We start from the raw sequence: 70,462 nt of genomic DNA, 5'->3' as shown, positions 1-70,462 counted from the left end.
TTGTAACGCCGTTGGTTTAATGAAACTGTTGGATGTACAAAAAAGAATCATTGCTCCTTGTGCATTATTCATAAAGTATACATTTTTTTTGTTGGGGGGGGGGGGTTTGATTTCAGAAAACCGAAACTGAACATAAGCGAAACTTTTCAAGCTTTGTTGTTTCTAATGTTCGCCACTAGGTGTTACTGTATTCCTGACTTCGTCACCGTGATGTTACCAGAACGCCATTTCCTGTTATCTATTTTCACCGTATAAAACACCTTGTGATTCCGGATTTCAGACCGATTAAGCATGCCGTCGTTCTTTTCTAAGTCCACTTCAGCCACTTGAAACAGGGGTAGTTTAGTTATATCCGTCAGGTTTTTTTCCGATGATTCGCCTTCCGATGGGGTTAACAGTTCATCCGTCTGATCAACACCACCTTCAAGCCTGGAAACTTGAGCTCCATCTATCAGGCTTTTCATTGTGAAATTATCGTCAGATGCGATCGGTGATGTCGACACTTCGGCCTTGGCCATTTTCGCCTAAGCAAAGTTAAACTCATCAAGTTCATCAATGGCCCGACTGTAAGAATATGATGGTAAAGAATCAACTACATTCATCAAACTGTATAGGAAAAAGCATCTGCGTACCTGCAGTGGCTTCATAATATCTGGCTCTCGATCATCAGTTCTGCTGAGTTCTTCTTTGGCTTGTAACTCCATGGAATCTCGAAAAATCTGACGCAGAAATGTCACGTCATCGGACATGACACCGAATCCTTTCAAAAGCTTGGATCCAAGTTGTAAGCTCGTCTGCATGGATAAATACGATGTAAGGGAGCTGAAGTATAACAGTTGAACCTTGTAATAACAATGCAATGCAGGGGGAAAAAGAATTTGTAGATACCTCTGTGTTCTCTAAGATCGCATCGGTTGCTCCGGCTTTTTTTAAGTCTAAGAGATGTTTGAGTCTTGAGCTCTTGCGTAAATCGGAACCTTCTCGAAAGCATGTTTTAGCCGAAGATTAGCAGTCCAGCCAGGGGACAGTTTCTTTCTCTTTCGAAACAAGAAAGAACATAGAAGAATCGGAGAAAGCAGTAGCAACTAGTAGTGAGCCTACTAGAGGTATGAATTTCAGGTGAACGTGAAGGGAACAACAGAGCCAATGCACCATTGTTACAGACAAATGAATATACATGTGTGTGTATGTATGAACTATGTATGTATGTATTTTCATCAAAATTTTATTGTAATATGTACAAATCACAAAGCCGGTGAGAACAAGAAGAGAGGCATTACCGCAGGGAAGGCAAGCCGAAGCCTTTGAACAGCTTCAACTGTCCTATTTTTTCCTCGGTACATAATCATGACAGCTTTCGGGGACTTGATACCAGCAGATTGCAAAACACCTGGACGTGACCCGTCTCCGTAGAGAATCGGGAAACCAAGTTTTCTAGATGCCTGCAAATGCAGTAACATGTCTTTTGAATACCATGACGAGTCGGTAAAGATATAGTATATACTCGGTTTACATAATGAAATTCGGATACCTTTACAACAGAAAGATTGAGGTCGAAAGCTATATGTAATCCCATGAAGTCACCATCTACTCCAGCACGAGTGGAGTTGACAAAAAATTAGCGAGTACCTGCACGTAAAAACATCAAAAACTAAAATAGAGTCGCGGCCACACAGTAATAATTGTTGTTACTGCGTCATAACGGATGTACCTGTCCCATTTGCCCAAAGCCAATTATAACAACTGGTTCACTTGCATCGAAATTCACTGTCACGTCTTCATCGCCCTGTGAAAATTTCTTCTTTAAGTTCACACAGATAAATTCGTATTCAAAGCAAGATGATGAATACAAAAATAGTCATCAATGGAACTGAAATGAAATACTATCATGAACATACATCTTTATTAAACTTGTCTTCAACGAAATCAGCAGCCCTTCTTCCAACTTCATTAAGCAGTGGGTTAACGCCATCGAGAGTACCACAACAATAAGCAGCTTATTAAGCTCAAGAGGTAGGACTCCAAGGCTGCTCGAGAATGGCAGAAGACTTTATAGCATAAAAACAAGTGTGTCTACTTAAGAGACTAGTTACTCCATCGAATTGAGCTCTGACGAACCTGTTAGCTAGAGAGAAAACGACAATGCAAACTCGCCTCCTTGTGATAAAAGAAATCCCACTCTTACACTTTCCTGCAAGGTGAGTCCAACGAGGACCTATTGCTGTAATGATCAATGTTTTGATGACAATCAAACCAGACAAGAGTGCAGGATACTCGGCCACTCTCGGTAAAGAGCTGCAAAAGAAGCAAATATAAACTGCATTAAATCAAACAACAGGAAGCAACAATACTGGCACTGCATGCATTACTTACGGCGATAGCTGCATTTACACATTCGTAGGTAAAACCACATAAATTCATGTCATCAAATCTTTCTAGAAGCATAGTTGCTTGAAATGGTTACTAAAGGGTAATACTTGCTTAAAATGGTTACTATACCATACCTGCAAGTCAATTGAAGTTCCAGTAGTCACAAAAAATAACCCAAGTAGCAAGCCTCTAAATGGTCGTATATCAGCTTCGATCTGTGTCCGGAAATTTGTTTGCCAGTAATGCTCCAGCCAGAAATGCTCCAAGCTGCATAACGAAATTGAATGTATTTGATACAAGGCTTGAAATGCATCAATCTTAAACATTATCTGCTATAGAGAATACATATCAAACCGTATCACTGAAGCCCAACTCTTGGGTCATAAGGGAAGTCCCGGCAACTGTTAGCAAGCAGAGAGCAACAAAGGCCTCTGAGCTCCTTGTTCGGCAACAACCTGAAAACTTAAGAAACCGAGGTTAGTTTTATAGAATACAAAAGTGGGAGTCTTTTTTCCCCCTTTTTCTCACTTTAATAATAAACTCAACAAACCTCAAAAACTCTCCTAAGATGTATTTTCCTCCAGAGAAAGCACACCAAGCCCTAGTAGCGCCTTTAAACTTTCTTGAACTAGCATTGGCAAAATACTGCCCTCTGTTATGTTCTGCAAAGTTGTAAAAGATACCAAAAATGGTCAAAGACAACAGTGCCTCCCATATATATCTGATAAGCACATACAAAATATCATAATCGCTTTGAAGTGGAGTAAATAAACGAGAAAAAAGAGACGATTGACCATCACAATGGTTAAAAGGCTTCTCCTATTGAAAAATTATTCCAAAAATGAGATTTCTGAACTTCTCCTCTTCTAAGCATATCATAATACTTGTATATGATGTTTTCATAATATCAATTTCTCAAGCATGCACATGAAATGAGAAAAAATAACTCAACTAAATGAGAAACATGCACATTCAAACAAATGAAAGAAATAAAAAGATGTTAGCGACCAAGAAACCATGGAGAAAGAGAGAGGCTCCTCCATACCTGGCTCTCGAGAACTGGAAGTATGACTAAGAGAGGGACAACGGCTATGTCCTGCAAATATCAAGAAACAGTGCCCGAAAGAGGTTATTGACACCCTATTTTGATGTCTACTTTGAACCTAGAAAACCCACAAACGGAAAAAATAAGGCAAGCAAGTAGACTGTAAGCAAGAACCTGCAGAAGTAGTATCCCCAGAGTTGCTGAGCCAAATCTTGTTGGCAGCTCACCCTTCTCTGCTAGAAGCTGTATCTTAATATCGTAAGCTTTACAATGCTCTATCAGGCAAGTATATCTCACATATCAATGAAAGGAAACAATTGACATGCAAAAGCACCACAAAGCGAGGAACTTATTTTTTGCATAATATGTATTTATCTGTCATGCCGCGATCTTGTCATAAAAGAGCAAGTAGCAATTCCGGATTTCCATTTATATAGAGAAAGTATACATTCTAGCTACTCGTAAAGGAAGGAAAATAATATAAATGGACAATCCACTTCTGAACATAAAACTTCACTAGAAAGCCAGAATCTGAAAACTACCGCTTCTGCAAATAATGAGCATGGCATGATTTTAGCCTGACTGCAAGAATTTATACATATCCACTCATAAAGACAAAAGCAGAAGAACAAACAACCATTCTTAGATATCGACAATCAGAATACCTGTAGAACAAAGCTGAAGAAGATAGAGATAGAGCAGCCCCAATTACTACTGCTTCATCAACGCTTCTGATATTAACCTATATATGTACCAAAAAACAAAAGAAAATTAAGCTAAAAGGGATTACTCTAATACATTGATAATAGATGGCTTCCAATATATAACTGCTGTCTAAAACATTCAAATTATAAACATTACTACTAACTAATTCTGAATTAGATAAATGAAATCAAGCTATCGATTTCTCAACCAAAAACAAAAGGGAAAACAGAAAGAGCGAACAAACTTCAAACCCCAATGATACTGAAACCATAACCCAAGCTATCAATACTTTCCAGAATTCTTTTTTTCCAACCGGGACGAATATTTGAAATTATTTTCCAAATTTGCTCAAATTTGAGTCAAATTCATAGATGCAGAATAAAGTATAAAACAGATCCCACAGGTCCATGCAATAAGTAGCACTACAGCTTGCCAATGACACTCAACGAAACACCAACTCATAAGTAGCAGAGAACGATTAAAGCATTAAGCAAATAAATGACGATACAAGAATGATTAAACAGCTTGTGATGAAGCGTTCTCACCAGCTCAGGTCCAGAGTGAAATAGGAACTGCAAAATTTTAGTTCCAACAGCCCCATTAGGTGGAAGTTCAAATGCAGTGAACGCAAGGGTGGAAAAAAAGACCTTACATATAGAAAGAGGAAAAAGTATCAATCACCTAGCACCCGAAGGGAAAACATAAAATAAAAGTGCTTCTATGCTGTAAGAAAGCCAGAATAACCGCTTTATCAAACCACCATGCCAGTCAAAATGGGCCATAACTGAACCTTACTGGTACCCCTAAATATAGTGATCTTATATCTGTAGCCATAGGGTAGTAGTACTCCAAGGAACTTGTCAGAAGTGTCCTTCAAGCAAATAAAAAAATGAAAAGACACAGATTCCACCACATAAATTTGGCTGCGCCTCATCCGAAAATAGTTCGGAGAAGTATTTCACTTTTATCATTTTCACTTAAACGTAGACCATGTCCTGCGTGTTTAACAATTTAACTCATTCTCGGTCATTTCCATTGTATTATTGCTTGGTAGTTTTACAAATATGATTTATACGGAATGCAAATGTACAATCGGATTAAAATAACAATTCCCAATGGCACCATACCTGAGTCAATCCCATGCCAAAAGCAAATTTAGCAAGAGCTTTAAGGCGCGCAAGTGAAAGCTCTAAACCCATTTCAAACAGCTGGAAAAGGAGAATGTGTTAGACCAAAATTAATATAGAAAATGCAAAGAAGATGGCTATCAATCCAATAAATAAGACCGAATATCTCGAACTATTTATTTATTTGTACACAAGCAGGATAGCTAAAAGGAAAGTTGTAAGCAACAGTTGAGTGAAAGATGCATGATTTGCAGTGAATGTATTAACTATTAGCACAGATCTAACACAATTAAAGGAAAGAAAAATTACATCTTACTTAGTTAAGCAATTGGACTTACCAGAAAAAGTATCCCCCATTCAGACAGGACTTTGACATCTGTAAGATTTCTAATCAATGCAAACCGATTCAGTACAACCCCAGCAAAGAAGAAGCCAAGTATCTGGAAGCAATTTAGAATTTACATTTTGTTATTACTAGGGATCGAAGACTATCAATCGATAGGAACAACATCTATAGTTTCTTCCATTTTGAATAAATATTTAAAGATTCCTCGAGTAACTAATGAGACATCATGCTTTACAAGTATATACGCTTGCCCTTGGATCAAACCTAAGCACATATCTACATTCGTATAGATGTAGGAGAAACTTGTATGTGATGCCAGTCGGTGAAATCACAACAGGGAGGGAAAAAAGAATAGTTTGTGAGACTAATGCCACTAAAATTGATTATTCTTACAGGGCTTGATCGAAATATCTTGAATGTGGGAACAACCATGACGGTCACAGCCAAGAATGTCAGAGTATCCAGTCCTAAATCATTGATGACATCAATAGCACTTGCAACCTCAACTGTCGCATGGATTCGCGACCTTTTCCGGTGGAGCAGTCTATCATGGCAGAAATTAAGTCCTCTCAAATTAGATGGTACCGAAGGTGGAGAAGGCGTGCCACCAAATATATGCTTTAAACCATGAGTGCAATTATTCGTTCCGACTTTTACAGATAATGGTCGAGAACAGAAGAGCGTGCTATTGACATATGGCGCGAAAGAAGAATGCCCAGAAAACCATGATATAGCTTGAGAGTATGTGCCACCCCGACTCTTTCGTTTAACAAAGTCATAACCCTGCAATTGGGATGAAAATGATAAATCAAATAATAAACCACGTGTACACATTTTGGCAGCAAAAATCGATTTCCAAACAACTACTACAACTCTAGAAAATTATAGAAATAGCTAAAGTTATGTCCTTGAAATACCAATAGATTACAGTGAAGCCGAATAAAGGAGTTTTAAACGATATAGCCTCCCAAATTTAACAAAACCAGATATGCAAAAGGCTCAAAAGAGGGCGCAAACCATACATGTGAAACATAAAGAAAGTTCAATTTTTTATTGAAAAGAAGCTTAAAGCAAGAACAACCATGGGTTGGCACGTTAATTCGTTCAAGAAAACGCGAAGAAAATGTCAACGACAAGCGATTGCATACCTTGGGGCTGTGGCAACAAGATAACGACTCCAACATGGTGCTAAAAGGGTTCAAAGATTGAAGGCTCAAGACCCTGAAACAGACAGACTCGAAGGCATTTCCCTGATTCTTGAGAAACAATAAAGATTCAAGCTAAGAACTCTTAACCTCGAGAAAGAAAAAAAAACTTTGGGTGTTTTTATTATATCTATTTGTTAATGTTTCTTGCGTGTATTTTAAGGGGGTGAAGAAGAGAGGATAGAAAGCGGCCACGACATGTCTAAAAGCTGTGTTCTTTGAGCTTGTTAAAATTCGTGGAAAGAGCTGAAGCGTCTCGACCAGTAGTTTGTTTTTGAGGACTATGGAATCTGTTCGGTTAAAGACAAGTAGGAAGTGGTTTCCGTTTGGACTGCTGACTGGTGGGATAACGTTATGTACACGTGGCGGATACTGGTATACCCGAAGAGAAAACAAACGTGTACATTGGAGGATAAGGTTCAAATTTTTATCATCAAAACCTTGTATACTTCAGCTCCTCCATTTATCCTCAATCAAACGTGGTTTTAGTGAGTTGTATTTTAACGATTTTTCTTTAGTATGTAGTTTTGAATATGAAAACTTTATGTTAAACTACAGCATTAGTCACAAAATGTTAAGTGGTATATTAATTTTAGCATTGAATTTTTAAATGCTTCAATTTTAACACTGATTTTTTGTTCATTTCAAATAGGACTAAATTATTAATTGTTTCATAATATGGTTATTTCTTACTAGTTTTCTATGAAAATCATCAACTACTTCAACTATCGTTGTTGGTCAATCGTTGTAACAAGATCGGTAGAAAAAGCGTTTATATTTTCTTTTTCTTTTTTCTCTCTTAATTTTTAACTCGCTCAAAACCGATAAAAATCCATCAAAGATGTTCTAATGTATTAATATCTTCCGACAATTGTTTCATGAGACTAGTTTCTAAGTATATAGTTTATATTCTCAAAAAATACTTATTGCCTTTATGATTTTTTAATAAACACCTCATACTCCTCAAATTCAAAAGATTCCCCAAATCACAAAAACAATAAATTTTATGTTTAGTTTTATGAGTTTTAAAAAGATTTTGAAAAAATTTAAACCGTTAAAGTTGTGGAGGACAATAAGACAAGTTTATCGGTACCAAAAGTAGTCACAAAAGATGACAATATAAACCAAAAGTTTAATGACTAATGTCACAATTTACCCAAAAATATTAGGGGAAAACTATATCGGCGGCGATTCATCTGAAATCTGAAACCAGGTACCATCTGAAACAGCTCGGCAAAGTAAACCATATCCATGAAGTTCATCTTTACATACTCCGAGATGCCCGGGAAATCGATGCCCTCCTGGTAACCATATCTAACCGAATAAAGAAACTAGGAAAACATTTTGCATGACATTGCAAGAAACCATGAAGTACAAATACAATAGAATCAGAGAAGTATAATTTGATCCAGAATTCACATCAGTTCTTATTAGAACAAGTTAACATCTAACATCCACCATGGCCTTGATCTTATACAGAGTGAATAGTATCAACATATCTGCTACAACAACAGGAATCACTACCCAGAATTTGCAGGAACGAACTTGAGTGATATGCTATTGACACAATGGCGCTCGTCCGTGGGTGTCGGAAACCCTTCACCTTTAAATACATGGCCTAAATGTCCACCACAAGCTGCACAAGTGATCTCTGTCCTCATCCCATCTGGGTCCGGCTGGTTGAACATCACGCTCTCATCATTAGTAAAATTTACATGAAAGATACACCGGTTTTAAGATGATATGGAGAAAAGACCGGATTATATAGAAGAAAAACTAGCAACAGAGAGTGAAAATGGAGGAAGGAAGCTCACATTGCAATTAATAGCTCCAGGGAGACCCTCATAGAAAGCAGGCCAACCACACCCAGAATTGAATTTTGTAGTAGACTTATAGAGAGGAGTGCCACATCCAGCACAGTTATAAACACCGTCCTCAAAGAATTTGTCATATTCTCCGGTGCCTGGATACCTATACAGCATCAAAATATTGTTATGAATTTATCATTGAATATGACTTACGCTATGTTGCTCGACTCTTCATTTTCCATGAAATATTTGTGTCCAAAACTCGGGCAAAATTGTTAGAATAAGGTCTACCAAAAATTATTTCATGATCTAGGGTGATTGCTACAGTAATAGGAGGATTACGTCAGGATTCCACGGTGATTTCAAAAAAGTATGTTAACTGCATGATGATTTCATAATCTCGCCGTGCTTGTAAGGCGAGTTCCCATTCCTCCCCTGCATTCGGACTGCATCGCTGCCAGGTAACATGCATGTAAGTAGCATGGGGAAGTCGTCTTGCGACATGCCGATACGTGAAAACGTCACGCAGTCAACGTGTTTTCTTGAAATAATCGTGGAATTCTGGCGAGATCCTCATATTACTGTAAGATGCACCTTATTCGAGCAAAAAAAAAAATCACCACAATATTCAAACAATTTTGCCCCGAAACTCGTGTTTGACACTTACAACAGAGTCGAGTATCATGATTCAGAGGAAATTATATTGAGCAATTAAGCATATGATGAAATGCCATTTGGGAGAACATATACCACAACTTTGAATGAACTTCCTAGAAGCTATTCCATGAACAAACAGCTAAAAGAACAGATTTTTGCACATTGCAAGCTCAAATTCTTCCCAAAAATTATGTCGGTTCTCCATGTAGTTTATCAGATTACAAACTTTAATTGGCCCAAAAACAATAAAAGCTCAAAATTTATACAATTTCCCCTAGAAAGGTTCTAATTCAACGCTGTCAGTAGCTTAAAAGGAAAACTTACTCGGTGCCCTTTTGTCTCAAAATTCGAAACTGCTCAGGGGAGAGAATAGCACGCCACTCTTCCTCAGATTTCTGGAGCGACCCAGAAGCAGCCATGGCGACGACCACGCTCCCACGGTACCTACGCTTGCTCTGGTGAAGGAACCCACCGGACCCAGATGGAGAAGCGAAGCAAGTAATGGCTTTCGGCGAAGAAAAAGGAAACCTCAAGCAAGAATTACAAGGAAGAACAGAATTAGAAGAATTTATCGAACAAGAACTGATAAATCTAGCGAAGGTGGCGGGTTTCACAGCGGTGAGTAGAGCTTTGGAGGAAGAAGAGGAAAATGGTGTCGTCTTGAGGATATAAAGGCCCATATGAGAGAGAGATTTCGAGCGAGTTTCTTCGCGAACAAACAGGTAGAAAATGCAAAGCGAAAATGGCTAAATGTTCTATACAGGAAGTCATTCATTAGATGTTGGGATCCAGAAAAGATTACAGGGTAGCCACCAGGCCCATACTTGAAAAGGTAGGCCCTGGCTCTAGCACCAGCAATTAAGTATTTATGAATATTTAAACTTCAATTTTAATTAAATTAATGGATCGAATTAAATTTTTGGTTAATTGATCGATTAATTTTAAATTTATCAGTTAACAGTTAATATTTTTTTCAAACTTTGATTGTTGATTAAATCGATTCTAAATTAACCGATCAAATTAATCGAAAATATTAAATATATAATATATATCATTTATAAATTTCGATCAACAGTTAAAGAGGGAAAATTCAATTAATGAACTTCAAATAATACGATGCAATTAGTTAATGAAGTAGTTATGCAGGCCTATATTAGTGGCTCGGTTGGGGTCACTTTGAATCACCACCAAACTCTGATTCACTGCCTCTTGGGCCTCATTGTGTTTCTTTGATCATTGTAAGGGCCAATTTATGGTACACTATCCGAACCAGTCCGTTCAATCAAGAATAAGAACTATACAAAAGAATTTTTTAAATTAGATATCGAAAACAACTCTCTTTTTAGTCGGTTGAATAATATTAAGGAATAGTTGGTGGAAGGACATAGTGTTACATGGACATTCATATGGCACACTATCCGAACCAGTCCGTTCAATCAAGAAGTCAAAGACACCCCATACAAGATTATCCGGCGGGAAGAAATGGCACACCGGGGCCGATCCGGGCTCGATTCCGAGCAAACGAAATGATACATGATTCATGTCCCATTGAGAGGTATCCATGTGACAAGCAGCAATACCTTGCACCTTATCTCCATTTTCAGCACCTAGTGAAACCTTCAGCAGTCTGGTTTCACTCTTTTGGGTGTGGCAAAATATGCATGCAATCATTTTAGAAGGGATCCGTTCTGGCATGTCCGAGATCCTATAGTTCTGTAAAGGAACTTTCGGCTTGTCGAGCAAAGTCGTAGTTAATTCGAAGGTTGCTGCAGATGATTCGAGCTGATCGAACCTTGTTCGATACGATGTCTGTGAGTTATCTTCTGAGCATTACCGGCATGTACAAACTGCAATCAAAATAGAAGAAAGAAGTTTCAATGTAGGAATCTATGTACGTGGGTGTTGTTGAGCATAAATCAAGCAAAGCTCATATTGATCCGTACCATCAAACAGAAAACGATGTGCACCAAGAAGCAAAACCAGAACCCATTTTTGTTTGTTTTTTCCTTCTGTTTCTCAACTACACAAACAACAATATTATATTTCCAACTTCCATTGAAATAATCTACTTTTAACCAATAAAACATGCGTGTGAGAAAATAATGGATTAAACCCGGTTTCAACGGTCAGGTGTCGGTCGAATTGTTTATGTCATTCGGCATTGTCTGGCTTGTTGGCTCTATTCTACACCAGATGTAACAGGAAAACCACTTTCTTCCACAAAGTAAAACTTATCATAAAAATCAGGGGATGTCGGCAAACATGGCTTAATCTTAAGTTAACTAGAGTTAGATTGTAAACTAAGCCCAAAAAAAAATATGAGGTTCTAGGGCGGTGGTGGGTTCAAAACTGCACAAGAGTTGACTATCAACAATGGAGTGCCCTACTGCAGAACGTACCTTGTCATGTACACAATGAACATATGCATGAAATATTGTTCATTTCTTCATTGCAATGATTAAAGATTGAACAAGAGAGCCGATGGTCCATTGAAAATTCTTATGGAGTAGATTCATTTCTCTTTGATATTTGACAAATAACATATCAGATTAATATCATGAATTTCGAATACGTAACACGAATATGAAAGATAAAAAAATAAATTAATCTAGAAAAATAGTTAAAAATTTCAAAAGGTTCTATCAATCTTACATATTTGACATGCAAATGAAGTTGACTTTGGCATATCAGACCATGTGCCCAGCAAATCATGCCATAAGTAGCCATAATAAAAATGTTAAAGATTAGACCAAACTATATGAGAATAAAAATAAATAAATAAAGATGCTGTGTGCATGAACCAAATGAGAACCAGAAAAAGAACAAGTGGACAAAATCTTTGATAAGCACAATATAGAAAATTGTGTATGAAGTTGAAGCTTATAAAGTTTTTTTCATGGTGTGTAGGCATTGCATCATTGCTGACTATCTTCATTTGAGAGTCAACTCAAGACTAAATGTTGTTGAATTTGTTCTCTATAAACTAATATAGGTGTGTGTGCGCGAGCTGTTTTAATCTATTTGCTCTAGCATTAGCCATTAGATGTTGACGAAATGATTAATCTGTTTAAGTCAACAAATCACTAAATACGGCATAATAGGATAATGTTCCACTCAGAAATCCATTTCTAATTTGCCACAAAGTACAGAAATTGCAGTACAGATTGCAGATATTGCTTAATTTAATCAACAGGCTTGAAATACATCAAGTACAAATCGGTGACAAATGAGATTCCAATTCTAGATATCAGCCTTTGAATATCTTATCAGAAAAAAGTTTCATAATACATCAAATATATATAGGTCAAAAAGTATGTGTTGTTTCTTTTAACTACCGGTATCCTATCTGTTGATCGATTATTTTGGATTGAGTTCTGCAAAAACTCATTACGGGACAACCCTCCAAACCTATTTTGTTCCATTCACAAACGGCATAATTCAAATTCTTGATCATACTTAAGGGATCTAGTATCTTATCTCACTAGATAAACTTATTATTAGTAAAAGTACGTGTTATTGCTTTTAGTATTATGATCAGTTCTCTTCCAACTATATAAACAAATTTCAACAATGCTAGCCAGTAAAACGTGTAGGAACATTGTCCACCACTGAAAGTGACAGAAAAAGGGATAGTTTTCCCTTAAAACTTGAGGCTCTAAAACCCTTATTAAGGACAATACTATTTGTTTAATGGATTCTTCAATAAAACAGTGAAAACACACAGTATAATAATCATTTTCTTGTCCTCCCGTTAATGGCCTATAAATGGTTGGTCAGTCTTGAGCAACTTACAATATACAAAATAGCAAATCCTAACCCTTGTTTTTCAACACCGTCGACATGAAGACTTTCTTCTCTTTCATCATCATCTCCTTTCTTCTTCTGGTAAGCAAAACCAATAATTCAGCCGTTTTTTTATTCATATAGAATGCTAATTGAGTTGAGCAACTCAAACTTGACGATTAAAACTCAGTTAATACTCGATTCGAGTTGACACGATTTAAATTCGAGATCGACTTGAGATCTTAACGAATCGAATAAGGTCCAACGCGACTAGATAAGATAATGAGCAACTTGTTAATTCCTTCTAGGATTGATTATATATTATTGAACTTTTTTCTTCTTCTTTTAAGAATGGTTATAATAGGTTTATCTGGTGTATTCGAAAATTGTTACTTTTGTTGTAATATGTTTGTTTAGTGTATTTATAGATTGTTAATTTGGAGTTAAGAATTTAGAATTGTTTCCATCCTTCTTTTTATTAAATTTCTTAATTTATATTTATATTAAGTTCTATATAGTATTACTAAATTTTACATATATTTTAAAAAATAAGGTAAGAATTTTGGTGAACTTGATGAACATAAGTATAGTATATTTTAGTGAGTATCGAGTTAAATCGAGCACGAATAGAATAATTTTCAAATCTGAACAGAATACTTTTCATCTCACGATCGACTCACTCAATAAACACCATACTTGCTATACATCAATTACGTTTATCTGATATTTTTTTCTTTTCTGCAGTTTGTGAATGTCAGCTATGGAAGAAAAGAACCAGGGGACTACTGGAGAAGTGTGATGAAAGATGAACCAATGCCCGAAGCAATCAAAGGGCTATTACATGAAGATCCGAAAGGTTCGGCCATGGATCCCGGTAAGAAAATGAAGCAGTTCGTCAGAGATTTCGACAGCAGGCATAGCCTTATAATATACCACAACAGCCCCGAGTCTAAGCAACAAGGCAAGACATCTGATATAAAGAACTAGACAGCAAAAGTATCTGTCTCATATGTATGATCCACCTGGTAGTCTGCTTGGTTGTTGTGATTACAATTTTAGACAATCAGAAACACTAGCTGTTTCTGTGGGGGACTAAACATGGATCTTTCCACACTTGTATTTTTCAATCTTTCGTCTTCAGCTAGTTTCATGGTTGAAAGAGAGTTTTTCCTTATCTTAAACCCTGATTGATAAGATTCGATAAATAACTTAGATCAAACGTGTATGTGCAAATCGTTTAATCCTTACACTAACATTAGGATGATGGAAAAACCTAATTGATAAGATTCAATAGTTTGAGAGTTTAACTAAATATCTAAAAATGTAAGGACCAATATAGAATCCGGATCATAGTTTAAGAACGTTTATTAAATTAACCCTGAGAATCCACATCAATTTTATCGGGCCATATAAACCAATTGTTGGGCTTTATTCTTCTTAAAATGGGCCTATTTGACCCAAAACTAAGGCCACATCATCTTCATTTTTTTAAAATGATTAAGGGTCCTTTTCTAACCTATAATCCAACGCCTACTGTACAAAGTGTTGCATATAGGAATGGCAACGGGCAGGTTTTGCTCCCCATTCCCGTCCCCGAAATGAATCCCCATCCCGTTTTCAGTCGGGTTTTTTATCGAGACATCTCGTCGGGGATTTTTTTTACCCCGTCCCCGAACCCGACCCGATCTCGAGAAAAAACCGAGCAACCGTAGTTTTCATAAAAATAGAAAAAACGATCACAAAAAAATTGGAAAATTAGTCTATATGATTTACAATTCAAACTAAAATCACAAATTCAAACCCAATTCTAAATAATTGTCTAAACTCCAAAATAAAACACATACATAATTAAATACAAATTTGTTCTGATATTCAAATCATACAACGAAGATGCATACGTAATATTAAGTCAAATAAAATCATCCAAAATCGTCGTGCCACTTTTGTCACTTTCTTTGATAGCTCCCTACATTGAAAATTTTATCAAAAAATCAACCAAATTTCACTTTAATAATTATAAAAGTTAAGGTTTAGGGTTTAAATATTTAAGGTTTGTATTATATAATTAATATAAAAATATAAAATATTATATATATAATTTATATAAAAAAATTATATATATATATATAATCGAGGCGGGGATACCTTGCCCAAATCCGAAAAAATCTCTGAATTTTACCCTGATACCCGACCCGATCCGATATTATTCAAACCCGACCCGAACTTAACCGGGTTTCGAGTTTTCCGTCGGGTTCGGGTCGTTCTTCCATTCCTAGTTGCATATACTGAAAATCGCTATCAACAGAAGTGGATACCGTGTAGCAAATGTGTAACTTCATGCAACTCGGGTATAAAGATTATTATTATCATTATTATTATGTATATTATATGTATTCTCTTTTTTTTGTCTTTATAAAAAAAATTATCTTAAGTATGTTTTGTGGACGCGGGTTAGAGTACTATGAATGTCAGGAGAGTCTGAGCGTTTAATATCAAATGGTTGAGAGTTATATTTGAACAACTACTATCTTGTACTTATTCCAGATTTATCAAAGAAAAAATATTTTATATATAGTTAATCATCTATAGAACATATGGTTAAAAACTTTCGGTTGATACCTTTTTTTCTCTTAAGTTGTAAGTTCAATACTAATTATGGGCACAATTTCTCTTCTTTTTCTCCTAAATTATAAGTATAATTTTATGATTGGATTAATTTATAATTTGATTTTTTATTAAGCAATTAATAAATATTTTTTCCATTTTAAGAGATCAAGGTCACTTGCCTACAATCATATAATAACCTAATGTAATATATATATGGGTAAAGTATATAAATGGTCATTTAACTTTTCATATGCTTGCATTTAGGTCCCTCAACTTTTAATACTTGCAATACAGTCACCAAACATTTAGTTCGTTTGCAATATGGTCCCCGACGTAACGGCCGTTTCACTGCAGTTTGGGTAAATTATATAAATGGTCACTGAACTTTTAAGGCGCTTGCATTTAGGTCCCCCAACTTTTAAAACTTACAACACAGTCATCAATTACATTTTAAACCCCAAATTCCAAAATAATTCAATTACATTCTAAACCTCAAATTCCAAAATACTTCAATTACATGCCCAAACCCAAATTCATAATCCATTCTCAAAATCTACCATAACAAACTGAACTTGAAACATCAACCCTAAACCCTCAAAATATAACCCTAAATATTAAATTTCTCCACCAATTAACCCAACATAATCAACAACATTTAGTTCATTTTGGGTCCATAACAATAAGTGATTATGTTGAGTTTAGATTTAAAAGTTAGATTTAACCAACTATAAGTGAACAATACTCAATTCGATTCAAAAAAATTATTTTTCGACTTGAATTGATTCAAAAAATTTGATACAAATTGATTTTTGAGTTGTAATTTCATAAACTCAACTTAAAAAAATTTCAAGTTAAAATCGAGTTGTAAAATACAACCCGAATATCTCAAAATTTTTAGTAATTAGTGGATTAATTTTTAAGTTAGAGTCAAGTCCATTGAGTCTGTATGATATATGTATATCACATATGGAAAAAATATGAAGAAATATATGTATTGTATATGGTGAAAAAAACTATTTAAATTAGAATCAAATAATATTATAGTATAATAAATATATATAATTAAATTTAAATAGAAACTCGAAAATTCAATTCAATTTGACTTGATTTAAATTTTATAATCTCAAAGCGAAAAAATTTCGAGTCAACTATTTTATAAACTGAACTGAATTAGAATCAAATAATATTATAATATGATAAATATTTATAATTAAATTTAAACAAAAACTCAAAAATTCAATTCAATTCGACTTGATTTAAATTTTATAAACTCAAATCGGAAAAAAAATCGAGTCAACTATTTTATAAACTGAATTGAGTATTTAGGTCTAACATAACCCTAAACCCTAAACCCAACATAATCACTTATTGTTCACTTATAGTTGGTTAATTTTTTTCTCTCAAAATGGTTATGTTTTGAGGGTTTAGGGTTGCTGTTTCAAGTTCAATTTGTTATGACATATTTTTAGAATGGATTATGAATTTGGGATTGGGCATGTAATTGAAATATTTTGGAATTTGAGGTTTAGAATGTAATTGAAGCATTTTAGATTTTGGGGTTTTAAATGTAATTGATGATTGTGTTGCAAGTTTTAAAAGTTGGGGGACCTAAATGCAAGCGCCTGAAAAGTTCAGTGACCATTTATATAATTTACCCTAATGGCAGTGAAACGGTGGTTACGTTGGGGACCGTATTGCAAACGAACTAAATGTTTAGTGATTGTATTGCAAGTTTTAAAAGTTGGGGGACCTAAATGTAAGCATATGAAAACTTCAGTGGCCATTTATATACTTTACCATATATATATATATATATATATATATATATTTGATGCATATATAATTTTAAGCACGATTAATGAACAAACGTCATCCGATATTAGATATAATTATATACCGTTAGTGAATTGAATATAAATCTAATATATAAGGTTGATAAGAAAGATTCTTTTATTTCTTCACTATGCCTTTCTATTTTCTCTCTCTCTCTCTTTTATTTGAAGTGCATTTCCTAAAAGATAAAATGATAGGAAGATCAAATGGAATGGAGAAATGAAGAAACAAGCTATATCCTTTCTTTTATATATATATATATATATGTGTATGTATGTATAACAAAAATAACAGTTATACACACTGAACATGCATGCATACATGTGAAGGTGAATTTATTATTAATTAATTATATTTAAGACCACAGATCGATCATTTATGTTTGGGAGAGATAGAGACTAGGGAGGTTTGTCATGAAACAAAGGGGGGGTGTTAGGAAAATAAACCGAGTACAAGTAATTTCCCTATAACCAGATTAGTGAGAATGCGAAATAAAAGCGGAAAAATAATACCCGAAAATTGATAACGGAGTTCAGCCAATTGTGCTTACGTCTCCGGGCTGCTGCAGATCTTTTACTAAGAGAGAAAATTTACAGGTGTTTACAAAACACTCACTACTCACAAGAAAGCTCTCTAGTATAGGAAGAAAGAAATGTTTTGGGATGATATTGAAGCTAAATGGGTAAGGGTATTTATAGTAGAAACTTAGGGACTAATCTTTGAAAATACCCTAAAGTGCAATGACTAAAGTGAATTTACCCATTCCTATTTTCAACAAACATATACCAAAATTTTACCAAACTTTGAAAAACATTTTTCAAAGAAACATTTACCAAACTTTGAAAAAAACATTTTCCAAAGTTGGTTGCCAAACTTTGAAACTTTTAACAATCTCCCACTTGAAGACTGATTTTAATATGTCTTCACACCTCGATCAATGCAGCAGCATGTCTGGTCTTGTTATTCTAGCATGCCAACTGAAGCTGAACACAACTTCAGTTTGTCCGTAGTCACCGTCTTTGTCAACATGTCTGCCGGATTTTGAGCTCCACTAATCTTTTCAAGTTTCAAAATCCCATCTTCCAGAAGAGACCGGATAAAATGATATCTCAATTGTATGTGCTTTGTCCTGGAATGAAAAGACGGATTCTTTGCTAGATGGATAACACTTTGACTGTCGCAATACAAGATATTGTTTTCTTGTTTCTTGCCTAACTCTTCCAAGAAACTTTGGAGCCAAACCATCTCCTTGCTGGCTTCCGTAACAGCGACATATTCTGCTTCAGTTGTGGAGAGAGCAACTATCTTCTGTAGTTGAGAAACCCAACTCACTGCAGTTCCTCATAGAGTATAGACATACCCTGTAGTGCTCCTTCTGATGTCGACATTTCCGGCTAAGTCAGCATCTACATAGCCTGTCAGTATCATATCTCCACCTTTGAAACAAAGTGATTTGTTTGTGGTACCCCGAAGATATCTGAGGATCCATTTGACTGCTTCCCAGTGTACCTTGCCCGGATTATTCATGTACCTGCTAACAGCTCCCACTGCATGAGCAATATCTGGTCTGGTACAAACCATGGCATACATCAGACTTCCAATTGCTGAGGCATACGACACCTTCACCATGTGTGCACGTTCTTCCTCCGTCTTTGGTGATTGGTCTTTGGAGAGTCTGAAATGAACACCTAAAGGTATACTTACTGGTTTAGCATCTTGCATGTTGAACCTGGAGAGTACTTTGTTGATGTACTCAGCCTGCGATAACATCAAAGTCCCCGACTTTGTGTCTCTCTTGATCCTCATCCCAAGAATCTGCTTTGCAGCGCCCAGATCCTTCATAGCAAACTGCTTCGACAATTTTTGCTTCAAGTTTATGATCTCTTGCATGTTTGAGCCTGCAACGAGCATGTCATCAACGTACAACAATAAAATAATGAAACTATTGTCGAACCTCTTGATGTAGCAACAATGATCTGCTTGGCATCTGGTAAAACCACTACTACTCATGAAACTATCGAACTTCTTGTACCACTGTCTAGGAGCTTGTTTTAAACCATACAAGCTCTTCTTCAACCTGCATACCAGGTTTTTCTTGCCTGCATCTATGAAGCCTTCTGGCTGCCTCATATAGATCTCTTCCTCCAAATCACCATGAAGGAAAGCTGTCTTTACATCTAACTGCTCGAGATGTAAATTCTCCGCAGCTACAATTTTCAACACCAGTCTGATTGTAGACAGTTTACGACTGGAGAGAAAATTTCATTGTAGTCAATACCTTCTTTTTGCTGAAAACCTTTGACAACCAATCTTGCTTTGTAGCGTTTTCTCCCATCATGTTCTTCTTTGATCCTGTAAATCCACTTGTTATGGAGCGCTTTCTTGCCTGGTGGTAATTCAGCTAATTCCCAAGTCTGATTTGACATAAGCGAGTCCATCTCATCTTTCATGGAAGACTCCCACTTGACTGAATCCTCCACCTGCATTGCTTCATCATAGCACTCTGGTTCACCATTGTCAGTCAGCAACAAATAGTGCAAAGAATGCGAATACCGTTGGGTTGGTTTAGGAATTCTGGAGGAGCGTCTCAGTTCTGGTGTGTGTGGTTCTTCTTGAACTGCTTCAGGATTGATCTGAACATCATTTCCAGAAATATCCTCGAACTCAGCAAATTCCTTTGTTTCAGCTTCGGTATTACTTGATTCTGCGGTTGACCTATCTTTGTACATCACATTTTCATTGAAAATGACGTCTCTGCTTCTGATGATCTTTCGATTTTCGTAGTCCCAAAATCGGTAACCGAACTCATCACCACCGTAACCAACAAAGACGCATTTGTTGGACTTGGCATCAAGTTTACTTCTTTCAGCAGAGTTTATGTGTACATAAGAAATACAACCAAACACTCTTAAGTGTGAAAAGTTTATTTCTTTCTTGCTCCAAGTTTCCTCTGGTATTCCGCCATCCAAAGGAACTGAGGGCCCACGGTTGATCAGGTAAGTTGCAGTGTTGATAGCTTCAGCCCATAGAAATTTGGGCAATCCGGCATGTATCCTCATGCTTCTGGCACGTTCATTCAGAGTTCTGTTCATGCGCTCTGCTACGCCATTCTGCTGCGGTGTTATGGGAACTGTTGTCTCCATCTTGATCCCATTGTTTGCGCAGAAATCTCTGAAACTACTGTCTCTGTACTCTCCTCCATTGTCAGACCTCAACCGCTTGACTTTCAAACCAGTCTCATTTTCCACCATGGCCTTCCATTTTCTGAAGGTATCAAAGACTTCTGATTTCTTCTTCAGAAAATAAACCCACACCTTCCTTGTTGAATCATCGATGAAGGTGACATAATATAGTGAGCCTGCAAGAGATGGAATAGGGGATGGTCCCCATACATCAGTATGAACCAATTCTAACCTTTCTGCCTTGGAAGTCTTGCCAATCTTTGTAAAACTGACTTTCTTTTGTTTTCCAAAGATGCAATCCTCGCATAGTCCGACATCTACATTCTTTAGATCCGGCAGCTTCCCTTTTGACAGAAGTATCTTCATTCCTTTCTCGCTCATATGGCCGAGCCTTTGGTGCCATAGGTTTGATTTTCCATCAGCATCTGCTACTGCAATGATATTCTCTAAATTTGAGGTTACATAGAGAGTACCAGTCTTCTTACCACGAGCAATGATGAGTGCTCCTTTGGTAATCTTCCATTCACAACCTGAAAAGGTTGTGCTATATCCTTCTCCATCAAGCTGTCCAATAGAAATCAGATTTCTTTTGAGGCCAGGAATATGTCTCACTCCTGTCAGCTTCCAGGTGGTCTGGTTTGGCAACTTTAGTCGGATGTCTCCTTTTCCGACGATCTTTAAGGTTTCATCATCAGCAAGATGAACCTTCCCAAAATCACCACTGACATAGTTCTCCATGATTTCTTGGTATGGGGTGGAGTGGAAAGATGCCCCTGAATCCAAGATCCATGATTCAATCGGAATGTTGACGCTTAGAATCATGGCATCACCTGTCTCCTCTGTCACGTTGGCAAATTCCTGTGCACCAGTATCTTTCTTCAGTGCTCGGCAATCTCTTTTGAAGTGACCCTTCTTGCCGCAATTATAACAGGTAAAATCTTTATTTCCTGTTCTTGATTTGCCCCTTCTGGATTTTGATCTGCCACGATTTGAATTTCTTTCTGAAGTTCTCCCTCTAGACTCGGTGGGCAAGGCTGAGGAGGTTGATGCTTCACCCGATTCTCTTCGTCGAATTTCTTCACTCAATACCAGATCCCGAACATCGTCGAATTTTAATTTGCTATTTCCCGACGAACTGCTGACTGCTGTAACAATAGCATTCCAACTGTCTAGTAGAGATGATAAGAGAATTAAAGCTCGAACTTCATCATCGAACTCAATTTCCACTGAACTCAACTGGGTTGTGATTATGTTGAGTTCATTTAGGTGTTGTACCATCGATGCCCCTTCCGCCATCCGCAAATTGAATAATCGCCTCATCAAATGAACTTTGTTTGAGGCCGATGGCTTCTCATACATACTGGAGAGAGCCACCATAAGACCCGCCGTGGTCTTTTCCTTTGCTATGTTGAAAGCAACATTGCAGGATAACGTCAGTCGGATAACTCCGAGGGCTTGTCGGTCGAGAAGAGCCCAGTCTTCATTCTTCATGCCCTCTGGTTGCTTTCCTGAGAGAGGTTGATAAAGATTTTTCTGGTACAGAAAATCTTCAATCTGCATCTTCCAAAAGCCAAAGTCCACACCATCGAACTTTTCAATTTTCACATTCCCTTCGTCTGCAGCCATCGCTTCCACTCGAATCTGGCTTCTTTTGGATCGTTTCTGACAATTCTTTCGAACCACCGTGTATTAGAACACCACTGTCGACAAACTCGTATCGCCGACCGAAATTTCACTATTCACGAAATTTACTATTCACGTGAATAGTAATGAATAGTAACATCGCAGAAAAATTGACAAAATTCACAACCAAAAGCTCTGATTACCAGTTGTTAGGAAAATAAACCGAGTACAAGTAATTTCCCTATAATCAGATTAGTGAGAATGCGAAATAAAAGCGGAAAAATAATACCCGAAAATTGATAACGGAGTTCAGCCAATTGTGCTTACGTCTCCGGGCTGCTGCAGATCTTTTACTAAGAGAGAAAATTTACAGGTGTTTACAAAACACTCACTACTCACAAGAAAGCTCTCTAGTATAGGAATAAAGAAATGTTTTGGGATGATATTGAAGCTAAATGGGTAAGGGTATTTATAGTAGAAACTTAGGGACTAATCTTTGAAAATACCCTAAAGTGCAATGACTAAAGTGAATTTACCCATTCCTATTTTCAACAAACATCTACCAAAATTTTACCAAACTTTAAAAAATATTTTTCAAAGAAACATTTACCAAACTTTGAAAAAAACATTTTTCAAAGTTGATTGCCAACCTTTTAAACTTTTAACAGGGGAAGAGACAAGGTTCACACAAAAAGAGAGGAGGCAAAATAAAAACCAAGTCAATGGCATCTTTTGATCTTTGTCTGTTAGCATTTTGACAAGTGGGTCAAACGGATTCCATGCAACAACAGCATCTCCTGTTTGGGACAGAAACAGGTCGGAGGAAGTGTTTGGTTGACGGGAATGAAGCCTGGTCCGAGATCATATAGGGGCTCCAGAAAATTTCCCGGAAAATAAAAATAAAAAGTAAATCCCAGAAAACCTCATGGAAATATAAAGATCAACCTAGATGACCTCGAGCCAAACAACATTCCCATCAACCGTTTCTCCTTAATTTTCTTCTTCGAAATATCCGGACCGGAGCGGTGAAATATGAGAATGTTTGAGGGGAATGAAGCCTGGTCCGATACCTTCACTTTGATCGCTTCAAAGTTCAAAGCACAGAGCCGTAGCATTGAGCCGGCCAACATTCCTCTCAAAGACAACCCATTCCCATCAACTTTCTTGCTTGATCAACAACTGAAAAGAAAACCCTAAAAGGCTTCTTCCATAATCAACAACCCCAGAGATAAATTCTGGGAAAAGAATAAAACAAAACACAGACTTCTTATTTAGCTTATATTCAAAGTTGTTTGCATACGATCATTGTTGTTTCTATTTTTAAGGAAATTTCCTTTTTATCTGAGTGTGGGCCACCACATAGGAGATAAGACCACGTTGGAAGCTGTTAAGGTAACACGTGGCATCATATGTTATATAAATTCATATAAAGTTACCTCATACATTGTTAAGATAAGCATTGAGCTCAATCTTTTATGACATGATGAAGATAATGCCACAATCGAGAAATGAACGGAACCGACAGGCACCCATCACCTATTTCAATTTTTCCAGAGTATAAGGAAAGTTCTTCACATGTCAGGTGCAGATTGAGATGTTGATAGTTTCATAGAAGAAGTCGAGCAATACACCATCCAACGTTATCGGAATAATTCAGCAGCACTTAGTAATCGGAACGGTGGCAGTTAAATAAATCTATACTCGCAGTAGTCGAGGCAATGTTGCCATCCTGAAAAGAAAAATATCAGAAGCATACCAAATTGTAGGCAACCATGAGATTCAACTGTAATGTAAATGTGAAACTGAAATAATTGGTTTACAAAAATACCAATGCCACGTTCAACTGCAGCAGCATCTTCACTTTGGCACATCCAACTAATTTAACTGCCACTTCTTAAAAGATTCTTGTTTAGAACTCTGAATCTACAAAGGTATAGTTGAAAAACAAAGCAAACAACGTAGCTTTTCTTGTTAAGTCGAAGGAGCACCAAAAGATATACAAATAAGCTTAGGCTGCGTACAGATAAACTTGAAAATTTCGTATTCCCAATCAGCCAACCGCAAGACAAATTCCAGAGTTCCCAATTTTCTTTACAGTATACCTCGCATTTTCATAGTAGCCTCAACATACAATTTAGAGGCAATAGTTGCTCCTTTCTCCATCAAATTCCCCATTTTCCAAGCCTTCTCCGCTGCATCTTCTAGACTATCGGCTTCGTCCTTGGAATCACGCTCCATTTCCTCCTCGAACCGCCTGAACTCGTCCATCGCCGTCTCCATGACCGAGTCGAGGTAGTCCTCGGCTTCCTGCATGGTTATCTCGGCTTGTTTCACTTGCTCCTCGTGTTCCAGATCCATGGCTGTCCATGCCTTGTAAGACTCGATCTCGAAGAGCTTCATTAGGTCTTCAATGGCCGATGGATCGAAGTTCTTGTCATGTAAAGCTTGATCTGAAAGGAAGGTGAATTGGGAAAGGAGAGCTTCCATTTTCTTTGATGTAAAAAGAAAGCTTTGAGTTCAAGCGCACATCTACCTAATCAACAATAATCTGCTTCAGTGAAGAAAAAGCAAGTTAGTGGCCTAGTAGGTGTATAATGGATGCCTACTGTAGTCCTTGTGTGTCAAACTAAATACTACCATTGGTTTAATTTAACGAGACGTTCAATCTTTTAAATAATTTTAAATATTTATTTTTTGTGAACAAATAAAATAAAATTAATAGAATCACTTCATAATATATAATATCTGATACAATTAATGAAATAATATATTGTATATTAGTGATTATACTTAAAAATATATCAACTAAATACCAATGACCATACAAGCCAAGAAATATCACATTGAAGAAGGAGATGGGCGATTGTTTCTTCCTCCTACAAAATACACATTTAGTATTTTCCCCAGAGCAGGCACCACGTTTAGAGAGTTCAACCAACATTGGGATTCTGCCATGCATTACTTTCCACATGAATGCCTCTACTTTTGGTGGAGCGATGTTGTCCCATACTAGCCTCCAACAAAGGTCCTCGGTAGAGCCATTCGACGAAACCAGCTCACAAAAATGCTTAGGAAGATGCTGTCCATCCGGGGACCCCAACCAAACAGCAGTGTCCGAGGAGCTAGAGGAAGCAGCAGCTCTGTTGAGCACTGATAAGAAACTGTCCCAAACATCCGATTCCCATACGAACATTGCCCTTCCAATCTCAATGTTCCAATGCCATTCACCATTGGATTCAGAACCAAACTCATTCACACAACCAGATTTTTTAATGGCCAAGCCGTAAATCCTAGGGAACGATTCTTTAAGAGAGGCAACTTCTGTCCAATAGTCGTTCCAGAAGTCTATGGACTTACCATAGTTTAAGATGAGAGGAAGGAAAAGTTTGTCCAATAACATAACACAACTCCTACTGTGGGTAATTATTATTATTATTATTATCCAAATCAAAGTATACATATGCACAATAAATAATGTATCCATTTAATTTATAATTTTAATTGATTGCAGAGTACACCCTTGGCTTATCATTGGTTCACGTGCGTTGCTCATATTGATCAACTTCTTCTCTCCCTACTAAATTGAACCAAAAAGAAAATTAAATTAAAACTGAATATTTAGAAAAATAAAATAAAAAGAAGTTGAAAGATGTGTACTCTCTACCAAGCAAGTGAGGTGACCCTTTTCTATATTTTTCTAATGTCAATTGCCACGTTGCACACCATTTTAATATAATAAATTAAAATTAATTCAATAAAATGTATAAGTTTTAAATATTAAAATTATTATTATATAGTGTCATTTCATCATTTTTGTTAAATCAATATTCAAATTTAACAATAAAATAAAAAATAATATAATATTATATATTTTTTGTAAAAAATAATACTTATATGATTAGAATAAAAATATATTATTTATTATTTAAAGATAGAGTAATTAAAATAAAAATAATTAAAAATTGGAAAAAAATTTAAAATTAAAGATTAATATGAATAAAAATAAATTTTAGAATCTTGAAATAACTACATAGTTTGAGATTTAAATGATATTTTCTCTCAAATAATTTAAAATTGACTTCAAACTTAGAGTCCAAACTCTATAAGGTCAGTGTGTCAATTTTAATAGTTACTTCAAAATGCAAAAATTCATACCTTTTTAAAAAAAAATAATTACAAGTAGGAAAAAATACAGCAAGGTGAGTGTTAGAGAGAGAAAGTAAAAGGGTGTTATAAAAATTGAAGATTTAGTAGTTAATACTCAAAGAGAGAAAGAGAAGGGCATATGCATTGCCCACCATTAACGCTCGTCTCGCAATCCACACCATTTGGGTTTTGTAGGTGAGTGGAGATTTACAGAGAGAGAGAAAGTGAAAAAAATAGTTAAGAACCCAAGGTAATAAGAGAGATAGAGAGAGAAATATTGTTGGGTATTCTTCCTTTTTTTCCCCAGATGCACTTTCAATGGGGAAAAATGAGGACCAAAATCTGCAGCAACAAAGAGAGCAAGGTCTTGAATCAGGGAACAATGAAGGGCATTCGGGATTCTTGTGTGGGATATGTTGGTTGGTCTTGTCGAGGCTTTCTAATGAGTTTAGTTTCAGATGTGTTATTGTCTTGTTCCTCAGCTTGTCGGTTTTATTGCTTGGGATCTTCTGGATCCTTCCTATACGATCAGTGAAATCTGGGTTTGATGCTAAGCAAACTATTAAGCTCAGTGGTAAGACTTATTTTCAAACTTAGTTTTTCATATTCTTTGTGTGATTAGGGCTTAAATCTGGGTTTGTCTGATGTTTTTGGCAAATGGGTTTTTTGATTTTTCATTGCATTTTTTTCTGTTTTTTAGATCCTCAAGTGTTTAGAGCTATTTGGGTATTTCCCTGATTGATCTCTCATTCACCTTGTAATTGATACCTGATACTTTATTTACCCTTTAGTGCTTGTGAATTCATAGATTCAAAATTTAATATAAATATGGAATTTTAGTGTTTTAGAATATGACTTTCAGTTGGGAAAATTGTTGTATTTATGATAAAATGTGGTTCCAATTAAAATTGTATCATAGGAAGTGATTGTTTTGCTATATTTAGAGTATTTCTCTTTTTATCAAAAGAAGCAAACACTTAATGGTTTGTTTCAATGCTTTCCTCCAAGGTTTTTTTTCTTGTAAATAAAGATGTCAAATTTGTGAGATAAGGGATATGTTTAATTGTTCTTCATACTTTAAATTGATAACCTGTTGATCGGCTTAGAAACTGGTCATTTTTTTATAGAAATTACAGGCCTCATTAAAAACCCTCTTCTTGATTAAAGGAATTCTTGGGAAAGTTCCTTAATCATAGGAAGGAGGAAAAGAGTGCCTTAGGATTTTATTGATCAGGGACTCATTACATAAAATACAACCAAAACACACTAACAAAGCCATAAAAATTACATAATATTTAAACAAAACTCCATAACCGACCAAACCTTTCTTAAACAATATCAAAACTTTCCCAGCCCCTTCAGCCTTAATAGACCAAGAACCTGCTTGAAAACCTCTATGACCCTTAATAATATTCATCCAATCCCCTGTTTAGCTAGAGAATCAGCCTCACAATTGCAACTCCTCGGGATATGTCTAATAATGATTTCCCTCTCCAAGATTATGGAATCAATTTTTTGAACCAACGAACTAAGAAAACGAGGAGATGAAGTCGGAAACAAAATCCAATCCACCACTGATTTACAATCACTTTCTATAATTAACCTTCCTTCCAAAGCCCAATCCGTCGAAAGAAAGAAATCAATGCCTTTCTCAATGGCTTTCAGCTCAGCGAGTGGGGGGGGGACCTGGACCAACAGCGTGCGAGAAAGACCCTAGAATTTTACTATCCGAGTCTCTTAAAATGCCCCCAATACCCCCCAGCAGCCCATCCCCACTAACTGCCCCATCAACATTAACTTTAAAAAAATGAAGTGGAGGAGGACTCCATCCCTGCACCTTGATCCTTTTATGGTCACTACTCTGATGCTTATCTGCAAGTGTAGGATCCCCTATAAGAGAGTCAACCTGAATGGAAACATTCGGGTACTTGGCTAGGAACCATTTAACCAATCTGAATCTGCATATGAAGAAAAGAGTATATCTGTCCAGTTTCCAATCTTCAAAAACCACTGAGTTTCTTGCCTTCCATAATGACCATAGAACTACCCCCGGAATAAGGCTCCATATAATTGACTTAGGCCTTAAGTCCGACCAAGAACACAGCAAAGAGACTGGATCTTTAGGCAATACAGACGAGACTCCCCATAACCTCCAGAACTTACTCCATACGTCCCATGCAACCAAACACGATATGAACAAATGTTGAACTGTTTCCTCCTGTTTAGCACAAAAAGGACAAAAGACCTCCTCCAAAAGAACTCCTCTTCTAATCAACTCCGTTCTAACTGCCAATCTTTGATGAGCAACCTGCCAAAGAAAGGTTTCGACCCTAGGAGGAGCCAAACCTGACCAAACAAACCTTTTCCACATGAAATTACCCCCTGAGTTGGAAGAAAGGGTCAACCTGCAAGCTTTTGCAGTGAACAATCCATCTCCCTTCCCCGACCATGCCAGAAAATCTTCCACCGAATCCGAGAGACCTACATTCTCCAATAATGACATCAAGAGAATCCAGTGATCCAACTCCCAATCGCAGAGATTCCTCCTCGTCTGAATATTCGAAATCCATTTGTTCCTCATTATACTGCCAAACTCTGAAACTTTACCCCACTTATTATTAGAAAGAGCGTAAATCCTTGGAAATTGATTCTTTAAGGAATCCTCGTTTAGCCACACATCATGCCAGAAATCAACCGACTTTCCATTGCCAATTTGAATCTTCGAGTGAGATCTCAAACCATATCCAATTTCGTCCTCTGCCAAAAAATTCTTTGTAATACCCTTCCATATCCAAGAATCCGACGGAGAGACTGCCCTGCTGAGGTCTAAGGACTGGATGCTCACATTATGTCTGCTGCAAATCATGTTCTTCCAAAGTGAGTCTTTTTCGTTAGCGAACTTCCACACCCATTTACCTAGCAGCACTCTATTGGCGAAATTCAAATCCAAGATTCCCAAACCACCTTCCTCTAAAGGTTGACAGGCCCTTTTCCAATTCACCCAGTGAATTCGACCCTTTGAAGGACCCTCACCCCACAAGAAGTTTGCCATAATAGAGTTAAGCTTCCTATAAACCTTACTCGGCATCCTGAAAATAGAGAGGAAAAAAATTGGTAGAGATGATAAAACAGATTTAATCAGCACTAATCTGCCTTCCATAGATAATGTAGAAACTTTCCATCCGGATAACTTCTTTCTAAAACTTTGCATAACTGGCTCCCACAAAGCCTCGGAGTTTCTTTTTGCTCCTAATGGTAGACCTAAATATACTGTAGGCAGTACTCCAACGGCACAACCAGTCTCTTTCGCCCATTCATTTAATGTCTCAACCTCCACATTAATCCCATACAAATTACTCTTCGACAAATTCAGATGAAGTCCAGTCATTATGCTGAAAATCCTCAGGACTCTCTTAATATTCTGAATGTAAGTAGATGATTCTCGGCAAAACAGAATCAGGTCATCAGTAAACTGTAGGTGAGTTAAACTAAGGGCATCCGAACTTCCAAAAGCAAAACCCTGAAAAAGTCCCACATCCGCCGCTTTTAATAACATGCGATTTAACAGTTCCCCCACTATATTGAACAATAAAGGAGACAAACTACATCCTTGTCTCAGCCCTTTTCCCATCGAGAACTCCTTTGTAGGAGATCCATTCATTAGTACCGATATTGTCGCTGTTGAGAGGCAACATTTTGTCCATGAAACCCATCTGTCCCCAAAGCCCATGACTCTCAATAATCTAAAAATAATTGGCCATTCAACCGAGTCATACGCCCTCTGAAAATCAGCTTTGAAAACCACCCCTTTCAGCCCTTTCTTCCTCCAGCAGTCTATACCTTCGTTTGCAATAAAAGCACAATCAAGAAGTTGTCTCCCCGGAATAAATGCGAACTGTGAAGGGCTTACAATATCTTGAATCACTGAAACTAGTCTTCTAGCTAAGACTTTGGAGATGATTTTGTAGAGACTGCCAACTAGACTTATAGGTCTATAGTCCTCAATGCATTCCGGATTGTTTCTCTTTGGAATCAGAGAAATGAACGCGTGATTGACACCATGGTCCCATTTTCTCCCATAATAGAAATCCTCCACAAACTTCATAAGTTGTCCCTTCAAAGTTGGCCAGAACTTCTTGTAAAAACCCATTGTAAAGCCGTCCGGACCTGGGGCTTTCGAACTGTCCGAAGAGAAAATAGCCTCCCTTACTTCCTCCTCTGAAAACATAGTCTCCAAACTAATCCTCTGATCTCCTCTCAATTTATCAAAATCTAGATTTAAGTTCTCCACCTCTAAAAAATCTTTGGAATTAAAAGCTTTCTTAAAGAACTGAGAAACATGGACTTTAATCAACTCTGGATCTGTTATCACCTCACCATCCACTTTCAATGCCGAAATAGTGTTCAATCTGTTTCTGTTTACAGCACATATTTGAAAGAACCTAGTGTTTCTGTCACCATCTTTGATCCATTTCTGCCTCGACAGTTGACACCATATCCTTTCCTCAATTCTGTGCATTTTCCAAAGCTCTTTCCTGGATGAAAGAAGCTGTTCCCAGTCCAAACTGGATAGCCCACCACTTTGCGCCTTAATTTCCAAGTCATTTATTTTGCGCTCCAACCTCGTAATATCTTCAGATATTCCCTGTGTATTTCTGGTTGGCCAATCCTTAATACGCTTTTTAGTACTTTGTAATAACCCGAACAATTTTCTTCCCCCTCTATCATCGTTTCGATCTTACATTGCATTTTGAACCATATCTACGAAGCCTTCATCCTCCAACATATAATTAAAAAAACGAAAGGGTTTAGGTCCCCAGTTCTTCCCATCTTCAACCAATAAAATCGGGTTATGATCAGACAGGGATCTAGGTAGCAACTTCTGAACCGACTTGGGGAAGCATCTTAAGAAGCTAGAACTTAATAAGAAACGATCAAGCCTTACCCAAGTGGCACTTTCTCTATTACTACCCCAAGTGAACGAGCCACCTACCATTGGTAAGTCAAGTAGGTTTGACTGTTGGAGGAAATTCCTTAGCAGACCCATTGAATGCCAATTTTGTGATGCACCTATCTTCTCATCTTGTTCGAGATATGCATTAAAATCTCCACCAATGCAGAGTGGCAGATCAACCTTGAGAACATAACCCAACAATTGCGTGAAAAACTCCTCCTTATCTTCTTCAACAGAAGGACCGTACACATTGATAAAAACACACTCCACCTTAGACACCTTGAACTTCCCTATTAAGACCTGAAATCTACTGTGATTAAACATCTCATTTACCTCATAAGCATCTTCATTCCACAGACACATCAGTCCACCCGCAGACCCCTCCGCTGGTTGAAAACTTAATCCCTTCAACAGCTTACCTCCTAATCTTCGATTAAGTCCCTTCTGCCTTTTACTCAGTTTTGTCTCCTGTAAAAACATAACAATCGGTTTGACCTTATTAACAAGTCTCGACACCCCTCTAATCTTTTCCTTTCTTCCTAAGCCCCTAACATTCCACGAAATAATATTACACTCCATCATAAACACTTCAATCCCAAACCTTCAAGAAATTAAAACTGGCTTACAGACCAGCTTCATCCATCCCCCCTACACCTTCCTCCATCTTTCTAATTTTATCCAAAAAAGCCTCCCTCCCTTTCTTGAAAGAAATGCCTAATCTCTGACAAACTTCCCAAGTACTCAATGCTTCCTCAAGAACATTAGAGAAAGAACTAGAGTAGACTGTAGAAACTTCTGCATTGGCTAGAGCTTCTGATATTAGTCCTCTTCTCTTCTTTCTGTATAATCTCCTATTCCTTGAAATAATAGACGGATCTACCACCCCCCTAATTAGAGGCAGACTGCTATTAATGTGGCCCGGGGAAGTATTCTGATCTAGGGCAGAGCCGATTGAATCCTTATCCTGACCCCTATCCCCTAAAGCTGAAGAACATTGTTTAAAATTATGAAGAACTATCCTGTTCTGAATGTGTCTGTGACTCACCTCTGAACAAAGCCAAACTCTTCTTGTTTTCGACCTTTTGTACACCCTATCAAAACGTCCACAACCCCTCAAACTTGTAGAGGTCTTACTAGTTGACAGGCCTTTCGACACCTGATATCCCAATCTCCATCTCTTGCAACTCTTCACCATCGGATTACTAATATCCTTTTTAGATTTGCTACCTCTTTTACCCCTATCCAAAACCTCACTTTCCTTACTATTATCCAACACAACCTCCACCCTGATACTACTGTTTTCCTCATAAGAATCAGATAGTATTTGGTCCTGAAAATTATTTTCATTATCCACAGGACAGCACTGGGCTGAAGGAACAAACCCATACTGCTCAGGCCCAACCTCTTCAGATCTACCCATTATAGAAGTAGTCCCATAATCTTTGACTCATTTATCTTGTCCCGAGGTACCATCTTCCACGCTGAACACCCTTTTTCTCTCAGCATCAGGAAACTCTGACACAATCTGCTTGCTTTTCGTCTCACCTAGTACTGTCCCCTCAACACAGTGGTCAGCTCCTATAATATTATTGACTTCCATGTTAAAATTCAAATTGTCATCAATCCTCGTGCCAGCCCCATGAGCTGCACCTGACACCGACTGGAAATTCAACTGTCCTTGCAGATCTTCTCCATCTGCCCCATTGATCCCTTCCGATCGAGTTTCTGCCCCCGGGACTACTCGACCTCCCACAGAACCACCATCTTCTACCCCACCATCAACAACCCCTTCATCTAGCTCAGGAAAGAACTCATCACAACCTTCCACTTTAATCTTAATAATAAAGGATCTACCATAAGTATTAATGATTTCCTGGGATGGTATATCAAACGGGCTTTCCACTCTTAACAACATACGCGCTACCCTACAGTCGACTCTTTGAGCTGTTTGATCCTGGATTTTTACTAGCTTGCCCCATCTTGCAGCCAAACTAGAAAAAAATGGCACTGACCAGCAATTTAGAGGGACACCCATCAAGGACACAGCACAGTAAGATAAAGGAACACCCTTTGACTCCAAGACAGGCTCCAGCCTTTCAAACCAGAAGGACAAAGCCTCCCATTTGTCTTCCACCGCTGCGATTTTCTCTTCCTCCGACTGAAAGACGATCAGACATGCATTTTTCGCATATCCCCATCTTACCACCTTGACATTAAAACCCTCAGTCCTTAAACCTCTCTGCACAAGCTCCACTTCAAACATCTCTTTGCATATGCCAGTTAAAGAAGATCTTAACCAAGTTCTTTCTTCCGATGGGATATGCACTTCCAACGACTTCTTAACCTCCATCGAACCTCCCCCTCTATTCCTCTTTTGACCCTCCGAAACAACCCTTCCCACTACCGAATCCTTATAAGATCTTCCATCATGAAATTTGCTAAGCAACTCCCTCCTTCTCGCCTCAACTTGGCCTATTGATCTCTTTCCGCGCGACTCCACTTCTCTGACCTCTGCAGACCCCACACCGGTATCTCGCTCTCGACTCGTCGGATATCTTCTCTTCTGGTATTTTGCAATCGACACCGATATTTTCCGACCATCTACCACAACGTTATTCATCCTATCCTTTGCATTGAACAGATCCTCCTTACTAGCAAAATGCACAAAAGCGAATGTATAGTCCTTATACTTTGGCCTCCTATTAACGTACGGAATGAACACTTTGGTCACCTTGCCAAAGTAACTAAAACGCTCCCATAAAACACTTCTATGAACTCTCCTACTAAGATAGTCTATGAAAGCTACCCATGCTCCATCTCCGGACAGTGCTCCATCTCTGCCTGAAGGGTCAGAACCAAGTGCCACGTTCACTCTCTCACTAACTTTCTCACTCATAATTTTTTCCAATTCTTATAAAAAAATAGTTAAATATATACTGATAGAAATGCATTACTATTTCCTTGTCTGTGGTTGGGCTATATTGGAGATATGACTGTTTGCATCTTTGTGGAGGGAGTAGGTTCTAGTGTGCAAATGCTAAAAAGGCTAGAAATGGTCCTTCAATAGAAACTGGTCATTTGATTTGTTTCTTTATTGATTCCAACTGTCTTCTTTGACTTGCGATATTTTTCCTCAAGTAGAATGCAGTATGCATGCGCCTTGTTGCTTCAGTTGTATTTCCATCATAATGGATGGACCTTTTCATTCAAGTGATAGGCTTCCATAAGTAATTTTCCTTGTTTCTTGCTTATATATTCATTTACTCTTTGCAGCTCCGATTCATGCATGTTTTACACTTCAGAAACCAGTTTCGGAGCTTGTTCAGCATATTGAAAAGTTAGAGTTTGATATCTATGAAGAAATTGCTGTTCCATATACCAAGGTTCTACTCTCAACTTCTATCACATTACATATATTTACCTCTATATCATGTGAAAATTTATCTAAAAGCTACTCCATTTGACAGGTGGCTATCCTATCCATGCATCAGTCGGGTGTTAACTCTACTAATGTGGTATTTGGTGTTTTATCCGATCCTATAAAGAGTCCAATGAATCCAGTAGCCCTTAGTGTGCTGAGATCGTCTTTGATTGAGCTGTTCCTTCGGCAATCCAATCTGACTTTGACGACTTCAATTTTTGGGCATCCTTCTGATTTTGAGATTTTGAAGTTTCATGGGGGCATCACTGTAATCCCTGTACAATCTGCTTCCATCTTTCAGATAACCCAGTTTCTGTTTAATTTTACTTTGTATAACTATATATCTGAAATAGAGGACAAATGCGTTGAGTTGAAGGATCAGCTTAAGTATGGGCTACGCCTGAGGTCTTATGAGGTATGACATCGGTTGTATAACAATTTCACCAATGCTTTTGTTTTTGGGTGAATCTATGGTAACCTCTTAACCCTAGTTTAGGAAATTAGGACCTTGAAGTTTCATCATCGCATTGGAACAGAAATTCTGGGTTATGGGTTGAGCGAAAGTAGGTTATTTGCCGTATGGATTTGTATCCTTTGACGCCTTAACGTTTGGGTCCTATTTGTTGGTGTGTTAATAATTATTTTGATGTGTTCGTTGCAGAACTTGTTTGTGCAATTAACAAACCAAAATGGCTCCACTATGTCGTCACCAGTCATAGTGCAGGCTTCAGTGATGTCTGATAATTATGGTAACCTTCTGCCTCAGAGATTAAAGCAGTTGGCTCAAATCATCACGCACTCTCCTGCAAAGAATCTTGGTCTCAATAACTCGGTCTTTGGTAAAGTTAAAAGCATTAGCTTATCATCTTGTTTGAAGGGTACACTTCATGCTACCCCTCCCACTCCTTCACCGGCTTTGGCTCCTGGGCCATCGGTTTCATCGCATCCCAAGTCTGTACCAACACATGCGCCAGCATTGTCACCCAAGATTCATCATTTTGCACCCTGTCCTAATTGCAATGCTGTTTCTCCATCTGCTAGTAGTCCCCTGCATTCCCCGGGTCCTAGAACCGTCCCATCTCTTCCACCTTCAATTTCTCCTGCATCTTCTAGTGTAACAACTCCCGCCCCTCCCCCTTGTCCATATTCTCGTCCTGTAGTTCCATCAAGCCCTCCATTAAGATCTCATTCCAACCTAATTCCTAAGCACCCATCAGTAGTTAGTCCCCGGTCACAGTTGCCCCCAAGTCTACCACCATTAGCTTCAGTGTCTTGTGGATCCCGTCCCAGCCAAAGTCTGGAGCGTACAAAAGGCCCAGTTTCTGCACCTCTTGCTAAGTCTCCATCTGCACAATCTCTGTCATGTAAGCATCTATGCTAAGTAAACTATGTGATGCTGCTTTTGTTCTGTTTTCCATTTTATAAAGAATTATATTACTTCATACATATTTTTTCAAGCTTGAAGGTAGTATTGCCTCATCAAAGTTTTCAGCCTTCATTCAACATTCTTCCAGCTGGCATCTATATATAGCTTGTTAATGGTGGTTTCAACCATGGAAATGCCAGTTGGAGTGTTGGACATGCATATAATTATCAGTCTTGTTTCAATTATAACTCATTGTAATGATTGTTTTTGTGATCGTTGTCCTGCAGCCATAGCAGTTCGTGTTTTCCCCGAGGGATTCTGTTTACTAGGTGTTTCGGGAGTCTTAATCTTTCATCTCCTTTTATGATTGAATAGATCCATCACGCCATACCACCCTAAGTTCCAAAAAATCTGAAAGACTGACAGGTGATTTTCATTTCCCAATTTTGATATGGCAAGAACAGTAGAACCACCTGTGAATAACACACCCACAAGCGTCCAAGTTTTTCATTTTCCTTCAGTCTATGCAATCGATATATATATATTCGAACAAGATGGAAAGATGAACTGCTGGTCAAAGCCGGAAAGTTGGCATGCCACTCATCTTACTTCAGATACAATGTCATCACACAAGAGAAACATGAGATGTTTTTCCCCAAGGGAATAACTCCTATAGATGGTTTGACTACTTAAGAAGCTAGCATACCGTCTCCGATATTGATTCAAGTGTAAAGAATTATGATGTTGCTTTTTTAGCAAGTATAATGTAGGGTAAAGGCGAAATGTAAAAACCAGTGTTTTATAATAATGAAGGATAGATAAAAGAGAGAGTATATACTATTGAATTTAGCATGTTGATTAGATTCTTGTAATGAATGGAATTCTTAAATGGCAGGATCAAATTACAAGTTAATGAGCCTAGTATGGTTTAGTTCATTGCTGGCCTTAGTTTAATATTTCCAGGCAGGTCCATGCAGCCAGGTCATTGCTGCTCCCCCATGCGAGCAAAACACAACACAGCTTCCCTTGTGTTATCAGCTGTACATCAAAAAGTTCTGCAGATCTGCTTAAGTTGGTCTTTGAAGCTTGACACTTCACACAGATAACTGAGGGTACCTTGTGGGAGGAGCGGAGGAGGAACCCTATGGCTTAACCGGCGACGGAGAGAAGCTGCCGGGGACTTGAAAGAATATTTACATGAAAATAACAATTGTGTGTATATGTATGTATATATATATATACATCCATTTCTATGAAACTATGACTAATCACTAAACTCTGAATATTTACATGAACATAACACCCATTTTGTTTTCACGTGTTCAGAAACTGTAGATACTTAAGAACCCAAGTAAGAAAATTTGCTAGCAACAATAAGAACGATGAAATCATGAAATAACTTAATCGCCATAAACAAGATTTCATGTACGTTTAATTAAATGAACGAACACGAACAAAAAGTTCGTATGTTCATTTATGTTCGTGAACGTTTGATAATATGTTCATTCATTTATGGTCGGTAGTTTATATTCAGTCCAATCTTCAAATTTGTTTAAAATATTTAAACCTAATAAATTTTAATCTTAAACACATCAATATTTTAAAACTCAAATAATTTTAAACCCTAATAAAAAATACCCAAATTAATTAAAGATAATATAAATCCTAAAATTATTTAGAAATAAATTTTTCCCAAATACAAACTCAATTAATTTTATATCCGTTCGTTTATATTTGTTTGTGTTTATTTATGCTCGTTTGTTTGTGTCTGTTTATCATTTTGACGAACGAACATGAACGAATAAAAACAAGCTACATTCCTTAACGAACACGAACAAAAAATTTCATTCATTTAATTGTTCGTATTCATCTGTTTGTTCGATTAAAGTTAAACGAACGAACATGAACATGTTGAAAATTCAATATTAGCCTATATGTTCACACCTAAATTAATTTGATGTCATTGCTTACATCAATTTAGTTTTGATGTCATTGCTTACATCAATTTAGTTAGGTGAAAATTAAGTATTTTTCTCATGTTTTAATTTCAATGGTTTAGATTATTTAGTGTTTATTTTAATGAGTGGTTTAGATTGTTTCTTGTAACCTATAAATACCTTACTTGTATTTGAGTTTTATCATCCAACAATCAAAGCTTAATTATAAGCATTTGAAAGCTTTCTTAAGAGTTCTTCCCTTTTGCAATTTTGTGAGATTATTCTAAAGAGAGTTTTTTTTTTCGATCAATTAGAGTTTTTACTCTATTTTGATTCAACAATTGGTATCCGAGCCACGTTTTTTAAGATCTCTTGAAATTCTGAGTATGCTCTGTGGCTGCAGTTTTTAACTGATCTTCCACATCAGAAAATATTTCTTGAGTTATTGTCGAGGTTATTACAAACCTTGTGGAACTTCTTTGTGTTTAGAGTAATTTAGTACTCTGCACGTTTGTTACTCAAGCTTGTTCGGTGTAGTCAAAGCCTTGCCGTTAAGATGGGTGATCTTCAAGTAGTTGGAGGAATCAAGAAGCTCAACAACAAAAACTACAACACGTGGGCAACATGTATGGAGTCATACTTACAAGGTCAAGACCTTTGGGAGGTTGTCGGTGGTGGTGAAGTTACACAACCGGCGACAGAAGATGCCAATGGAATCTTGCGAAAGTGGAAAATTAAAGCAGGCAAAGCAATGTTTGCTTTAAAGACCACAATTGAAGAAGAAATGTTGGAGCACATCCGGGATGCTAAACACCAAAGGAAGCATGGGACTTTTGTTACACTCTTTTCGAAGAGGAACGATACAAAATTGCAACTTCTCGAGAATGAACTTCTATCAATGGCACAACGCGACATGGCGGTTGCCCAATACTTTCACAAGGTGAAGTCGATATGCTGTGAAATTTCAGAATTAGATCCGACAGTTGCTATTAGAGAAGCCAGGATAAAAAGAATAATTGTCCATGGTTTGAGACCCGAATATCGAGGGTTTGTTGCCGCTGTACAGGGATGGCCGACACAACCATCGCTTGTTGAGTTCGAAAATTTGCTTGCAGGTCAAGAAGCCATGGCCAAGCAAATGGGAGGAGTCTCGCTGAAGGGTGAAGAGGAAGCGCTCTACACCAGCAAAAGCAGAGGCACTTTTCAGCGGTATACTGGCAATGGATCTAAAAAGGATGGTGACAAGGTGAAAAATTACCAAGGAAAGGGAGGCCCTCATTCAGGGGGAGCTTCCAAGAATCGCGATAATAGTAGAAAGTTCGATGGCAAGTGTTACAATTGTGGGAAGATGGGACACATGGCAAAAGACTGTTGGACCAAGAAAAAGCCTGTTGAAAGTAATACTGCTACTTCTTGTTCGAAGGAGAATAGTGAAGATGGTTGGGATGCTGAAGCGTTATTTGCTACGGAGGAAGAAGAATTAGCTCTCACGGTAACAACACCAGAACGGATTGACTACAAGAATGATTGGATCGTAGATTCTGGCTGCTCAAATCATATGACGGGTGACAAACAGAAGTTGCAAAACCTGTCTGAGTATAATGGAGGTCGTGTGGTGGTGACATCTGACAACTCAAGGTTACCGATAACTCACATCGGTAAGATAATAGTTACTCCTCGATATAATACTAACCAGGTGCAACTCCAAGATGTTTACCATGTCCCAGGAATGAAGAAAAATTTGCTATCTGTGGCTCAACTAACATCATCAGGCCATTATGTCTTATTTGGTCCCCAAGACGTGAAGGTTTATCGTGACGTAAAAATCACAGAAACACCAACAATGGAGGGACGACGTTTGGAATCAATTTACGTGATGTCAGCAGAGTCTGCATATGTAGACAGGACAAGGAAAAATGAGACATCAGATCTATGGCACATACGGTTAGGTCACGTTAGCTATTCCAAGCTAAGTGTGATGATGAAAAAGTCGATGCTTAAGGGGCTTCCTCAACTAGACGTGAGAACAGACACTGTCTGTGCGGGATGCCAGTATGGTAAAGCACACCAATTACCATATGACGAGTCGAAGTTTAAAGCAAAAGAACCTTTGGAGTTGGTTCACTCTGATGTGTTCGGACCGATTAAGCAACAGTCAATTAGCGGTATGCGGTACATGGTAACATTCATTGATGACTTCTCCAGGTATGTGTGGGTTTTCTTTATGAAAGAAAAATCTGATACTTTCTCAAAGTTTAAAGAGTTCAGAGACTCAGCTGAAGGAGAAGTGGGAAAGAAGATATGCTGCTTGCGCACAGACAACGGAGGAAAATATAGATCAAACGAGTTCTCTCAATACCTAAGGGAATGCCGAATACGTCATCAGTACACTTGTGCCAACACGCCACAACAGAATGGTGTAGCGGAAAGAAAAAACCGGCATCTTGCAGAAATTTATCGAAGTATGCTACATGCAAAGAACGTATCTGGAAGGTTTTGGGCTGAAGCAATGAGGACTGCAGCCTTTGTGATCAACAGACTTCCTCAACCAAGGTTAGGATTTGTTTCACCCTTTGAGAAACTATGGAACATAAAACCTACAGTTAGCTACTTTCGAGTATTTGGCTGTGTATGTTATGTGTTTGTTCCTGATCATTTACGGAGCAAATTTGATAAGAAAGCTGTTAGATGTATCTTTGTGGGATATGACAGCTAGAGAAAGGGGTGGAAATGTTGTGATCCAATTAGTGGAAGATGCTACACGTCACGAAATGTGGTATTTGATGAAGCATCTTCTTGGTGGTCCTCAGAGAAGGAGGTGTTGCCAGATTCGAGAGAATTTGGAGACAAACTACAACAAAAGATGGGGGAGCATGATGTTCAACTTCAAACAAGTTCAGATGAATCAGAAGATCCAAATGGCGATGTCAACAACCAAACGAAGAAGGTGGGCCTAGTGAAACAGAAGAATCAATTCCACAATCTCAACTTCGAAGGTCAACAAGAATACGAAGGCCAAATCCCAAATATGCCAATGCAGCCATAATTGAAGAAGCAACGGAGCCTGAGACGTTCGAAGAAGCATCGAAGAGTTCTGAGTGGATGACAGCTATGAAAGAAGAGATCGATGCACTTCAGCAAAATCAAACTTGGGATATTGTACCAAAGATAAAAGATGTGAAACCCATATCTTGCAAATGGGTTTAAGATAAAGCGCCGTCCAGATGGGTCAATCGAGAGGTACAAAGCGCGATTGGTAGCTTGTGGTTTCTCTCAACAGTATGGATTAGACTATGATGAACATTTAGTCCAGTGGCGAAACTTACAACCGTACGAGTCTTACTTGCACTTGCAGCCAACAAAGACTGGAACTTGTGGCAGATGGATGTAAAGAATGCTTTTCTTCATGGAGAGCTAGATCGAGAGATCTACATGACCCAACCAATGGGTTTTCAGAGTCAAGATCATCCTGAACACCTCTTGCTAAGTCCATCTGCACAATCTCTGTCATGTAAGCCTATGCTAAGTAAACTATGTGATGCGCTTTGTTCTGTTTTCCATTTTATAAAGAATTATATTACTTCATACATATTTTTTCAAGCTTGAAGGTAGTATTGTCTCATCAAAGTTTTCAGCCTCATTCACATTCTTCCAGCTGGCATCTTATATAGCTTGTTAATGGTGGTTTCAACCATGGAAATGCCAGTTGGAGTGTTGGACATGCATATAATTATCAGTCTTGTTTCAATTATAACTCGTGTAATGATTGTTTTGTGATCGTTGTCCTGCAGCCATAGCAGTTCGTGTTTTCCCCGAGGGATTCTGTTTACTAGGTGTTTCGGGAGTCTTAATCTTTCATCTCCTTTTATGATTGAATAGATCCATCACGCCATACCACCCTAAGTTCCAAAAAATCTGAAAGACTGACAGGTGATTTTCATTTCCCAATTTTGATATGGCAAGAACAGTAGAACCACCTGTGAATAACACACCCACAAGCGTCCAAGTTTTCATTTTCCTTCAGTCTATGCAATCGATATATATTCGAACAAGATGGAAAGATGAACTGCTGGTCAAAGCCGGAAAGTTGGCATGCCACTCATCTTACTTCGGATACAATGTCATCACACGAGAAACATGAGATGTTTTTCCCCAAGGGAATAACTCCTATAGATGGTTTGACTACTTAAGAAGCTAGCATACCGTCTCCGATATTGATTCAGTGTAAAGAATTATGATGTGCTTTTTTAGCAAGTAAATGTAGGGTAAAGGCGAAATGTAAAAACCAGTGTTTTATAATAATGAAGGATAGATAAAAGAGAGAGTATATACTATTGAATTTAGCATGTTGATTAGATTCTTGTAATGAATGGAATTCTTAAATGGCAGGATCAAATTACAAGTTAATGAGCCTAGTATGGTTTAGTTCATTGCTGGCCTTAGTTTAATATTTCCAGGCAGGTCCATGCAGCCAGGTCATTGCTGCTCCCCCATGCGAGCAAAACACAACACAGCTTCCCTTGTGTTATCAGCTGTGCATCAAAAAGTTCTGCAGATCTGCTTAAGTTGGTCTTTGAAGCTTGACACTTCACACAGATAACTGAGGGTACCTTGTGGGAGGAGCGGAGGAGGAACCCTATGGCTTAACCGGCAACGGAGAGAAGCTGCCGTGGACTTGAAAGAATATTTACATGAAAATAACAATTGTGTGTATATGTGTGTGTATATATATATATATATATACATCCATTTTTATGAAACTATGACTAAACACTAAACTCTGAATATTTACATGAACATAACACCCATTTTGTCTTCACGTGTTCAGAAACTGTAGATACATACGAACCCAAGTAAGAAAATTTGCTAGCAACAATAAGAACGATGAAATCATGAAATAACTTAATCGCCATAAACAAGGTTTCATATACGTTTAATTAAATGAACGAACACGAACAAAAAGTTCGTTTGTTCATTTATGTTCGTGAATGTTTGATAATATGTTCATTCATTTATGGTCGGTAGTTTATATTCAGTTCAATCTTCAAATTTGTTTAAAATATTAAAACCTAATAAATTTTAATCTTAAACACATCAATATTTTAAAACCCAAATAATTTTAAACCCTAATAAAAAATACCCAAATTAATTAAAGATAATATAAATCCTAAAATTATTTAGAAAGAAATTTTTTCCCAAATACAAACTCAATTAATTTTATATCCGTTTGTTTATATTTGTTTTTGTTTATTTATGCTCGTTTGTTTGTGTATGTTTATCATTTTGACGAACGAACATGAACGAATAAAAACAAGCTACATTCCTTAACGAACACGAACAAAAAATTTCATTCATTTAATTGTTCGTATTCATCTGTTTGTTCGATTAAAGTTAAACGAACGAACATGAACATACTCTCATTCGTGTCCGTTAGATTGACATGGTTGTTAATCTCCGATGATAATTTATGTTTTTCTCTGCCGAAGGTGAATTGGGACATGTTGCAGAACAGACAAAAATAAAGAACAGTAACGTACCTGACAAGGCTCCAATATCTTATAATTTTCCATATTTTTTCTTCTTGAAAGTATAATATATACATACCTGCCTTCCAAAGTGTTAAAAACATTACCAACGGTTGCAGTTGGTGATTTTGTAACATTCCAATTATCAGATCAGTGATAAAAATAAAAGAATTTAAAATTTAGTGGTTTTATTAGAATAATTTGAAATTTCAAGGATTTATTGTAGAAATTTTTAGTTAGGACTTGATATTAAATTGGATTAGTAGAAAGATAGTATGGTCTTTTAACCTGAAAGATTTTTTATCTTCTCTCTTTTAAGGGATGTAACACGTGGAAAGGAGATAAAAAGAATAGAAAAGTCTAGAGTTGATTCTTATCTTCTTCATAGTGCCTGTGAACTCCACTTCCAAAGACGTTGCACGAAATCAACTTCATGTCAACCCGACATTATAAGTTTGATCAAACATGATAAGGACTTCGAGGACTTCAGTGAGGCAAAGGTGAGTGTAACTTCTTCGTTTTGTATTAGAATTGAGGAAGACTTGCGATAAGTCAACCTCAGTGTTTTCGATCGAAAACCTTTAAATTTCTTTTATGTTATATCTTTATAATGTTTTATTCAAGTTCTATTATTTAAGCTGTGATTAATGATTATGAGTATATGATTATGGAAATGTGATATGTGAACATGGGTATACGAAAATTCTCAATGTGAAAGTGCTTATGTGAATAAGAGATACTTCCAATAATGAATGATAATTAATTATGTGGTTAAAAGCCCAACGTATACGTTTGAAGATTAGATGTATAGTTGGCATGCCAAGAGTCGAGGGTTCTATGTGGTCATTCGAAATAATTATGTGACACTTCGGTGCAAACCTATGTGGCAGTTTGGTGCAAACCTATGTGGTCCTTCGAGACAATTATGTGGAACTTCGGTGCAAATTACGAATTGTGGTGACAATATTAGTGTACAACCTCAATGTACTCAAATACCTAGAGTTCTCAATAGTATACATTGGGTATTTGGAAGCAAAGCTATATAAAACGAATAATATACATAAGTATACCTTCTTGTTATGGAAAATAATTTGGAATTCTTTATGAAATGTTTCGATAAAATAAATAAATATTTCATCTATAAAGTTTAGTACTCTTTAGTTTTTGCCTCACTAAGTCATCGATTTAGCGTGTGGTTGTTTCACACGTAGGTTTGAAGAAATCAGAAGAGTGAAGCTAGTCGTGGATATCGTACTCCCTTGAAGATCATATCAAGACAAATTGAATGTAGGCTTCTGTTAACTTTGTAAACTGTTGGCATGTACTACACGTTTAATTTGAAATGTTCTTATCTATTTTTGTAAACTCATACTTTGTAATTATGTAAATTATTAAGGTTTTATGGAAATAGGAATAGAAGTTCATCAATTTCTTTGAATTGAAAGGTTTCACATTGTTAATATGAATAAAAGTTTAAATTTGTTCTTATTTGTAAATAATCTATGTATTGAAAAGTCAATGTGACACATCGAATTCGTATCCGGGTAGAGTATAAGTTAGGGTGTTACAGATTTCTAGACGGAAGCTATAAAATGAGCCAAGATGGCCACCAGGAGCTAGCTGTGGGGAAAATCATAGCAGCTGTGTTACAGAATTGCTATGTATGTGTGTATGCATGGATTAATTACTCATAAATATTACTATTATACATACATGCATATATATATATATATATATTTATGTAAACCATAAGCAAGGAGAAGATTAAGCGCAATAAATCCTACCCTAGCGGGAGAGATTACTTGCATTGGTTCTGCTACCAAGAAAATCGAGATACCGGTGTGTCCAGTGAGAGAATGCCTGAAGAGGCCCTGAAGAGAGGAACCGAGTTCCCAACCGGGTCAGTCCATTAACAAGATCGTCGACCAAAAAACTGACGTACCGGAAAAACATTTCACCGGTTCGATCATCGTTGTTATTGGCGGCTGCAGTGTCAACCGTGTCATTATCGTCATTGATCTCGTAGCGACTAACAGGGGAGGTGTTGTGAATGCTCAGCCAAGATACAATACAATCAGAGTGATACAAATGGTTGCACGGTAGCTCTTTTGCTTCGCCATCGACCACAAATTCATCCTTGCAAACGGGGCAATGCGTGGCATTGATCAGATGGTTTTCCACGATTTTCACAATAGGCAACGCTTCGATGGCCGAAGCAGCTGCCGATGGAGGCCCTGGCCTGTCGGTTTCGAAATCATCTAACTCATTGCCTGTATCTTCAAGTGCATCAACAGGACTCGGCTGCTGACCAGTTCGTTCGACGAGAGTGACCAAAGGTCTATTTTCAGGGCCTGGTTGATCCCAACGAACTCTTCTGTTAGTGCTTTGCCGCCTCGTCAAAGGATCGGGAACGGCGACCAACGTATCGAACAACCTGGTAGTCGTCTCGTAGGGTTCGACGCCATGATCAGCACGAAGCCTAGGCCTTGTGACATCCAGCTCGTGACTAAGTTGACGAAAACAATGGGGACAATAAGTTTCAAAAGGGTTTGAACTGGTGAACCTTATGGTTCGTTGGCAACGGAGACACCAGAAGTAATGATAAGTTCTCATCCTTGGGACTCCATTGACATTAACACCAGGACGACGATGGCTTAGAGACATGGTTTTTTTTTTTTTTGGCTATGAAAATGGGGATTAATTGTGTGTTTTTAGAAATGTTTTGTCCCTCTCTCTTAAGATTAAGGAAGAAGAATTCATAGCTCATTATATACGTGAAAAAGGAGAGAAGAGAAATAGCTTGGAGACATGCAGCAAGGGATTCCATTTCTCTTCTGACATGTTTCTGTGCTTTCCTGGAGAGTCTTAATTTCCCCAGTTTTGACTTATCTTGTAGGGAAAGCAAAGGATGAATTGAATTAATGGGCTTTGTTTTCTTTAAAGATTATACAGTTTGAATACGTATATTATTTGTACACATTTTCAATAAAGAAGTTCCAAATATTACACTAGTGCAAGTGTAAAATTACTATATTTTATTAAAAAAATTAAAACTAATATTTTGATAAAATATCTGTCATGATCTATTCACTTTGATTATATATGATATTAGATTGATTCAAAATTTTAAATGATAATAATTATAATTATATTAATAAGTTCGGTCATTAAAGTATTGGGTAAAATTTATAAATGACCTCTTAATTATAGAGTATTACTTTGTTGAGTCTCGACCATTGAAAATTATAAAATAATATAAAGTGTTACTTTGTTGAGTTTTCCAACTATTAAAAGATACAAAATAGTAACTCGACTATTTATATTATTTTTAATTATTATTCATCCAAATATGTTTTTAATGAAAATTCTAAAAAAATGTAAATACAAAATTTAGTAAAAAATAAATATCAGTATATATATATGTGTGATAATTGTCATGTCATCATTTTACACATAAAATATTGTCACATCATTATTTATATATGTGTAATGATAGTGTCACGTTAGTACTTTGAAAACATAAGATATATCACATCAGTGATAAATGTTGATTTTTAACTAATTATTTATTTTTATTTAAAATAAAATGCAATAAACTAAAATACTTAAAAAAAAATTAAGAACCAAATAATTATTTAGTTAAACATTAAGGGTGAATTTTGATATTATACCTAAAATAAATTGATGGCGGAAAAGTACTTACCTTTTGATGGTGTGGCCCATGAACCACAACTTGACAGCGACACGACCCAAGCTCAAAGAGCCGGCTTATTCGACTCGCTAAAAATCCACCCGAGTCGACTCACTTATTTTTCCTCGCGGATTGGGTTGGGTCAGCTAAACTATCCATCAAAAGCCACCCCAAATCCCTCCTGCCTCTCTCTTCATTTTCTCTCTCTTGTGGGAGGAGGAAAATATAGCCAACAGCTTTCTCTCCATCCAAACACGCGATAGAAAATGTCTCATATAGTGTTCCAAGCGTCTCCACTTCCCAAAACGTTGTTGTTAAAGCCTAGTCTACCGCCTCCGGCTCATCCTTTATCCGGTAAGCTCAAGAAGAATCTGACGGTGATATGTTCGTCTTCTTCTTTAATCGACGGCTTGGATTCCTCGGTCGCTGCTCTCGAGCGTTGTTTCTCGGCACCGCCCTCTCCGGTGGAGCTCGGTTCTTCGGGTTCGGGTGAGGTGGGGCCGCTTATGAAGGGAGGACAGTACGGCGCGTTTGGTGCTGTCACTTTGGAGAAAGGGAAGCTTGATTTATCTCAGAAGCGGACCACGTCTAGCCCTGAGGTTAGCTTTCAGAAATTATAACTTTTTCCTAAGGAGTTAAATTAAGCTTAATTAGAGCAGGCAATTGCCTAGTATTTAAGTATCAAAACTCTCTAAGTATTTAAAGGATATTTAACGATTTTAGATACTTTGATAAACTTTTTTAATATGTAGAATGAATTCGGATGGAAAATTTAGCTTATTTCTGTTATTTACGCTTAACGAAGCTAAAAGGGAGACATTCCTGCTAGAAACTATATCTTTTTGTTAAACGGATGAATTTTGAAAAGTTTATCTTCCATGACGTGTATTTCAAACTGGAGGTTTAATTATGAGTTTAGGATCCTTAAAACTACCAAAATTTCAAACTGGGGTTTATCTTTCAATTCATTTGATTGGATGTATCCGTGTGTGAATTGATGTGTTTTAACTAGATGTTCTATCTGACAGAACCTAGCATATATCATACTGAAGCTAGTTTGCATTTGAGTTAAACGAGCTTCTTAGTATACTATTTCTATCCCATCTTTGAAATTCTTCATTTGTGCAAGATATGAAGAAAACTTTGCAACACACAATGATGAATACTAAATATGCTTTGGAGTTTGGACCTTTTGGTGTTATTTTTGTAGAACGCTTAAACATTTGCAGTGTTAAATTAGGAACACGGTTATTTTTGTTTGAATTATAAGATATCCTACCTACATGTGATTTAGCATGCATGATTTACATATGATATGGATTTAAATACAGTAGTTGATTTGTTGAAATATATATTTCATAACAAGTTATGGCCTTACATCAGGTTTGTGCCTGATTTATTGTTTAGACATCTTTATATTAATGCTACTCTGTCGGTTGTGTGTGAGGAACTGGGTTTGGATGCTCATCCTACTAACCTCAATAATTAGCTTCTAGTGTTTTTAGCATCATGTTCATTTTTTTATTTTAAATCAGATGTTTACTTCTTGCAGTTTTTTATTTGTTTCCGTTTCCTTGAGAATATTGTTCAATGTTTTGGAAGTATCAGCTAATACCTTTGAATTACAGCTTGCAACGGGGGGAGGTGGTGGAGATATTGGAAAGAAAATTAATCATGGAGGTGGGGATGGAGGCGATGACGATGGAGATGATGATGATTATTTTGATGACTTTGATGATGATGGGGAGGGAGACGAGGGTGGACTCTTTAGAAGGCGGATGTTTCTGGAAGAGGTAAGAGATCAAAGTCTAGCAGATTCATTATGAATATTTAACAACTTATTTAGCTAAATGCTTAAGGAATAAATAATCACCTGAATTTTTGGATTTTCCAGCTTTTTGATCGAAAATTTGTAGATGCTGTATTGAATGAGTGGCACAAGACAATGATGGACTTGCCTGCTGGCTTCCGACAAGCTTATGAAATGGTTTAGTAACTTTTCTTATTGTTGTATCACATGGTCAAGGGCTCTGTCCGTTTGTGGTCAGATGCTGACTAAAGCTTTTTGCCTTCAGGGATTGGTCAGTTCAGCACAAATGGTAAAGTTCTTAGCAATTAATGCCAGACCAACCACCAGTAGATTTATTTCTCGAACACTCCCACAAGGAATGTCTCGGGCATTTATTGGCAGGTATTCCTTGATATGCTCATGTTCTCATCTTGAGGATGTCTCCAGCAATCTAAATGAAATGAGTATTTGATCACAGTGTATCGTTGAATCTGTCATTGATACTCATATATAATGTTTTCTGTTATTAGGATGCTGGCAGATCCTGCCTTTTTATACAGGCTTCTTTTAGAGGAGGTTGCTACAATTGGTTCTTCTGTTTGGTGGGAGGTGAAGAATCGAAAGGATAGGTGATTTTAGATAGCATGATGAATGTTTGCCTTGTTTATCCATTTTGATAAATCAAATGAATATACTTACTTTAGTTTTGTCTACAGGATTAAGCAAGAATGGGATCTGGCTTTAATGAATGTTCTTACTGTAGCAGCTTGCAATGCTCTTGTAGTTTGGTCACTTGCTCCGTGTCGTTCTTATGGCAACACCTTCCAGTTTGACTTGCAAAACACATTGCAGAAGCTTCCAAACAATATATTTGAACGGAGTTACCCGCTTAGAGAATTCAACTTGCAAAAGAGAATCCATTCTCTTTTCTACAAGGCTGCAGAGTTGAGTATTGTTGGATTAGCTGCTGGAGCAGTGCAAGGCTCTTTGTCAAATTTTCTAGCCAGCAAAAAGAAGGAAAAGTAAGTAAATTTCACTAATCCTTAGTTTCTTTTATTTGGAAAGAAGAATTTTTTATTCTTGGTAGTAGGCTTCTTTTACTCGTGCAATAATGGTGGCCACTTTTTTAACTGTTGGCAGGGTATCTGTGACAATTCCGTCTGTGAGTGCCAATGCACTTGGTTACGGGGCTTTCCTTGGACTCTATGCAAACCTTAGATATCAGCTTTTATGTGGATTTGATCAAGCAGTGGTCAACCATTTTGATGTCATTGGTGTAGCGTTGTTCTTCAGCACTGCTTTAAGGTCTTCCCTTTATCTGTTTCTCTTGTTTTTGTTTTGCCAAGCTATATTGCTCAGACTCTTCATTTTTCATGAAGTACCAGTGGCCGACATTAATATTAGTATATCGTTTTGAAAATCTCTAAATTGATATTTTTTTGGGTACTCTGTTGGTTACTTAAATGGAGTTTGTGGTGTTTTTGCCTCACCTAACTGGTTATATGCAGGGTTTTGAATGTCCAATTAGGAGAGAGATCGAGGCTGGCTTGGCTAGGTGTTGAGGTGGATCCACTCATTCAGTCGGATGACCTCTTGAAGGCTTACAACAGACCTTCTGAGGATGGCACCAAGTCATCTTCTAAATGGTTTATATCCAAGAACGCCATTGTTTCCGGTCTTGGACTTCTTGGCATCAGACAAGGAAATGCTGAATCGGTTGCTGACGGGGAAACTGGAGCTCCAAAGGCCCGGAGAAAGAGGATTGTCCGGAAGAAGGTAACCGCAAGCTCTACATAGTTAGTTGACATAAATATCATTCCAGTTTTGCTACTTGAAGAAAGAATCTCCACAAGGTGTGGACTCGCAACGATATCTGTCTACTGCTCTGATTAGCGGTTAAAGAAATCCACATCTCACCATCTTTATTAAAGAGTAGCTTGTAGATTGGTTTTGGGGAAGAGTTCTTGACTGCTTGTATTCGTTTCTATTAAATGTTAAATATTTTATTATATTCAATGAAGTTCTACACTCCATGCTGTGCCCTTATAAATTGCAAGGGATATAGATGAACTACAATTAGGGTTGTGCAAGTTTATATGAAGTTATCTATCTACCATGTCTTTCCCGTGTTGCCCCTCTTGTCCGAAGATCATCGATTGATTCATATTTGATAACTACCATTGTGAATATGATTACGGCTTAGTATTCAATTGAGTTAAATTAAAATATTTTGAGTTAATTGGACATACGAGTTCTATTTTAGGATTCTAATTTTATTTAAAATGTTTTTTTGAGTTAAGTCGAGTTTATGAAATTCGAGTCGAATTCAGTCACATTTTTGAGTTCGTATTTAAGTTTAATTGTAAATATTTATAATGTTATAATATGGATTGGGTTTAATGACTTTCTATAATTATATAAAATATTCATATATATATATATATATATATATATATATATATATTCACATTGAAATGTTATTTAATAAATTAAATGTAGTATAAAATTATAAAATATATTTATAATTTTGTTTTTCTAAAAAGATATTTTGAGAAAAAAGTATCAATAAGAGTATAAAGGAGTCATGAAATTAATGAAAATAAAAAAAATTGTAATAAGAAAACAAATGGAATAAAATGAAAAATTAAGGGATTAAAATATAAAAAGGAAAAGTTACATAGATATTTTATACTGCTAGAAGAATAGTGATTCAAATTTAATCAAAATAAACTTAAAATTGTAAAAGAATTGAGAATAGGAGGAACCCGGTATAAATATTCAAGTTAATCGAGTTGATTCGAGTAAAATATTTTAAGTTAGTCGAATTAATAAATTATATTTTATCATCTAAATTTTATTTGAAATTTTTACGAATCAAATTAAATATATTAAATTTCAGTTGAGCTAAATCGATTTTTTGAAATCGAATTTTACTCGCCTAGCTAGCAACTATGCATATTGGTTAAGGAATCAAACAATTGTTTATATTTGATAAAAAAAATTAGTACGACAGAGGCAAGGTATCGATTGGTTAAGGAAGTAAGCAAAGTCGGTCTTTCTGGCAACTGATTGTAGATTCACCAACTCCCACACGTATTCTCCTGATTTCAACCCACATCAGTCTACATGGCCATCTCCAACTTCCCCTTGCCTGCAGATTTTCTCTGCTATGGCATTGCTTCACAATCCCATTTTTCTATTTTGCATTTTCATTTTCTTTGCATCAGGTAACTTTCCAGTTTCCCGTCTTTAGTTATCTGTTTTCTTTCTGGGTTTAGTGATAAATCATAAATGTAATCACTTTGCATTTATGTTTGATAAGGTGCAACAATGCCTGCAAATGCCAAGAATTTTACCCTTGTGAACCAGTGTGTTAGATGAAGTCTAGATGCTGGTGCAGTTATGCCAGTTCAGCTTTAGTTGTTATGGTCCTTATGGATGTTACGTCAGCTAGGATTGTTAGCTGAGCCTTACTATTCTTTGTGTATATAACAGCCATCTGTGTACTGTTTAGTAAGCTTCTTGAATAAGAAATCTATCTCGTTTGTTATCTTTCTTTAGATTTCCTAACATGGTATCAATCGCCATTGTTCTGGGAATCGTTTCTCCGCTGCTTTCGTCTTCCTTGTTCTGAGGTTCTGCTTTTTCTTGATTGTGTACCTGCTGTGCGTCTCCGATGGCTACCACGATTCCCGGTTAAAGTCTTGAGGGTGGAGATCTATCCAGGAGCGGCAAGGTTTTCACAAACAAGAAGATAAACACCTTGCTTGATGTGAACTTTTTACTATGGAAACAACAAAGTTCTATTGACGGTGAGGAGTCATCGTTTGGAGCGTTTGCTTACTGGCGAACTCCACCTCCGCCTGAGAAGATAGCTGATGCTGAGAGCAATCTCGTTCACAATGAAGATTATGGGATATACTTTGCACAGGACAATGCGTTAACTTCTTGGCTGTTGTCCGCCATTAGTGACCGTCTTTTACCTCAGTTTGTTGGTGCAGAAACAGCTGCAGCTGTCTGGACCACTGTGTTGAAATTTTTTGCTAACATATCTAACACTAGTATTATGAGTCTTCACTGCAAAATGGCGTCGAATCACGTTCTCTCATACGTCGGAGCAAAATGGCGTTGTAGAACGAAAACATCGCCATATTATTGAACTTGCCCTTGTTCTGCTCTCTCAAGCCTCGCTACCGTTTCGGTTTTGGTCATATGCGGTGTGCACAGCGGTTTATCTTATAAATCGATTACCTACTCGAGTGAAATGTCATTTCATAAACAGTGAATATAAGCATACGGGATATTAGATTTAGGGTGTCGATGCTTTCCTCATCTTCGACCATATCAGAATCACAAGTTGTGTTATAGGTCATAGCCAAGCACCTTTCTGGGTTACAGTCCACAACATAAAGGCTACCAATGCCTTGCTCCTGATGGGAAGGTTTATACCTCCAGACATGTGGTGTTTGATGAACAATGTTTTCCTTTTGCAGGTGTTAAGGTGCAAGATGACACTGCTAGACATACTAGACATTGTTTTGCTAGGGCTGCTACACTACCTGTTGTCACTGGTGCTGATAGAGTTTGCAGGCAGTCCACACAGACATATCGATCTGGTGGTATTAATGATAATTGTGAAGGTGTTTCGAGGTCATCTAGAGATGAGAGGACTCAAGAAGCTGCTTGTGGTACAAGGACTGATGGAGAAATGGCAACTAGAGGTGCTAGTGCTCAAGATAATGGTAATGGCTCGAATCCGGTTGTAGATGTGATGAATCCAGTTGTTGTTGAGGTGGTGCCTACAAGACGGTCTGGTGAGGAATCAATAGGAGTGTCTACCCTGCCACCAGTTGGGCATCATATGATGACGAAAAGTAAGCATGGAATTTTTAAACCGAAAACTTACATGGCCATGCACGATGCTGAACCCGAGTCTGTGTACGAAGCGCTCCAATAACCAAACTGGAAGGTGGCTGTACAGGCTGAATTTGATGCGCTTGAAAGGAATTGTACCTGGACTCTTGTAACTTTACCTGAAGGTAGATCTACAGTGGGCTGTAAGTGGCTGTTTAGAGTCAAGAGAAACGTTGATGGATCGTTGCAACGATAAAGCAAGATTGGTGGCCAAAGGCTTCTCTTAAATTCCTGGGCAAGATTTTCATGATACCTTCAGTCCGGTAGTCAAATGATCAACAATCAATGTTATCCAAGCTATAGCAGCAAGAAACAATTGGGTGTTAAGGCTGATTGATGTGAACAATGCGTTCCTGAACGGGGAGCTGCATGAAGATGTTTATAGCAGCAGCCCCCAGGGTTTGAGAAACAGGCTGCTAACGGTGATGTGTTAGTTTGTAAACTGCGAAAAGCCTTGTATGACTTACGATGGGCGCCTAGAAACTGGTATGACAAGTTGAAGGATGCCTTGCTGAGTGTAGGGTTTGCTAGTTCACAAGCAGGCAATTCATTGTTCATTAAACGTGAAGGAGGAATAGCTACTTATGTATTAGTCTACGTGGATGATATTATTATTACGGGTGGATCGAATGACCATGTAGAGAATGTAGTGCAGCTGCTTGCTGAAAAGTTCGCTTTAAAAGACTTGGGCCAGCTCAGTTTGTTTCTTGGAATAGAAACAAAACGTGTGGGAAGTTCTATATTTCTCAGTCAGAAAAAGTACCTCATGGAACTGCTTGTTAAAGCCCGCAAGACCAGTGCTGCATCTGTCCCACCGCCTATGGTTGCTTCACTTAAACTCTCCAAAGATGCTGGTGATGCTCTGGAAGATGCTAGGGAGTATCGTAGTTTGGTTGGGTCATTGTTATATGCGTGTCATGCCCGGCCCGATATTGTATACTGCGTAAATAAATTAGCACAGTTCATGCATGCTCCTCGTGTGCAGCATCTAGCTGCTGTAAAACGTGTGTTAAGATACTTGAATGGAACCCTAGATTATGGCTTTCTGTTCTCTTCAGCAGCTGCAGCAGAACCCCTTCGAATTGTTGCGTTTGAGGACGCAGATTGGGGTGGCAGCATGGATGACAGACGCTAGATTTCGGGGAATTGTGTGTACTTGGGAGGAAGTCTTGTGATGTGGAGCTCGAAGAAACAGAAGACTGTATCCAGATCAACTACAGAAGCTGAATATGGGAGTTTGGTAGATGTGGCTTCTGATATTACATGGTTGAATGCGCTGCTGAATGATATGGGGGTTGAAGTGCAGTCTACACCAATTGTCTGGAGTGACAACTCGAGTGCTATAGCTATGAGTGTTAATCCAATATACCACTCCAAAACGAAAGATGTTGAATTGGTCCATTGGATATTCACTTTGTTCGAGAGAAAGTAGCAGACTGGTTGAAAGTTAAATACGTACTTGCTGAACATCATGTTGCTGATGGAAAGCATCTCGAGGTCCTTGGTTACTACAACCCTTTGCCAGGTCTTCTTCCCTCTCTGCTTCTTTAATCTTTCGATCACCATTTTTTTCATCTGATTCAAATAGAGAAATTGCTTATAAATTTCTATATATCCGTTTCTCTTGTACAGAACAAGATGGAGGTAAACGAATGGGTCTTAACTTTGAAAGAGTGAAGTAAGTTTCAATCTTTAAAACTCTAATTCTCTTCATTTTGGCCATAAATTTCGTTTTCTCATTTGGAGATGTTACCATTTTGCTGTAGCTTGAATTTTCTTTCATTGTGAATTATTGAATTTGTCAGGTATTCTGCAAGCACCTTGGAATCAGTTTGTAGCATTGGTAAAGTTAGCTTTTTTCCTCCAATTTTATGCGCATAGAATCAATTTCAGGGTCTATTGCTCCGATTGTTTGGCCTTGAGAGTTCAAGCTTGATTAGAGGAGAAGGGGGGAGGTTAAAGTATGACAATTTATAAAGTTATTCTTCTGAATTTGTACATTGTTATGAGATAGTATGAGTGTGAAAGGATTAGTCAGGGAGAAATGCTCTCCGGTTGGAACTTGGCGGGAAGAGCCTCTTCGTTCCGATAGGCAATCATCTAGGTAGTTGCTTCTTATGGTTTCCTCGGATTCAAGTAATAGACTGTTGTAGCCGTTGCTAGCACTTTTAGTGCATTAACCTTCTATTGGTACCGTTTTCCTACAGGTACTGGTTATCAGTTGTGGCGCAGCCTTCAGAGCCAGTCCAACGCATTCTTTTCAGAGCTGGGTTATTGCCCCCGCCTCCTATGGCGGCAATGGGATGCAAGGGCGGACCACGTGACTTGCACCCCGTTGATCCTATGACAGGATGTGTTTTGAATTTGGAGAAGCCAGATGTTGAAGATGGGGATCGTATTGAAACTGCTAGCTCTAGTACTTGATCATAAGATTTCATCTTTTTGTTCCTTTCATTTGTTGTTCCTTTTATTTTTCATAAGATAAACCTACTGGAGTGAATGTCATTGAGCTTCCACAGGCTTGAACCTTAACTTGTGCTTTGAAGCAGAGTTTCTTGAGAAATATCCAAACTTGGAAACGTTTTGATTGCCGGTTATCATATAATTTATTTTTGAATTAATCAATGGTATCAAATCAATATAATTTTACTTTATCGGTTGAGTGTAGGGATGGGCATGGGACCGAACACGATGAGTTTCGATTCGATCCGATCCGATCGGGTCGGAGTTTTTTTTATAAAAAATGTGATATTTGGGTCGGCTCAGTTGGATTTTTTAAATGTGATGTTCGGGTCGGGACGGGTCGGGTTTAAGGTGAAAAATATCCGACCTGACCGGAAAATATACATTATATATTTAGGAATAATTATAATAATACTCCTCTATATATTATTATTTTTTTAATTAAGTCATTGTTTTTATTGAATAAAAATATTATATTTTTTATTATTTCGGGTCGGGTTTTTAAGTTATATATCTGGTTGGGTTCAAGTCGGGTGAAATCTTATTTTGGTCGGGTCGGGTCGAATCTCAGGTGGAGGATTCCTTGTTCTTGGGTCAGGTCGGGTGGACCAAAAATCCGACCCAACCCAACCCATGTCCATCCCTAGTTGAGTGCATGGTATTAAATTGTGGCCGCATTGTAACATTTTTCAAGGTCACCATAAGTCCATCACACTATAAAATCACATCCGCAACATAAATACATATTTATTTTTAATAATTAAATCACGTCGTAATGTCCGTAACATTCGTAACCGCAACCAAAAATTAGTACTATGGTTGGGTGGCATCTTTCTACTTTTGCTGTAAATGATAATTATCAGTAGAGTGACAGATTCGTTGCATCTAAAAAATGTAAGTTTGAATATGTTTAAATAATTGATCCGGATCTTAAAAACAATAATTCTTTCGAATAAATATGAGTAATCAAATAAAGCAAATCGATAAGACTCCATACCTAAAGCTGTTAACATCATATAACCTTGGGATATCGTAGAATAGGTTAACCCCCTCTTAATATAGTTTTGAACAAGAACCCCCTAATAATATCATTACTATACCTATCGAACCTATTAGACTGAGATTAACCTAATCTAGACACCCTGATTTGTAGTTTGAACCACCTTAGAGACTCTTTGCATGAGATCACTCGTGTTTGACAGTTTGAGGCTAAGTCATTACATATCCATTATTTTGAGTTTGGAATTATTTGTATTTATTTATTTTGCTTTAAATCACTCTAGGACTAAGTTGTTTTGAATTTGGATCATATCAGATTGAACTCGGTTGTTGATTTTTTTTATTATCCGAACAAAGATTGGTACAGATGTGAATGCCATAGAAAACAAAGTAAAGCTGCATGCATATATAGGGTTTCTAAAACAAGGGTGGTGGTGCAGTGGCGTTGATGGCCATCTTCAAACCACCGGCACATATGTCGGAAACACTATCGATGAAATAATTAGCTCCGAACGCCAGTTGGACTTTCTCACTGCCAGAGTCCAACACTTTTGCCCCAGCGTTAACAGTGCAGGTATCAAACCCTTCTTCATTCACCAGCGCCACATCGAACCTCTGATCATCAAATTCAAAAACTAAACCAACAACAGCAACAATCACAATATGTATATTACCGAGACAATACTTAAATGATATTACAGAGAAAATTAGTAATATTACCGAGAAAATCACCAGCATGAAAGTTTTTTCCTCGAGTCCAGCTTTGCATGTCAATAGACAGGTCCCAACCTTCTTCATCTCCAACATGATAAGTGACCGGTGTTGAATCAATGGCCTGAAACTGAAGCAACGTTATGATGGCCAATACTGCTGCTGGGAGGATTGTTGTTGCCATTCTCGTCTCTTCTACAAGGTATTTTTTTTACTATACATGTCAAATTTATAGAGGAAACAATGAGCTCTGGTGCCCTCCATTAGGGAAAAAAAGACACTGATTTTATATTAAATCAATTTTACTCCAGAAAATATGGCACTGAACTGGCGAATAGTTTGTTTAGGTAAGTAAATACAATTGTCATTTACTGTCGCATCCCTAATAAATCAATATTTACCTAATTTGAGGGTTTTGACATCACAAAATATTCTCTTCTGACATTGCCATTAACTTATTTAAAAATGTTTTCATAGGGAAAACAACATTGGGTGAGCTTTGCCTCCCGTTTCCAAGTCTGACCCGACTTGACTCCGAATATATTCGAAACTCCTGTGATTACCGGATACAGTCTCGGACCAAATAAAACAAAAGTGGTTTATGCTTTACCTATGGGGCAAGATTGTTTTGTTTCTTTCACTCTGCCAATGGTGGTATTTTTGTGTCTTCGTTTTCCTTATCTCTTGTCTTGTTCTTCAAGGTTGTATTTAGTGGTCTCTTCTTCTAGGCAATCTGGGGTGTACTTCTCCAAGAGCAGTGTCAATTCGTTTTCGAACCCTTTCTCAAGCTCCACCAGCTCCTCCCAATACCGCTGTGTGATTACTAACCTTCTGTCTTGATGACTTTTCATCAGCTTCTCCCTCTCTACTTCGAATTCCTTCATCTTTTTCTCTTGAATTGCTATGAAATTCGCATTTTCCACCGTCCCGATAGCGCTGAATGTTCGAGAAATGTTAAAAAACCTCGTCAGGTTATGGCTATAGTTCAAAATCAATAAGTTTCACTTTTAACTACGCAAGATACAAACGCAAGTGGCTTGTTAGGCAGCAGGTCATCAGAAATAATGATTGACGTTACCTTCTCAAAGTAAATAAGGATGCATATAACTTTAAAAGAAAAAAAACCCTCATTACAGCTTAAAGTAGAGATATCTGTTACCTGAACTCGACTTCATTATTTGTTGGATTTGTATTTGACCGCTCAAGTTTCTCCCTCGCTGTCCTCTGCAGATTCTCGAAGTTATCTTCCTTGGAGTCTATGGATTGATATATGATGTTGATTTTCTCCTTAAAGTATTGTTCTTTATCAGCCAACTAGAAAATCATTGCATTGCAACAAGTGAAAAGAATTCAATGTCAATTTAAGTACACCGGTAAGCTACAAGAAAGGTTATCAGCTGTAATCATCAATTTGCAATACCATCCACCATGCGTGACAATCAACTTTTTCTAGTTAAACACAGAAAATGGGGTCCCGGAATCCTTATGTTACCTCGTGGAAGATAAAGTTAAAAAATGCTACCTCTTTTATGTTCTGCTCATGCTGCAATCTACTTTTCTGCATCTCTGTACAGCTTTCCTTTGTTGTCTGGTGAAGCTTGGTACTCAGTCGACCTAGAGATTCTGCAAGGACTTGTGAGTGCTGCTGTTCTTGAGCAACCTTCTTTTTAAGTCGGGTGAGCTGCTGACTATCGTCATTTATCTTCTTTATCTGGCTCTCAACCATCTCTTGGTATGATCTCATCTCAAATTTCAGCTTCGACTTTCCTGCTTGATCACATAGAGTATCGTACATGAGAAAGTTACATTGCCGTTAAAGAGAAAACGAAGAGAAAAGCAAAAAAGGAATTATAAATCATCTCTGCCAAGTTTGCAACGCCGCTAAAAGTAATATTTGCAAAGCAATCAGAAATGGTCAAAGTTTCAGTTTAATAATTTTTTCTTTTGCCATTTTGCTTCTCAATAAACCTTGTAATGGACCTTATTTATTCACCCTGTTGATCTCACAAGCCACATTTACCATCTTACGAACGTTTCTGCATGCTGGCACTCATGTACATAAATTGACACAACATTACGTTAGATGGGGGGGAGCAATTAGACCTTGAGAGTGTCGGTTAAATACATCCATGTCTTCTTTTATGGCAATGTAGCCGTAGAGTTGGCGCTTCCCACCAGGACAGAATAGAACCCGTGAGCTATCCCAAGCATCCCTATCCCTCCCTTGCTCTTTGAAATGCTTATGCAAGCGTGCAGCCTCTAAATACCCGGCTGCTGAGCTCTCAAAGATCAAAACACTCATCCCACGGTGCCCTCGTGGACCATAAGAGTGTCTCGCTTTTACTGCAGCATATGAGCTGAAGTAATTGAGAAGCTCTTGATTTCCCATTCCAGACCACTGATGAAATAACATTCAGTACTAAGCAGTCAGCAGTATATTAGTAAAAGAGGTATTTTACCAAAGAGAGAAAAAATATATATGCTATGTGTCATTTTCTTTGGCCGTATTATTTCTAACAGAAAATACGCAGTAAAGTACCTTTCCGTTTTCATCTTGTTCATATTTTGTATTCATAATGATAACCATTGGTGGCCAAACTATTTCATGATCTGTAACTCTATCATTAAGCCCTTCCCATCGGCCAAAGGCATCATTCTCTGGTTTAATTAAAGTTCCTCTCTTGCGCATCTCCTCAACCAAAAGTTCTGCAAATACTCGATGCATCTTAGCTCTCCGTGTTGTTTTGGTCATGGAATGAGTCAGTAAGGGCTGCAAACCTCGATACCAGTCGATGGCTCCTGGTCCACCATGACACGCAGGGCAGTGCCACTGCTGAACCGGTGAAATAATCTCCTCAACGGTTAATTTCTCTAATCTTTGGAAAAATGAATTAAACCACTTGCTCTTCTTGCGTGCTTCATGACTCTTCTCATCTTCATCCGAACCAAAACCATAGTCATCAAATTCATCGCTGTCGTACACAACATCCGGGTCATTGTTATCATATTCATTAACTATATTTTCACCATCCAAATTATCACCAACTTGGTGCTCTGTTTTAACTCGACTACCCAGTGAACTGCTAGAAAAAGTGAAACCAGCCTGAGCAGGACAGGTTCCATCAACTTGTCGGGTCCCTGCACTACCAAGTCTGCAGGAACTCGAAGAGGAAGCACTCTGAGTTGGCCCAGCATTGGCAGTACCCTTCTGAGAACCACTATTACTTTGCATCCCAAGTTTCTGAATCACATTTGGATGTCCCCATGCATTAGATGTAAAATCCTGATGAAACCCAGAATTCACAGCAACTCTGCTTTTGGACTCCCTTGTGTTCCCCTTGTCACCCTCCTTTGCAGAAGCTAGCTCGAGGTCTGCCGCTTTCTGATTTAGTTGATTAACTCGGCGACCAGAGACTTTATATACACTCCCCAATTCCGGAAATGGGTCAATAGCATCTGCCATGATGAATTTCCCAACAAAATTTCCTGAAACTTCTGTTTAAATGAAAACTATTCTTAGATCACTGTATTGAATGAAAAGATGGTGAATTTTCTTATTTCAAGAAACAATTCAAAGCCTATATTACAACCCAAAAAAATGCAAGCAAAAGAAGCTTAGTTATCAGAAGGTAAACAATGAATATCACCGATAAGCCCAGTTGTTGAGGGATTAAACAAGAATGATCCACGTGCTTTAATTACTACAATAAAACGTTCCAACAACCATATATAATATGAGGACCAACATTGGATATCTATCTATTCAGCGCACCCATCCTTATACACTCGGAACCCATTGAGTGGCATTGGTTGTAAAAGGGAATGTTGTTCTCCCTAAAGGACCTGAGTTCAAATAGTTGTGTCTGCAGGCCGTGTGCGCGTTGTCAATAGACTAAGAAAAATTATGAAAAGATATTACCTTATAATCACCTCAAATTATATATATATATATATAAACTTATAGACTCGGTTTCTTGGAATCAAAATGCCTATACCAGACACTTCAAACAATGCCATTTTGAAATGAAATTCGGCCAAGTGTAGATGAACTGATTGATTTTCTCTATGATGATTAAGCTACCTACTTTTGATTTACACATAGTGTACAACTTTTGAATCTTTCTTCTTAGCAAGAATTAAATCTAAAAACCCTCAATAATATCTTTCAATAGCTGATCGTGAGCAAAACAAGCAGCAAAGTTAACTATGGCAGACTATTGTAAACGAGTAAAACCAACATTTTGCTATCATTTTTTAACAAAAACAAGTTATTCAGCTGAACAGTGGTGAAAAAGGAACCTCTTTTCTTCTTCCAAGAACTCAAAACCATCAAATGACATAACACATGCATGCATTTATACAAGCACTTCATGAACGAAACAAACAAATATTTTAACCCCAGAAAAGCAAATGTAACTACAGCTTCATTAAGAACAAGAAACCATCTTTGAAATTCCCATGGAAGAACACATTGAAAAAGGTAGGTATTCTTACTTACCAGATGGAGTCTGAAGAGCGCAAAAGAAGTGGAGGTCCCTGCGGAGAAAAAAAGAAAGAGAGTGAGAACCATTAAAAATGGAAGAAGGGAGAGGAGTATGGCTATGTGAGGCGCACGCGCGTTGTGGGAGATAGGAACAGGTTAAAAGAAAAGAATAGACGGCTGAGTCTCCACCGAGTCAGGACTCGGGACCCTTCAACAGACTAGACAGACAGATAAATGTCGCGGACTTTCTTTCACGCAGGGAGTCTGCTTGCTGCATTACCCGCTTTTTATCTAATTGTAAATTGATTAAATGGAACAATTGCAGTTTTAGCCTTATTTTAAACTTAAAAAATTCAATCTAGTCCTTTATAATCTTTAAATAAATGGATTTGTTTAGTTTTAGTACCTTTAAAACTAAAAATACCCCCAATAAGGTGCCACACATCGGCCAAAATCACTCTCATGATGAAAGTTTACCTGGTTTGATGTCAGAGAAAAATCAATGAAACAGTTGTCGAAACAGATACATGTTACTTTCTATTGTATAAATTCAAACCTCCCATAGTTTGTTCTAAATGGGACATAATTTTCTTTAGGAGAATCGGTCGAATCGTGACACTTGTCAATTGATTATCTTTGTGATTGATATAATCAAATAAGAGAAAAACCTTAAGAACTGTCACTGAACCAGAAAGAAAAGGGCAAAAACCCTAGTTGTAAAACTTAAAATTTAACTCACTAATATTTTGTTAGCTTTATATAAATTCTACAACATAAAATTCATTATTTCGAAGAAAATTCAGATTTTAAAACGAACACTTATCCATATCGAGAACAAACTACATTCATCGCTGTCAGTTTATATTTATTTATTATATATTTTTTCATAAATATATTTTTAAATATAAAATCCTTATGACACCCAAATCAATAGTGTAATATGATCTAATATTAGAAGTTATTTTCGAAAATTGACTGACCATGTGAATAACGTTTGGCGGTCATTTTCATGGGTGATAGAGCAGAGGTCAGGGGCTGCCTCTTGTTATCTGCTTCGGTTGCATGAATCACGTTATGCCCATGGGCCATGACTCGTCACCATCGTCTGCCTTCATACTTCGCCCTCAATATTTTTCAAGCACAGCCTCGTGCTACTTAGCATATTGTTTTAACGGTATTTAAATTTTCAATTTTTTTATATAAAAGATTAATGTGGGTATGAATTTATTTTATACTCAATATTATCCTTAATTTGAAAAAAAATAATATAATATTTTGATTAACGAAAATTACTATTAATTGTTGCGATATTGACGTGATGATTTACGATATTAATATTACAGTCCATGATAATTATTGTTAATTGCGAATGAAATAAGATTAAATGGTATTAGTATGATTGTATGACAAATTATGACTAATTTATCATAATAATATTTTTTAACTTTTTAAATTGAAATTACTGTTTTTTTCAACAAAATTGCATTTTTTAAGCAAAAAATTGTATATATTTTTTTTAAAGAAAATAACGCGTGCAGTTTGTGTCAAATATACATAATTACTCATGCACAAGCTAACCAAACAATGGTGACAACGTGTGTGTATGTGTCTTGTTTTCGATCACTCAATGATTATATGTTTATAAGATTATATTTAAACACTTTAAAATAACATATATGTAAATAACGTGGAATTATACGTGAATAATTTTTTATTTTTGGATTTTAGGTTGTCAAAAATATTTCTTAAACTTGAGCAAATTCGTATCAGTACGAAAGTTAAATATATTTTTAGATACTGAAATCGTAAAGGTCAATAATGATTTTTGTTAGTCAAATAAAATTATTTTTTCTCGACTCAAAAGTCATATTTGATACAAAATAAATTAAGAAATCAAATTTATTTAAAAAAAAAAATTGAAGGCCATATCTCCTAATAAACCTTATTTCTTTCTCGGGAATAATATTACATAACTAATAATTTTGCTCAACCAATTCATAACAACCTTAATAAATTTAAATAATTAGAAGTTGGATGGGAAGCTGATTTCTAATTGAAATTTTAATGATTAATATTTCGTCACTTACTTTTTGTTGAATCGACTTCGACAATCGCTTTATATTTTAAATCTTTGGGGTGTGTGTATATAATAATAATAATGATAATGATGATGATAAAAATAATAATAATAAAAATATCTAAGTTTAATTTCCATAAATAAATTAAATCAGTAGCTTTTATAGCGGACAGGGATTTACCAAATCAGTAAAATAATAATTTAAATTATGAAATGTAGTATGATTGTAAGATAGTATTTGTTTATAATATTTTATAATTATTAGCCACGTTAAAGCGTATATGCCTTGTACATGTAAAAGCTTGAACTCGTGACTTTAATTGCAGTATATGTGGTATAATAATTTGCTTTCCTTTTTTTAATAAACAGACAACAATTTTTTTAGATTTGATAATAAATACATGACATAAATTTATGCCATTAGAGAAAAGTTCAATATACCAAAAGCTCTTGATTTTTTGTTTATGAAAAACATTTAAGTGGTTACTTTTTTTTATATCCAATTAAATTTATGATAAATTATACATTTAGTACTTAAACTATCAGTTTTGATCCGTTTTAATACCTAAATTTAAAAAAAAAATCAAAATCGTATCTAAAGTTTAGTTTTTATTTCATTTTATTACCCCGTCATTAAGTTTTGAAAAAAATGAAAGTCTAAGTACCTGAAAACGTTTATTATCTAAGTCATACTTAAGTTTTGAAAAAAAAAATTAAAATTTAGGTACTAAAACGGATCAAAACTGATAGTTTAGATACTAAATACGTTAAGTTTTTAACGACGGGTATTAAAATTAAACAAAGAGTAAACTTTAGGTATGATTTTGAAAAAATTGAAAGTTTAGGTACTAAAATGGATCAAAATTAATAGTTTAGATACTAAATATGTAATTTACCCTTAAATGTATACAATATATATTTTAATTCACTTGTTTAATCAAAATTGACTATTAAATTTAATATTTCTAGAAATTCATTATTTTGTATTTTTTAAAATTATAAATGCTACATGATAAAATTAATAATATATCACGTAATATTTTTAAAATTTACTATTTTCTAGAAATAATTAAAAATCTGTAAATATCTCCTGATAAAAATTATAATACATGTTTAGAATTAAATGTTTATGAAGGAAATGGTGAGAAATAATTAATATCTTTTCTCACTTCTATTCGGGCATTTGGTTTGGTTGGTACAACAACCATTATTATTTGTATATTTTAAGATTATAATGTTAAGTTATTCTTTGTATATTTTTAAAAGTTTAGTCTGACACTTAAATTATATATATTATGTCAGTATTTGAATCATTTTAGTATTTCAATTTGTGCTGATTTAATATTTTAATAATTAATCATGTTATTAATATGGTATTAATTATTTAAAATATTGATCATAACTCAATTGGTTGTTTAAACACTATGTTAGTGCCAAGTACCAACTTGATAATTTTTTTCAACTTAATGTACTAATTCGATTAAAAAAATACATGTACCAGATTTAAAAAAAAATGACAAATTCAAATACCAATTTTAAGAATTTTTTATAATCATTTTAAGTTGATATATTTATATATTTCTCAACATTTTAATAAGCTTGATTATACAAATTTAAATGTATTCTTATTATTTTTATAGTAATGTACCATAACATATTTTGATTTTTTTGGTCATAAATATTAGTGTGTAAAAGTTGGAAATTATACCTAAAGCCTTGAATACGAGTTAGGGAGAGAAATATAATGGTTAATTAGATTTACACTTTTTGAAAAATTTAAATTTTTATATAATTTAAATATTTTATTTGTGTGTTCTATCGATGATCTAACTTCATATTTCTGGATTTTTTTAATTTAAATTTATATTATAACTATTTAAGTTCACACTCTTTATACAAATTTTGTGATTATCCCTGCTTAAGGCACTTGTTAAGAGGGGGTTGATGACACAGAGCTTAACAAGTATGAAGTGAGAAATAAAACTAAAATACATTAATTTAGCTTACTTGAGTTTAATTTTACAATACCATATTTGAGTGAAATCAAGGACATTGTATCAAAAGGATAGTTCTGGTGTACGACAACCTAATATAAGGTTAAAGAAATGTGTTGTCGGAAATGTTAATGTTTTTTTAACATTTTCAGTAGAGTGATACCTAAAGTGTTATTTTTTCTACCGGAAATATTAATTTCGCTACCTAAAATGAATATTTTTGATATTAACATTTCCGGTAAAAAATAACATTTTAGGTAACGCTCTACCGGAAATGTTAAAAAAATATTAACATTTCCGATAACGTCTTTCCTTAACCTTATATTAGGTTGTCTTAATAGAAATTTAGCTGTCTTGACTATACTAATCGATTATGATTGATCAAGGCTCAAAACGCTTCTCTTACGCATTTCGTCAAGCACTTTCTGGACCTCGTAAACTCTACCTTTCAATTCATTATGAAGCTCAGTAATCGATAACACCATAACAGAGCCCATGCTGGGAGATCCAGCTTTTATTGAAGTTACATTAACGGTGAAACATAACTCCATCACAGCCATCTGGCATAATTATTGGTGCAGATTAATCCTCTTATTATTAATGATAAATTTCATTTTTCATCACTCAATTTTTTTCTCATTCTTATTTTGACCATTAATAAAAGGGTCCAATTTAATCACTCAATTTTTGAACTGTTCATATTTTTATCACTCCCGTAAATAATTAATCATGTTATGACATGACAATTTACATCAAAATGACGTTGTTTTAGATTCCTACAAAAAAATAAATTTAAACTAAAAAGACATATTTTTGGGTCCTTATAAAAATTTTTATCATTTTTTATTCCTCTTATTTCTCTCTCTTGACTTAAGCCAAACTCAGATTTTGACAATCGCATCAACTATCGTTGTGATCAGCGTTGGCCATCACCGTTGGAGGTCGATGAATCCCAAAATTTCACACCAAAATTGTCTCTCCCTTTTAAACATGAATCAAATATATGTTTAATCGAAAAACATCTCAAGTTCCAAAAATCTATTGTTCGACAATTTCAATCCGTCAAATTGACACTGTTTGAGTTTTACATCACTTCTAACCAACAATAATGTTGTTCGATTCATCTTTTATTCCTCTATAAATATTTCAGTTTAATTTCTCATAAAAACTCTATAGAAGCCTCAAACATTTTCTCAAACTTTCGGCCTTTTCATTCATCAATCTCAGCATCCAATTCTCATATCACCATGATTTTGATTTATATCCTCCTCCTAGTGACGTCCACCCTTTTAGTATTGGAATTTCATTTTGCCACTAGAGTACTTAAGGTGTGTTTGGTTCACGGAATGTAAGATACCAGTGAATAAAAGATTACCAGTGTGAATAAAAGATTACCAGAGAATAAGATTACTGAGAATGTATTTGTGTTTGGTTGGTTTAGCAAGAATGTAAGATTACCGTATTTGGTTAAAGGAATAAAAGATTATTGGAATGTATATTTGACCAAGTTGTCCTTATTATATATTTGTATAATATTACAAATTGTAAAATATTTATATATTTTCTTTAAAAAATTAAATTCATAATATTTATATATTTTTTTTTACAAAATAAAAAATATAAAAAAGGTTTAATGAAAGGGTAAATTTTTTTAACCCCTGAACTTCATATAAAATTTTAATTATAGATTTTTTTTTGTAAATCTAAAATAATTAAAGGATAAATTTATAATTTAACCTTCGTAGAATTTTTATTATTAAATGACAGAAGAATGATATTTTTGAAAAAAAATAAAAAATTTAAGGGCATTTTAGTCCAAAACGCCGGTAATGTTACAATACCCAAGGGAAGGGAGATAATGACATTCCAGGTAATATACCCCAAAAAATCTACTATTGGTAATAAAACATTATCGGGAATGAGATTCCCGACCAACCAAACATGAGCACAATCCTTGAACAAAACACCCCAGGGTAATATTGAGATTCATGGTAAAAAAAATTGGGCTTATAGAATTTTATGATTTGATCGTGATTTAAGGTTTAAGGTTTGATTGAGATTTGAGTTTAAAGTTTAGTTGAGGTTTATGGATTCATGTGAAACGAAGATTGAATTTAGAATCAGGGAATCAAAATAGGTTAATTTGAAAATTTAAAGTATAATGACCGTCGATAACAACGGTTAGAGCAATGGTCAGTTTAAAAAGTTAATAAAAAATGTCAAGTTAGCACTTAGATAAACTATCAAATGACTAAAACATGAATAATTTTAAAGTTTAATGATTAAATTAAAAAAAATAAAATTTTTAATGAACAAAATAAATACGAGAAGACAATTGAGTGATAATTTGCGTAATTTATCCCATTATTAAAAGGATTATAGTTCTTATATAAATAAATAATCTAGAATTAAAATTTAACCATGTTAGTTTTGGAGCACAAACGGAGTCATGTTCGCGAAATAGGTTAAATTGATTTGTATTAATATAAGATAATTTTGTTGTTAAACTAATTTTATTATTTTAAGTTTTTAAAATAATATATATTTAAAATATTTCGTAATCATTGATAATGTATATATACATATCGTATAAACACATTAAAATTTAGAAACTTTAAAGAAAATAATAATAAAATTAAATATTTAAATATCAAAATTGATAAAAGTTTAAGCACTAAAAAAAAGAGAGAAATTTTTGGGGGCTTAAATTGATTATTATGGAGGAAAGTATTGTTCCACACACGTGTTTCTTGGCGCGTTAATCATACTTCCCTCACACCGACAGTGTAAGGCTATGTTTACTTCTTTAGTTCTCAAGCCATCGCTTCAATCTCACTCACTCTCCTCCGCCCTTCAAATTCGCCGATCTATTTTCTCTCCGATCAGTGCGGAAGATTAGTTCTTCAAATTCTTCGCCATGGATTTCGCGTTTCGAATAGCCATAAAATGTATCGGTATTTTAATCTTTCTTCTGCTATCAACTCTATTAACATCGATCGATGCTTCGATTCACGTCTACCAGAAACAACTCTTCAATGAAGTTGGCAATGCTTACCTTCTTCCCGGCGGAAGCGAAGGCCTCGACGCTTCTCTCTCCTCCGATGACTTCGCCACCGACGGCCGCTCTTTTATTCGGTAAAATTAACGAAACATTTCACCCACTTAAGAATGTGAATGGGTTTTTTTTAAGGTAGAATGTATGCGTTGTTTTATCGATTTTGGATTAGATCTGTTAGAAAGGCAAGTCATTGTTTTATCGCGTTTGGAGAATTACAATCTAAGCCTTGCTTTTGTAGTTTTAGTTACGTTGGTCAATAATGATGCACTACTCTTCTGTTTTTTTATTCTATTTTTGAAATTAAGAAATGGACTTTATTTTACTATTGTTAATTGCATATTGAAGTTAAAATGATTATCTGAGCAGATCTAAATTTTCCGTGACGTTGTCATTTGATAATATATATAATTAATTTTGCTATTAGAAATTTTGTGTAGCTGTAGATTTGAAATAATTATATATTTCCATAAGTAAGACTAGAATTTTGGTGATGTATCACTGGCTTCATCTTCAAAATTCAATGCCATGATTGTATATTTTATATAGGTTTGAAAATATCACATTCTGGAGGACCCAGGATGCTGCAGATGCACACACTGAGATGGAACATAGCACCGGACTGATACAAGCGGTGATTTTGAGG

At 36.4% G+C, this 70,462-nt stretch overlaps 8 protein-coding genes and 1 pseudogene across 8 annotated transcripts; 4 read left to right on the top strand and 5 right to left on the bottom strand.

Moving 5' to 3' along the window:
- Positions 1 to 182: 182 nt before the first annotated feature.
- Positions 183 to 6,899, bottom strand: LOC120207695 (annotated as a pseudogene).
- Positions 6,900 to 8,125: 1,226 nt separating this feature from the next.
- On the bottom strand, positions 8,126 to 9,958 carry LOC120207692 (peptide methionine sulfoxide reductase B5-like). Its single transcript, XM_039207117.1, has 3 exons — positions 9,588 to 9,958; positions 8,613 to 8,769; positions 8,126 to 8,474 (listed from the first exon to the last, which is right to left on the bottom strand). The coding sequence occupies exons 1-3, from the start codon at positions 9,941 to 9,943 to the stop codon at positions 8,319 to 8,321; spliced, it is 669 nt and encodes a 222-aa protein (XP_039063048.1). The 5' UTR covers positions 9,944 to 9,958; the 3' UTR covers positions 8,126 to 8,318.
- A 3,093-nt stretch (positions 9,959 to 13,051) lies between these two features.
- LOC120207693 (organ-specific protein P4-like) lies at positions 13,052 to 14,131 on the top strand. Its single transcript, XM_039207118.1, has 2 exons — positions 13,052 to 13,148; positions 13,791 to 14,131. The coding sequence occupies exons 1-2, from the start codon at positions 13,104 to 13,106 to the stop codon at positions 14,031 to 14,033; spliced, it is 288 nt and encodes a 95-aa protein (XP_039063049.1). The 5' UTR covers positions 13,052 to 13,103; the 3' UTR covers positions 14,034 to 14,131.
- A 12,557-nt stretch (positions 14,132 to 26,688) lies between these two features.
- LOC120207694 lies at positions 26,689 to 36,193 on the top strand. The gene is made up of 4 exons (XM_039207119.1): positions 26,689 to 27,011; positions 34,665 to 34,774; positions 34,859 to 35,227; positions 35,474 to 36,193. The coding sequence occupies exons 1-4, from the start codon at positions 26,756 to 26,758 to the stop codon at positions 36,191 to 36,193; spliced, it is 1,455 nt and encodes a 484-aa protein (XP_039063050.1). The 5' UTR covers positions 26,689 to 26,755.
- A 9,005-nt stretch (positions 36,194 to 45,198) lies between these two features.
- On the bottom strand, positions 45,199 to 46,304 carry LOC120207691 (probable E3 ubiquitin-protein ligase RHC1A). The gene is made up of 2 exons (XM_039207116.1): positions 45,425 to 46,304; positions 45,199 to 45,260 (listed from the first exon to the last, which is right to left on the bottom strand). The coding sequence occupies exon 1, from the start codon at positions 46,302 to 46,304 to the stop codon at positions 45,426 to 45,428; it is 879 nt and encodes a 292-aa protein (XP_039063047.1). The 3' UTR covers positions 45,199 to 45,260; position 45,425.
- A 1,171-nt stretch (positions 46,305 to 47,475) lies between these two features.
- Positions 47,476 to 51,132, top strand: LOC120207688 (protein RETICULATA-RELATED 1, chloroplastic-like). Its single transcript, XM_039207114.1, has 8 exons — positions 47,476 to 47,930; positions 48,960 to 49,124; positions 49,226 to 49,318; positions 49,407 to 49,522; positions 49,651 to 49,749; positions 49,837 to 50,142; positions 50,261 to 50,425; positions 50,629 to 51,132. Exons 1-8 carry the CDS (start codon positions 47,598 to 47,600, stop codon positions 50,915 to 50,917), a joined length of 1,566 nt encoding a protein of 521 aa, XP_039063045.1. The 5' UTR covers positions 47,476 to 47,597; the 3' UTR covers positions 50,918 to 51,132.
- A 4,076-nt stretch (positions 51,133 to 55,208) lies between these two features.
- On the top strand, positions 55,209 to 56,458 carry LOC120207686 (30S ribosomal protein S16-2, chloroplastic/mitochondrial-like). The gene is made up of 4 exons (XM_039207112.1): positions 55,209 to 55,371; positions 55,458 to 55,559; positions 55,667 to 55,712; positions 56,242 to 56,458. The coding sequence occupies exons 1-4, from the start codon at positions 55,209 to 55,211 to the stop codon at positions 56,456 to 56,458; spliced, it is 528 nt and encodes a 175-aa protein (XP_039063043.1).
- A 1,455-nt stretch (positions 56,459 to 57,913) lies between these two features.
- LOC120207690 (basic blue protein-like) lies at positions 57,914 to 58,391 on the bottom strand. The gene is made up of 2 exons (XM_039207115.1): positions 58,217 to 58,391; positions 57,914 to 58,131 (listed from the first exon to the last, which is right to left on the bottom strand). Exons 1-2 carry the CDS (start codon positions 58,389 to 58,391, stop codon positions 57,914 to 57,916), a joined length of 393 nt encoding a protein of 130 aa, XP_039063046.1.
- A 394-nt stretch (positions 58,392 to 58,785) lies between these two features.
- On the bottom strand, positions 58,786 to 61,882 carry LOC120207687 (protein SUPPRESSOR OF GENE SILENCING 3-like). Its single transcript, XM_039207113.1, has 5 exons — positions 60,747 to 61,882; positions 60,311 to 60,605; positions 59,730 to 59,974; positions 59,367 to 59,521; positions 58,786 to 59,143 (listed from the first exon to the last, which is right to left on the bottom strand). Exons 1-5 carry the CDS (start codon positions 61,668 to 61,670, stop codon positions 58,885 to 58,887), a joined length of 1,878 nt encoding a protein of 625 aa, XP_039063044.1. The 5' UTR covers positions 61,671 to 61,882; the 3' UTR covers positions 58,786 to 58,884.
- Between the last annotated feature and the right edge of the window lie 8,580 nt (positions 61,883 to 70,462).

Source organism: Hibiscus syriacus, unplaced genomic scaffold (genome assembly GCF_006381635.1).
Source record: "Hibiscus syriacus cultivar Baekdansim isolate YM2019G1 unplaced genomic scaffold, ASM638163v2 tig00015132_pilon, whole genome shotgun sequence".
In the NCBI taxonomy this organism is placed as follows: domain Eukaryota; kingdom Viridiplantae; phylum Streptophyta; class Magnoliopsida; order Malvales; family Malvaceae; genus Hibiscus; species Hibiscus syriacus.
This window is presented reverse-complemented; position numbering and strand designations above follow the sequence as displayed.

Bases quoted from the DNA above. Each gene is read 5' to 3' on its own strand.
- LOC120207693 (XM_039207118.1), top strand. From the start codon at position 13,104: ATGAAGACTTTCTTCTCTTTCATCATCATCTCCTTTCTTCTTCTG. The intron at 13,149-13,790 runs GTAAGCAAAACC...TCTTTTCTGCAG, and splicing joins TCATCTCCTTTCTTCTTCTG to TTTGTGAATGTCAGCTATGG.
- LOC120207694 (XM_039207119.1), top strand. From the start codon at position 26,756: ATGGGGAAAAATGAGGACCAAAATCTGCAGCAACAAAGAGAGCAAGGT. The intron at 27,012-34,664 runs GTAAGACTTATT...TACTCTTTGCAG, and splicing joins GCAAACTATTAAGCTCAGTG to CTCCGATTCATGCATGTTTT. The intron at 35,228-35,473 runs GTATGACATCGG...TGTTCGTTGCAG, and splicing joins TACGCCTGAGGTCTTATGAG to AACTTGTTTGTGCAATTAAC.
- LOC120207692 (XM_039207117.1), bottom strand. From the start codon at position 9,943: ATGGGCCTTTATATCCTCAAGACGACACCATTTTCCTCTTCTTCCTCC. The intron at 8,770-9,587 runs GTAAGTTTTCCT...GATGCTGTATAG, and splicing joins TTGAGACAAAAGGGCACCGA to GTATCCAGGCACCGGAGAAT. The intron at 8,475-8,612 runs GTGAGCTTCCTT...ATGTTCAACCAG, and splicing joins CTGGAGCTATTAATTGCAAT to CCGGACCCAGATGGGATGAG.
- LOC120207688 (XM_039207114.1), top strand. From the start codon at position 47,598: ATGTCTCATATAGTGTTCCAAGCGTCTCCACTTCCCAAAACGTTGTTG. The intron at 49,319-49,406 runs GTTTAGTAACTT...TTTTGCCTTCAG, and splicing joins TCCGACAAGCTTATGAAATG to GGATTGGTCAGTTCAGCACA. The intron at 50,143-50,260 runs GTAAGTAAATTT...AACTGTTGGCAG, and splicing joins GCCAGCAAAAAGAAGGAAAA to GGTATCTGTGACAATTCCGT.
- LOC120207690 (XM_039207115.1), bottom strand. From the start codon at position 58,391: ATGGCAACAACAATCCTCCCAGCAGCAGTATTGGCCATCATAACGTTG. The intron at 58,132-58,216 runs GTAATATTACTA...TTGTTGGTTTAG, and splicing joins TCATGCTGGTGATTTTCTCG to TTTTTGAATTTGATGATCAG.
- LOC120207686 (XM_039207112.1), top strand. From the start codon at position 55,209: ATGTGGAGCTCGAAGAAACAGAAGACTGTATCCAGATCAACTACAGAA. The intron at 55,560-55,666 runs GTCTTCTTCCCT...TCTCTTGTACAG, and splicing joins TTACTACAACCCTTTGCCAG to AACAAGATGGAGGTAAACGA. The intron at 55,713-56,241 runs GTAAGTTTCAAT...GTTTTCCTACAG, and splicing joins CTTAACTTTGAAAGAGTGAA to GTACTGGTTATCAGTTGTGG.
- LOC120207687 (XM_039207113.1), bottom strand. From the start codon at position 61,670: ATGGCAGATGCTATTGACCCATTTCCGGAATTGGGGAGTGTATATAAA. The intron at 60,606-60,746 runs GTACTTTACTGC...TTATTTCATCAG, and splicing joins AACAAGATGAAAACGGAAAG to TGGTCTGGAATGGGAAATCA. The intron at 59,975-60,310 runs GTCTAATTGCTC...GTGATCAAGCAG, and splicing joins ATTTAACCGACACTCTCAAG to GAAAGTCGAAGCTGAAATTT.
- LOC120207691 (XM_039207116.1), bottom strand. From the start codon at position 46,304: ATGTCTCTAAGCCATCGTCGTCCTGGTGTTAATGTCAATGGAGTCCCA.